General features: G+C 45.4%; 4 non-coding genes and 1 pseudogene across 4 annotated transcripts; 1 reads left to right on the top strand and 4 right to left on the bottom strand.

Annotated features, from left to right (window-relative positions):
• Nucleotides 1-20,353: 20,353 nt before the first annotated feature.
• On the bottom strand, nucleotides 20,354-20,517 carry LOC121438096. Its single transcript, XR_005973043.1, has one exon. It is a non-coding gene; the product is annotated as a U1 spliceosomal RNA (small nuclear RNA).
• Nucleotides 20,518-26,338: 5,821 nt separating this feature from the next.
• On the bottom strand, nucleotides 26,339-26,412 carry Trnan-guu. Its single transcript has one exon. It is a non-coding gene; the product is annotated as a tRNA-Asn (tRNA).
• Nucleotides 26,413-27,458: 1,046 nt separating this feature from the next.
• Nucleotides 27,459-27,622, bottom strand: LOC121438122. The gene has a single exon (XR_005973064.1). It is a non-coding gene; the product is annotated as a U1 spliceosomal RNA (small nuclear RNA).
• Nucleotides 27,623-38,384: 10,762 nt separating this feature from the next.
• Nucleotides 38,385-38,455, top strand: Trnag-ccc. The gene has a single exon. It is a non-coding gene; the product is annotated as a tRNA-Gly (tRNA).
• A 1,505-nt stretch (nucleotides 38,456-39,960) lies between these two features.
• Nucleotides 39,961-40,111, bottom strand: LOC121438109 (annotated as a pseudogene).
• Between the last annotated feature and the right edge of the window lie 31,978 nt (nucleotides 40,112-72,089).

Genomic DNA, 72,089 nt, shown 5'->3' with positions numbered 1-72,089 from the left:
GTACTCCTTTGTGTAAATGTACCACATTTTCCTTTTTCATTCTTTGATCGAGGGGCATTTAGGTTGTTTCCATGTTCTGGCTATGAGAAACAAAGCAGCTATGAACATGGTTGAGCACATGTCCTTGTGGCACGATTGAGCCTCCTTTGGATATATACGCAAAAGTTTTATTTCTGAGTCTTGAGGAAGGTTGTTTCCTCCAAAGGGGCTGTACCAGCTTTCACTCCCACCAGCAATGCAGAAATGTTTCCTTTACCCCACAACCTCTCCAGAATAGAACATTATTGGATCATTTGTTCTTTTGACGACCGAATTTCTTGAGTTCTTTATATATTTTGGAGGTTCAGACATCTGTCTGATGTTGGGTTGGTGATGATCTTTTCCCATTCTATAGGATGTCATTTTGTCTTGTGGACCATGTCCTTGGCTTTACAGGAACTTTTCAGTTACAGGAGGTCCCATTTATTAATTGGTTTTCTCAGTGTGTGTGCTGCTGGGGTTATATTCCGAAGGTGATCTCCTGTGCCCATGCATTCAAGTGTACTTCTCACTTTCTCTTCTATCAGGTTCAGTGTGTCTGGCTTTATGTTGACGTCTTTGATCTATTTGGACTTGAGTTTTGTGCATGGAGAAAGATATGGGTCTATTTCATTCTTCTACATGTTGATATCCAGTTATTTAAGCACCAGTTGTTAAATATGCTTTTTTTTACATTCGATTTTTTTTTTGTTCTTTGTCAAAAATAAGCTGTTTAAAGATGAATGGATTTATATCCAGGTTTTAGATTTAGTTCCATTGGTCCTCCTGTCTGTTTTTATGCCAATACCAGGCTGTGTTCAGTACTGTAGCTCTGTAGTAGAGTTTGAAGTCAGGGATTGTGATGCCTCCAGAAGTTCTTTAATTGTACAGGATTGTTTTGGCTATCCTGGGCTTTTGCTTTTCCATATGAAGTTGAGTCCTATTCTTTTGAGGTCTGTCAAGAATTTTGCTGGGATTTTGATAGGCATTTCATTGACTCTAGATTGTTTTTTTTGGTAAGATTATCATTTTTACTATGTTAATTTTGCCTACCCAAGAGCATGGGAGATCTTTCCACTTTCTGGTGTCTTCTTCATTTTCTTTCTTCAAAGATTTAAAGTTCTTGTTATACAAGTCTTCCACCTGTTTAGTTAAAGTTTCTCTGAGACATTTTTTGCTATTTGTGGCTATTGTGAAGGGTGATGTTTCTTTGATTTCTCTCTCAGCCCATTTGTCCTCTGTGTAAAGCAGGGCCATTGATTTTTTTCTTAATCTTCTGTCCCGCTACACTACTGAAAGTATTTTTGAGTTGTGGAAGTTCCTTAGTAGAACTTTTGGGGTCACTTATGTCAATTACCATATCATCAGCAAATAGTGAGAGTTCGACTTCTTCTTTCCTGATTTGCAGCCCCTTGGTCTCCTTCTGTTGTCTTATTGCTCTAGCTATGACCACAAGAACTGTATTGAATAGATATGGGGAGAGTGGACAACCTTGTCTTGTTCTTGATTTCAGAGGAATTGCTGGGAGTGTCTCTATGTTTAGTTTGCTGTTTGCTGTTGGCTTTCTGTGTATAGCCTTTATTATGTTTAGGTTTGTTCATTGTATCCCTGCTCTCTCCACGACATTTATCATGAAGGGATGTTGTAGTTTGTAGAAAACTTTTTCTGCATCTAATAGTCCATCTAATTATCATGTGGTTTTCATTTTTGAGTATGTTATATGGTGGATTACATTGATAGATTTTTGTATGTTGAAGCATCCCTGCAACTCTGGGATGAAGCCGACTTGATGATGGTGGATGATGGTTCTGATGTGTTCTTGGATTCGATTTTCCAGTATTTATTGAATATTTTTGAATTAATGTTCATGAGTGAGATCGGTCTGTAATTCTCTTTCTTAGTGATGTCTTTATGTGGTTTGAGTATCAGGTAATTGTAGCCTCATAGAAAGGGTTTGGCAATGTTCCTTCTGTTTCTATTGTCCCACTTTAAGAACTTATTAGAGAGAGGAAAAGACCCATGCGCAGGTTGGGGAGACCTGGTGCTGAGAAGAAAACATGAAGTGGACGAGTCCAGTTTTGAAACTGCTTAGCGCATGTGCATAGGGACTTGGCTTACATAGCTGTAACTTCTGCAGGGTAGATCAAGATCACACAGTGTTTGAGGCCCTGGATGACTATGTAAGTTGCTACAACACTTGATGGCGCATGCCTGGCTCTGGAACCCAGAAGTGCCAGTGCTTGGGGTGGCTAGATATTTTGGAAGAATGATGGGTGATGGAAATGATAACATTTCACCCTTATGTTTACTATAAAAATTAGGGGGTTAAGAGCAGCAGATGGGCAAGAATAGGGCATCACATGTATCGAGAGTGGTTCTTGCTGATTTGTGGACATCAGAAAGTTAGGGTCCTTGGCCACATCTTGGGGTAGCGGGTTACTTCAGTGTGTTCTGGTCTTTGTGGAACTGGCTGACTAGCACGTCAGTACCAATCTATTCCGGAGAGAATGTTGAGCCTCGATGACACTCCACCTGGAGTTTGTTTTCTTCTTGGCACAATTGGCCTTTGGGCAAGAAATTGCCCATGTCTCAACCACTGACAAGGTACATGATGTCTGGACTGGATAAGCAGGACACAAGGAAAAGGACTGCCAAAGCTTGCCAAGACAGGGGAAGACGGCTCTGAAAATTTTTCTACCTCTGAAAATGGTCTGTCAGTTATGCTTGGTCTTAGCCAAAAATTGATTGCTTCAACATTGCAAATGAGACTTTGGGTGATTGCTCAGGTAGCCAATCTCTCTGTCATATACTGCTTGCTTGGATTCTGCTTGATTACACTTCCTGCCTACTCAAGTAACATTATCTCCCTTCTCAGGCCTTCCATGGGGTTGAAGATTACATAGTCTTAGTCACCTTCTTCTTATGATTTGGTTAAGCCAATTTCCAATGCAAGACTTAGACTCTTTAAAATAGAATGTTTATTAAAACATTTATCATGTGTTCCTTGCTTAATATTGTATATGTTGGTTGTAATTTTATACTTGATATCGGTTCATATTGTGTATAGTTTTGTATTGGGTTTGTATAGTTCTTATTTAGACAAAGGGGGAGATGATGGGGAATCTTTGTCAACCATTTATCTTTAAGAGGTGGGAACAAGTAAGGTTGTGACTTTCTGAGACCAGGAGAAAAATTCCACAGGGCTCAGATGCACACTCTTTGTGGTTCCCTGAAGAACAGCTGAGTTTGGACTTCTTGTTCCTGTTTCGTGAGTTTGACCACTATAACAAATAAAAAATATAATTGTTTTATCTTTTAGCTAGCCTAGTTATTTATCAATCCAAGAAAATTCAACAAGTAAAAGGTTTGCGATGAGATTAGGGAATCCACTAAGGGAGGCCCTCAAGCTTGGCACCTGTGGGAGTTACAAGAATTACCTTAAAGAGGCCATGCCATTTAGGGGAAAGGGATAAGGGAGGTTGGTCTGGAGGAGAGAGAAGGACCTGATCCCCGATGTTAACTGGAGGTGGACAGGGCTGGCGCATGGTTAGGGTAGTGAGTAAAGTCCCATAAGAGGGAGCCTAGGTGATGAAACAATAGGGTGAGCAGGTGAGCAGGGATGGCTGAAGATTTAGGTGAGAGGCCCGCAGTCAGGAGGGGTTGCCCATACATGAGTTCAAAGGGCAAGATGGAAAGGGGTCTTTTGGGGAGAGCCTGTGGCCTGAAAAGAGCCAAAGGCAAAAGCTTTTCCCAGTCAAGGAGAAGTTCCTGTGACATCTTAACAAAGAACATTTTTTTTTTCGAGACAGGGTTCCTCTGTAGCTTTGGTGCCTGTCCTGGAACTAGCTCTTGTAGACCAGGCTGGCCTCGAACTCCCAGAGATCTGCCTGCCTCTGCTTCCCGAGTGCTGGGATTAAAGGCATGCGCCACCACCGCTGGCCAAAGAACATTTTTTAAGAAATGCTTAGTTCATTCTACCTTCCCTGAGGACCTAGGATGGTATGGGATATGAAAATGCCAGGGAATGTTAGGAGCCGTAGATAGTGTGAGAGATCAGGGAGGTAAACTCTTGACCATTATCCGACTGAAGCGAGGTTGGTATTAGAAACTGGGGACTAATTTCCTGGAGCAGGACTTCAGCAACTGTCAGGACCCTCTTATTAGTGATGGGAATCCCTTCAATCCACCCAGACATGGTCTCTACCTAACCCGGGAGATATTTAACCCATCTGACTGTGGGCACATGAGTAAAATCAGGCTGTCACTCACTTCCTATAAGGGAGCTCATTTCCTGGTGGGTGTGAAAAGGGAAGCTACAATACCTGGACTTGGAATCTGACTTTTGATAGATTTTATAAGAAGCAATGATAGTTTTGAAAACTCTAAGTTCTCCGGGGTGTGTTAGAGGTGAGCTTTGACAAAGTAGACAGAGCCTGACTATGTGGATGAAGAGTTGACGTAGGTTGGACAGAATTGGCCAAGTGTCAGTTGGTGACTGTGAGAATGTGGGCCGTACTGTATGAACCCCCTGAGGTGATTGAGGTAAGTCTGGGCCTGGAAGGCTGCTGCCCTGGCTGCTTGGTCAGCTCAGTTATTTCCCTTAGAGATGATGGAGTCTGATCCCTTAGAGATGATTAAAGTCTGATGAGACCAGCAGTGAATGATTCCTATAGCTCTGCGGAGATGGAAGGTCTTTAACATGGCCATAATGAGGTCTAGTTAGTTATGAATCCTCCTTTTGTTGTAAGAAGCCCTTGCTCTTTCCAGATATCACCATTGGGAGGGAAAATAACAAAGCAAATTTTTATTTGGTGTGGGAAGAGATGGGACCCCTGTGGACAACCTCCACCTGCTGTCTGGTTTATTAGGACAAGGAGAGAGTGGGAATCTATTCTTAACAAAGGAAAATTATGGACAAGTCACCAAAGCACAATAACCTGAATTTAACTAAACAGGTAAATTTTACACCACTGGCTAAAGATTTACATATGGCAGAATGATCAAAATGTAATTCATAATCATAAAACCCTAGAACCAAATTATTTCAAAAACCACTTGGTGTGAAAACACCGAAATAAATCCAATAAACGGCCAGCCTCTGTCTTGTTTGCTAAGGAGTCCAGGGACTGGTAGTGACTGTTTTGGCCTCTGCAGGTGTGTAGCATCTGCAGAAGGTGCAGGATGGCTGGTTTGCTCCCCAGTTCTTCAGAAGGAACCCAGAGCAGTTTGTCTCCTCTCCAGGTACCCCATCCACCATGGAGAGAAGAGCCATAGAGGGTTATCACGTGCTTGGGGAAAATACTGCACACCTACAAGAGTGGCAATGACCCATGGACTTCTCAGTAAGTGACTGCCCTCACCACCCTACCAAGGCACAGAGGCATTTACTCGGTGCAGCTCACAATGCATAGGCATTGGAGAAATCACTTCTGCAGGACAGGCCAGTCAGAAGGAAGCCATCCGGTCTGAACAGGGCTGTACTTGACTGAGACTCTGGTGAGCACTGAACATCTAGTGCATGGCTGGCCGTGATCATATAGTGGTTAGTACTCATCATTGTGGACGCAGCAACCTTGATTCGAATCCGAGTCACGGCAATCATTGTCCTTCCTTTCTGGTGTGCTGCTTTCTTTCCCCATAAACCTACGCCTAGCTAATGTCTAGACACAGACTCCAGACTCTCTAGTTCAAGTCCCGCAGACAGGGAGGAACTCAAACACTATTAGTACAGTTTGCTGCTTGGAGGCTTCACTGTCAATCACGCTGTCTCAGGTGGACTCACAAAATCACCTTCACTGTCAGTCACCCTAGGCCCAGGGCATAGTAAGCACCATCTTTGAGCAACACCCCTAGCCCAGGTTTTGGTCATGTCAGCATGATGCAGGGTCTGAATTTTCATATCTGTATTTGTCTTAGTAATAACACATTAGTGGGAAATCTTGTTTTCTTTGTCCTGCCCTCCCTTTATGTGTCCTCCCCCATTCCTAGTGATGGCTCCTAGTAATGGAGTCTCAACTGGCCATCTCCTTCACCAGGCAAGGATTCCAGTGGCAGGACTGGGCTGCATTCAATTCAGTTGTTGGTCAAGGGTGCCCCATGTAAATCTCCAAACCACCCAGGCTGCCGCTAAGACACAGCGCTGCTCTCCAGAAACTGCCAGCAGGTCCCATTGCTGAGGTAACATCCAAACATGGAACATGATGAAGTCAAGCTTGCTCATACAGGAAGCCTGCATCCCTATGTTCTAGTATTTGGGTGTGGGAGGGTACTCTGTGGTGTATTGAAAGAGAAAAGCAAACGCCAACCAACCAAGTCACAAAGCCCTTGACCTTCAAAGTGTCCTGCCTTCAAAATATGAAGGACAATGGTGGCACAGAACTTGTGAGAATAGCCAACCGGTATCTGAATTGATTAAGGCCCACTCCACAAGAAGGAACCCACACCCAACACTTGCTTGTGTACCCAAGAACCAGAGTAGATAGATAGATAGATAGATAGATAGCCCAGTAGTAGACATCCCAGAGACCAAGGGAAAACCAAACACTACTGGTTTATAAAATATACATATATATATATATATATATATATATATATATATATATATATATATTACCATATGTCTCTGGATATCTACTGCTAGGCTATAAAATATCTATACATCTATCAATTCACCTATCTACTGGGGTATCATCTATCTATCTATCCACCTATATATTGGGCTATCAACTATCTATGTACGTATCTCTTGGGCTATCAACTATCTATCTATTTATCTATCCACCTATCCCCTGGACTATCAACTATCTATCTATCTATCTATCTATCTATCTATACCTATCAACCTATGAATCATCTTTTCCCTTTTTTATAGTCTTGCACAGAAACACTCTCCACAGGAGGTATGTGGCCACTGATACAGGCTCCTTTTACTCCAGCTAGTCATAAGGCTCCTCATAATATTGCTTACTTAGACTACCAAGAGGGGTTCCTTACGCCACCTCTACCCATAGAATGTTTGTCTCAAATTCTGCATGTGATTAGACAGTCCTAATCTGTATTGTTAACCTAAATAAAAGTGAAGAAATCCATTCCAATCAGACAGTCAGTGATGCTGGGGCTGGGTCCGGAACCTCTGTGAGCCCTGCATGGATATGTGGCAGCCTAAGACAATTAGCATGCCTACTTCATGAACCTGTCCCTACAGGTCTCAAGAAACTTGTGTCTTTGGTTGGAGCTGATCCAATCTATTGATAGAGCACACAGGACAGGGAGGACAAAGTCAAGTGCAGGGACTGGAGAGATGGCTCATGCATTAAGAGCACTTATGGATGTCTCAGGAGACCCACATGACAGCAAACAAACCTCTTTAATGTGCTTTCCAGGTGGAATCCACTGCCCTCATCTGGTCACATGGAGAATTGCATGTACGTGGTGGCAAAACACCCACAAGTAGAAATAAAAGCACCACAAAATGAGCCAACATGTCTTGAAGGACATTAATTCTACTGTGTGGTTATCATTTTTGCGTATCACTCACAATTCAAGAAAACCAGAGGCAGATTGCTTTGCATTTTCTGATTTTTATTGTACATTCCTTTGTTGAATGTTCTCATTTCCTGAGAGGCCAGGAACAATGTAGTTGTGTGATTTAAGACGCCCCTCTGTATGTTGTGAATATGTTTTACTTTCATTTCTTAATAAAGAGGCTGATTTGGCCAAGGGTAAGGGAGAATATAGCTATGCAAATCCTAACAGAGATACAGAGAGAAGGAAAGCAGATTCCAGGAGATGTAATGAAGCCACCAGAGGAGTGGGATGTCAGAGAATTAGAGGTAAATCATAGCCATGTGGCTATACACAGATTAATAGAAATGGGTTAAAGTAAGAACGAGCTAGTAATAATCTGAGTCGTTGGCCTAATAATTATAATTAATATTAAACCTCAGAGTATTCTTTATAAGCAGTCATGAGACCGGGCAGAACACAGAAAAGCTTCAGACTACAGTTAGTTGTGTTTCCCTTCAGTTTGCTCTGCATGATGATGTCATGAACATGTTGTACAGTGTGTGTACCACATTTTGATGGTAGCAAAATATATGACCTCAGGGATGTAGTTTGTCTAATTTTCTATAGACTAGTGGGAATACAAGGAGGAGGCCATGCCATCCGTATCCATATCCAAGGTGCCATCTGCCTGTGTAGACCATGGTTGAAAAATCATTGTGTATTCCAAATTGCCTGGAACTTGTTGATATTGAGCCATGCCTGAAAGTTGTGTGTTTACAGGATTGTGACAGCTTATCTGACCAAAAAGAGTATTAAGAGTGAAAAGTTGAAAACTGTTTTTTATTCATAAAACATTCATTGTATTCTATGGGCGCTTCAAAATAGCGGTCATTACAGACAGTGTATAGCCTTAGCAAACTACTAAAACTATGAAAATTATAAAAGAAATAACAAACTATAACAAAAACTTACACTAAAATGTAGTAAACCAAAAAAACTAATGCACAGATATCCCAAGATATAAACCACCCAAAGAAACACAATCTAAAACATAACAAAAACAATCAACCAAACAAAATTAAAATTCCCACTTTCCCTTGAAATATTCTTTAAGAAAAAAACAAATCAATAACACAAGACACGAAGTAGATTAGTCTCTGTAGTGAATTATCATCACCAACACTTGTGAGTGATATGGGGTCAGCGTCAGCTCTGCACTAGAGAGAATCCTGGGCTTTAGGGTGTGGTCTGTCTGGATAGCAGTGTGACAGAGTCTTCCTTGTCAGATTCCACATCACATATGCAGTCAGCTTGCCAAAGCCTTGACAGTAGCTGACAGAATGACTCTTGCTCACCCACATATCTCCCTCCATGATGTTTTGCCCACACTAGGACCACTTGGTGATGGATGTTTGGCTTCTGACTAATTTGCAGGGTGTCGTCTGAATTTCAAGCTTATTTCTGATGCAGTCTTTTCTCTGAAAATTGTGAGCCAACAGAGGTGAATCAGATTGTGGCTGGATCCTCTGATGATTGGTTGATATTTGCCTCAATGTTGTGCTCACAGCAGAAAGGGACATGGTTTTTTCAGAGGAGGCCTGGATCCTGGAGTGTAGAATGTCATGCCTTCAAGGTGTCTCTGGTTATCTTCAGGCTTCTCAGTTCCCTTACGAGGTGCTGTCAGAATGAAATAGAAACAGTCTCTCTGGGGCACGGGCAAGAAGAAAATAAGGGCTATTCAACCCTAGTAAAAAAAAAAAAAGTCAAGGGAGAAAACCCACACCGTGAACCCCTGGTTGGTGGGAATGGGCTCAATGGTGGCTCACTTGCCTGGCACATAGTGCTCCTGCTGCAGCAGCTCCATCTGCAGGAGGCTCTCCTCCTGGGCTGTGGTCTGTTCCAGTTCATGCTGGAGATGTTCAAACCTAGAGGAGGAAGGCAGCTGGAACACAGGCCTGGTGGGGCCCTGCCATGTCAGCTTTTGAGTCCCCACCAGCTAGACAACCCAGCATCACCTTTCAGCTGAGCTCATTGACTGCTTCCCTAAGGGAAAAAGTCGGAGTGCCCCTGGGATTGCTTTTTTTCTCAGTGTTTAAAAAATGCTATTAGTTGAACTGAAAAATACACTGTGCTGGACATGAAGAAAACGGCATTTTTTCAACAGTCCAAAAACATTATTTGGAGAAATATCAGTATCTGAGTCACAGTTCAGAAAAGATATTCCTGGCCTGAATTAGACACCAGGTGAAGGTGAGCAACCTGTCAAACTCTATGTCTGCCCTCTAGTGGAGCCCACACAACACTGCAGAGAAGGCTCTGATTATCCCTACAGCCCAGAAGGTGCCTTGGACTAATTTGTCAACTCCTAATCTGTTTATGGCCAGAGTAAATCTTCTCACAGGAAACTGATGAACCCTGCAGAGAGCCTGCAATCAGCAGGAGTGTGCTGCATCCAAGTTAGCAAGAAGATGAGAAACTTCTCTTTAAATGTGATGTTCCTGAAGGAAAATAAACTGGCAGAGGACACACTGTCCTTCACAGTTGACCTCCTGCGTCTCACAAGAGAAGGAGGGGACACAATCCCCAGAAGAATAATAACCAAGCATATGGTTTCCTGGACAAAAGTTTCTGGTGATTAGAAAAATCATATTCTGAGGTATTTTGTACCAGGATGTGGGTGTGAGCCTTGCCAAATAGACTAAAACCCAAACAGGTCAGAGACCCCGAAACAGAGAATCCACTAGACTACAACTGGTTCTGTCAGTCTGTGCTCCTACCTCGTCTGGGACTCAGTGAAGTGATGCTGCAGCTTTACTGCCGAGTCCCTTTGCTGGGTAACCAGTTTCTTCTGCTTCAGCAGGAATTGAAGGTGTTCCTCCAGTCGATGATATTCCTATTCATTAGAGGATTGTGTTCTTAGGGCAGGGTTGTCTGCGCACACGTACACGTGTGCATGCATGTACACAAACACAAACAAATATGTTTACACAGTCTTAATCATCACAAGGACATGGATGCTCACATACAAGCACACTGCATTGCATCCACATGTGTAGTTCCTAGCTAACAATATGGAAGAAGAGATCACCTGGGATCCTATGAAGAAGAGAGTTAACTTTTATTAGCCCACACCCTCTCCCCCCGTATTCTAAACCAGGCACAGGGGTGTGGTGATGTGGTGAGGATTCTGTACTTTGTCTCTGTTTTGATGAGTTTTCATTCTATTTCCACTTTATATGTGTGGGGGTTTTGCCTGCCTGTGTGTCTATGCACCACATGCACACCTGGTCCCTGGGAGAAGAACACAGTGGGCAGAGCAGTGAATGTAGTGCTTGCCTTGTGCACCCAGGCCACCAATGGTGGATGCCAGGGTTCCTTGATCTATTAATTAAGCTTGCATAGGTAGTTTTACAATCTGTACCTTATAGGCCTAATTCTGTGGTCCAGGACCACTGCCTGATGGTGGACCAGCTCCTTCCTCTCACTCAGTGTTTCCCCGTGGCTCCAAAGAGGGCAGCTTCCTCCAATAGGAGCTCTCTAAACCACAGGTTACATCATTTTCAGCCCAATGAGTTCAAGAAAAGAGTTCAGAAAACCAGAAAATCTCTACAACCAGATTCAAATATATCTTTGTATCCAGTAAGATGATTATGTCAGGAATTTGTCTAAGTAAGAGAAGAAGGCTGACTCACGGCCTAATGGGTGCATGAATTGCTTCATGCTTAACAATATTCCATGGAAGGGCTTGACTTCATTGAACGTTTACTCATCAATGAAGGGCAATTGAATATTATCTGGTTTGGTGGTGCTATGAGGAATACTTCTATAATCTGTGTATCGCCTAGATTCTCTGTGGACCCTTACTTCTGCTTCTGGAATCACAGAGTCATCTTGGAATGCAATCCATGTTTCTGAAAAATTATACATAGCTCAGCATGGCTATTGGACTTTGGCTGGGGGGGGGGACTCCTCTGCAGTTCAGAATATCTTAAATGATAAAATCCATGCTGAGCTGTGAGAACAGGCTGTCTTAGTGCAGCCCGCTCAGGCTCATCATCGTCTAAAGCACTCACTGCGTGTTGTGTCTGCAGCGCTCAGAAGCTGCTTTCATTCCAACCATCTTTACACTGTGTTTAAATTGGCCTGATGGGGGTTGGCAGAAATGAGGCTCCTCAGTTATTGCTAGTGGCGTAAAACGGTGCATCCCTGTGAGAAACTATGTATAATTTTTGAGAGGAGACCGTGATAGCACCAGAGAATGAGACTGACCCATGGTCATGACCCAACAACTTTGAACCATAACACAGAACATATAATATGAAAATAGCCCCAGATCAGTCAGTAGGAGCCCAGTGAGGTCAGCACAGTGTTGTTCTGAAATGCAGCTCTCTGTACAACTATGAGGGATCTGTACTAAGACATAAGCATGCACATGATAGAGTGAGCATCACAATGTCAGCAAAGAGACTGACTGCAGGTTCTGTGTTGTGAAGCCAATGAGACAAACGAGACATTTCCTGGGAGGTTACCTCAGTTCAGTGAAAGGAAAGAAGTCTACTTTTTACTTTCAAAATAGCTCTGGGGATTGATTTTTTTATTACAAAACTCATTAACTCCAAAGTAGTAAAAATGTGTAAAAATTGAGAGAAAACACCTAGTCCTTTCTCTTTCTTACCAAACACACCAGTTAGCATAAGATGAGAGAAAAAATGATAGGAATCTCTACTTGTGAGGAGACAGGAGATCCAAAGAGCTCTGGTCTAGTACCTTAAGCCAAACAAAAATCTTATGTTCTAGCAAACAAATGATCCCCAGGCCCTTGTCCTCACTTCCTAACTCACACAAAGCTCTGTGTGATTCTCTCTTGTGGATCCCACCATAGAACCCTTCCTACCATACTGACATGTAGGTGTGTGATATGTGATTTACCAATTTCCCTAATGGACTGCAGCTTCTACCAGAGCAAAATGGTTTGTTTGCCAGTCAGGTTGTGTCTTCCAAGAGGTGAACTCTCCAAAAAGACTTGTGAAGGATCCCAGAAATGAACTCTTAGATGAAATGGAGGTGGTCAGCTGGGTAACTGAGTGGATGGTTACATGACGGTGTACATGGGTGTGCGTGTTGTTAGATAGGTGGGAGGCTTGCTCCTGCTGCCTCAGCTTACCTGCTGCTGCTTTGTCAAGAGGTCACAGATCTTCTCAAGGGCCTCCTCACACATCCTCTTTGTCTCCTCACAGGACTCTTTCAGGAAGATCTGCTCCTGCTGCAGCTTTCTGCTGTCCTCTCTCAACATGCCCACTTTTTCCTTCATCTGTGTCCTTTCCCTCAGAAGCCGGCTGTGGAGGGTGCTTAACCATCACAAACAATGATGAGCTCCAGTCCATCTCCATCTGCCACTCCTACCTACTAATACCACCTTCCCTGCAAGGTTTCATGTTCTCAGGCAGCCCCAGACTGCAGCCCACATTAGCCATGCAAGTATCACAAGGTGATGTACCTCTGAGAACAGGATTCTGCACCCCAACATACACCGGTCCTACACTGATCATCGTATTGTGAGACCATTAACAGGTATAGAGCAAACATGGTCTGAGGGAGGACAGAGAATCCAAGAGGAATACATTCCACATCTGTGTCCCTTAACAAAAGGATCTGAAAGCCCCTGTCAGAGTCCCAGAGACCATTCATGGTGCAAACCATGTTTACTATCTAGAAGCTCTGGAAGCTGACAGGACAATGTTGAGATCAGACTCCTTGCACTGGGAGCAAAAGGACAAGGTAAACAAGCTAGAAGCAGAGCCCCCACTTTGGTTCAAAGAGAAATAAGTGCAGCAGCTGTCCTTTCAATGTGCGGGGTCCCATCCAATCAGACACTCACCTGTAGGAGTTGGTCTCAGTCAGCTCCTTGCACTTGGAAGAATCCTCACTAATTTCCTTGGGGAATTTCTCCAGCTCTGACATCTTCTGATGATCCATTTTCAGCTCCTCAAGCTCAGAATTCAGCCTGTGGTAGAACATGGACTCAGGAACAAAGAACCCCACAAAAACATGAATTAAGGCCGTGTCTCGGATTATCCTAGTGCATTGGCTGTCACATCCTGAATCCCAGGTACTAGGACCTGTTGATGTTATTAGACTTGCTAAGCTGCCCCAGTGGCAGAAAGGCAGAGCATCAAGAGGGAGAGAGACAGAGCTACGTGAGCTTCCAAATTAGGCCTGGAGGAACAAACTAGCTCTTTTTAAGATGTTCCAAGATTCTGTGTTATGGGTTTGGGCCTACCTGAAACCTGTGATGTCATGTCTCCTGTCTTCAGAAAAAAAAAATGTTTATTCTGTGTTCCTTTTATCAAAAGGATACTCAGAACTCATAATCAGGATTTCCATGGAGGAGACCGTACAGTACAATGACTTTATAAACTCCCCAGGGAATTCCATTCCATCACCAAGCATAGCACAGAGAATGAGGGCAGGGATGCTCAAAGTGGGACTCCAGGGCCTCATCACTTATATCACCTGAGACTCTGAGACAGACAAATCCTCAGCCCTGCCACCAATCTCTGATTCACAGGATGTGGATCACATACACACACACACACACAGACACACACACACACACACACACTCGGAAGAGGAATCATGAAACTTGGTGGGGGAGTGGGATTCCTCTGTATCAGGCAAGTGCTGAGAGCAAGCAATGGGTTTTATTTTTCAGCAGTGGGTTTTTAAGGAAACAAAGGGAAGTCTGTGCTAGGATGAGTTTCTGAGAGCTGATTGGACAGCTAAGCCAGAATAGCCAAATAATGAATTTTAATTGCTGGACCTTAGTGTTTGGTTGGAGTCAAATAAGGGTATGAACCTTGGCGACAAATTTTAGGTATTCAATTTTATGTTTTATCAAGGGAAAAGGAAGTGAAAAGGGCAAAACCCACCACTGCCATATTGGCAATGTTTGGGCCTGTTAGCTTTCACTCACATAAACCCATACACAAGTAGGATGCCAGAGACATGTAGGTAAGTCGCATTATTTCAGAGTACAAGGAAGAAGGGCAGAGACATGCAGGGTTGAGATCCAGGTCTTCAGGTCACACATTGAGAAAAACCAAGTGGGCCCAGGCCCTGCTCATAGAGAAACCAGCAAGAAATACCCCAGTCAAATACAAAGACTCTCATGAACTCAGCACCCAGCATATCCCACAAGCCAACACCTGTCAAGGCCTCTTTGAAATGCGTGTTGTGAGCTCACACAGTGGTGCCCCATCCATAGAATGTGACTCAGGACGCAGGCTCTGCTTTTCATTGGGAGGAAGCAGAACAGCCTGTGTCCCCATCTCACTCCTACCCCGGCTTCAGTCCTGCCTCTCAGATGCACTCAGGAAAAGTAGTTTGGGAAGGAGGACACCTTGGAGGTGCAGCCTCAGGTGACATGAGGAATGCTGGGGTTGACATAGGGGGGTCAAGACAGTCACCAGAGAACTGGACATAATCACTACCTGTTGTTCACATCATTGTTGGTATAATTGGCCAGGATTGCACGAAGTTCATTCCTCTCGTTGGTCATCATCTGAAGCTGAAGGCTCAGTTCATCAACCTTGTTCATCTGCTGCTCAGTGAGGGAGGCTGAGGTCCGTGCCATTCCAGTACTTCCTGTAGGTAGACAAACATCAGTGAATTTGTACACTTAGATGGTACGGGGCCATGAGAGACCATGTTGAGTCCCCAGAACAGGCCTGAGGAAGAGGGAATGCATGACCCACTGAAGACCCCAAAAAGCAGAACAACTATCCTCAAGTTGGGACCATAAGCCATGTCTCCTTTCCCAATCACTGTTGCTATTGATGGACCAGATATGTCCATCAGTGTTGGGGATTATGATTTTCAGGTGTGGGACTTTTCTTTGTGCTGTATTTAACTCTGTGAAGCTGCGTTACTGTGCCTGTCTAAAACACCTGATGGTTCTAATAGAGAGATGAACAGCCAATAGCGAGGCAGGAGCAGGGATAGGTGGGACTACCAAGCAGAGTATAGATAGAGGAGCGAATAAAGAGGAGCATAAGAAGAGGGGAGGATTCAGTGGCCAGCCACCAACTCACTGAGCAGCCATGGAGTAAGAGTGAGTCCCACTCCTGAAAGAATCAGCTGAAGCCTTCATCCTTCAGGAATCTCTGTCCCCTGCCCAGGACTCACTGTGCTTTCTCCAGAACCATTTATTCCTTGATGTGTGACTCGGAGACTGAAGGCCATCTTCCCTGTGCCTCTCTCTGGCCTCCCTGCGCTCTCCATCCTGTCTCCCAAGCAGCCTGTTGAGTCGTGTCAGCATGGCTGTGGGTGAACCACACAGGCACTGAACGAATGCCTCAAGGGCAGTTGGCGTTGCCACAACACAGGTGACATCACAGAATTCCAGGCTCTCCAGGATACAGTAGAATGTCCAGGTGGGGGACTGCTGATGTCATATGATACAGCTCTTAACCCCTGCTAACTACTTCACCCAAAAGTGACCTGAAACTAAGGTGCCATTTCCAAGAGCCTCTCTGGGGACACCGGGGAAGCCTTTAGGCACATTGTCTTCCTAAAGCCAGAAATCTAGCTCTCTGCTTCTCAGGTGTTATGTGAGAAACTGAACGATCACTTCCCAACCACTGCCCAGGGATGGCTTTTCCCTCCTTAAGATCCACACTCAAGTAATGTGAGAAACAAAGGATGCTTAGAAATGAGGTCAGGATAAAGGGAGTAGAACAGATGAGGTCTCTGAAGTGAACGAGCTCTGGTGCCGATCCTCAGACTTTTAGAGACTGGAGGGTTCAAAACATAGAGAAGACACATAGGAAGTGATGAAAATTTCACTCAGAGTGTCACTAGAGCTCACTCTGTTATGCCCAAATCCGAGGGACCCCCAAAAGCCAACGAAGGAGCCCGAGTCCCGTATGTAAAAGCAAAAGGCCTTTATTTTAATCAAGTTTGCAAACTCGGTCTCTCTGCATGTCCAACATATTGGAATATCTGGAGAGCCCCGAACTCAATTAGAATTGGGTTTTTATAGTAGTAAAGGTGGGGGTGAGGGGTCTCTGAGGTTCAGGACCCCTCATTGGCTAACCTTTATCTAGGGGTGTCCTGGGGAGGTGCTGGCAGGTGTTTCCTATCTACAGTGCTTGGAATGCCAGGAATTCCCTTTGAATGGTCTGCTCTTGGGTAGGGGTCAGTTAATCTCTGCCTGCCAGGCATTGTCTCAGGGTAAACTATTAAGACTCCAGACTCCATTTAAATTCATCGCTGGCCAGAGTCCCAGGTGATAATGGTTGGAGGAAGTAAAGAACTTCCTTTCTGCCCAGACTTAGATTATCATGGCTGGATCTCACAACTCAAGCTATGAGGTTGGTAGTGAAGATGTGACTAGCTCTTGGCAGGTCTACCTGGATCCACTGAGCCCAGGTGAGCCTTCAGATATTGAAAGCAAACAGTCGTAGAAAGAGTATGATGGCCCCAACCTTGAATCAATAGACTGAGGAGAGAGTAGTGTCAACCAGAAGTCAGTGTGCACCATCTAGAGGAGTCGTTAGCTATGCAGATGCAAGCACACACACACACACATTCACACACATACATACAATTACAATTATGGTGCAAAACATGCTGTAGATCACTGCTATGCTGTGTCAACCAGCAAACAAAAGCCAAGTTCCTTGGTCTGGAGCCACCTGTTCCAATTCCCATGCTCTTCAATAGGTGGCGCTGCTAGCTTTGAGTGAGCATGGGAAGGGCAGGCAAGGGGAGAGACTCAGAGTTCTTGCACCATACAGGTGTTTTATAGCCATCACCAACTTTCTAAGTATCCTGACAGTCCTTGTAAGGGAAGCCAATCCGTGGTCAGCCTGAATTGCTTGTTCTCCAGATCTCGGGACGTTCTCCACCAAAATATGGTACTTGCATCTTAGGACTGATGAGTCTATCAAGTGATCTGTGTTATTTCAGATGGTGAAGCTCTAATTAATAAATGTCTACCTTCCTGGGCACCTAGAAGTGGGTGTTGGGTTGTCATAAGTGGCTCCAATCCACATCACTTAAAGCAACAGGGATGGATTTTCTGGTTCTGGTGACCCAAAGTCGCAAATCCTGGAGACTGCTTTCTTTAGAGGGTGCAAGTAGAGGCTCCTTCCTGCCTCTTCCAGGATCTGGGACGTGGATGGCCTGAGTCTCAGGTCACATTCCACTAGTCTTCATCTCTGCCTTCCTCTGAATTTGTGTGTTCTTTATTATGTCTTCGTTTGAGACTTGGTCTTGATGAGTAGCCCTGCTAGTCCGAACTTCTAACCCCCTGCCTCAGCTTCGCTAGTGCAGGGTCAGTCGTGGGCTATAGCTCAGAGGTAGAGTGCCCAGTGTGTGTGAGGTTTGGTTTCCTTTCCCAGTGCTGGAGAAAATCCCAAAAGGTATGTTTCCTTATGTGACCTTTTCCCTTCTGAGGTTGACCACCCACCAAGTCTAGCAATCAATTATTAAAGTCCCGTCATCCACAGCCCCCTTTTGCTCACCAAATCTACCTGCCCAATTAAAATTAAAGACCTCATCCTAACACGCCCTCGGTCTTAGGGTGAATGACAGTGAAGGTGACTTTGTGAGCCTGCCTGAGAGAGAGAGAGCAAACTGTAATAATACTATCTTGAGTTCCTCCATGTCCACGGGACTTGAACTAGGGAGAGTGGAGTCTGTGTCAAGACATTAGCTAGGCATGGGGTGCATGGGGCAAGAAAGCAGCACACCAGACTGACAGGACAACAACTGCCGTGACTCGGATTCGAACCGAGGTTGCTGCGGCCACAACGCAGAGTACTAACCACTATACGGTCACGGGCAGCCACGTGCCTGATAGTGGTAGGTGCTCGCTTGAGCCTCAGTCAAGCTCAGCCCGGCACAGACCGGTTTCCGAGGCTTCCTTCAACCGGTCTGTCCTACAGAAGTGATTTTTTTCCAAAGCCACTGAGGTTGGGAGCTGCACAGAGTGCAGGCGTCGGTGCCTCGGTTGGGTGGTGAGGGCAGTCGCTAACTGTGAAGTCGGTGGGTCGATGCCACTCTTGCAGGTGCAGTATTTCCCCCAAGCACTTGATAGCCCTCCATCGCCCTCCTCTCCGCGGTGGCTGGGGCACCTGCGGAGGGCACGCACTGCTCTGTGGTTCTTCCGAAGAGCTGGGGAGCAAACCAGCGGTCTAGAGCCTTCCGTAGACGCCGCCCGCCTACAGAGGCCAAAACCATCACTGCCAGTCCCTGGACTCCTTACTAAACACGGCTTGGCCCTAGGAATAAATCGGTTCTAGGGTTCGTGATTACGAATTACGTTGTCGTCGCCCTTGTCATATGCGTATCTTTAGCCGGTGGTGTAAAGTTTACCCATTTTATTAAAATCTGGTCCGTTTCCTGTGCTTTGGTGACTTGTTTTCCATAATTTTCTTTTATTAAGAAAGGATTTCCACTATATCAATCCCAAAATAAACCAAAGACAGCAGGTGGGGGTTGTCCACAGGTGTCCTCCTCCCCCTCTCCCCTCCAAAATAAAACTTGGCTTTATTGTTTACCCTGCCTCAGTACAGGCCATAAATAGCGTGTGACAGAAAGCAGAAAGGTAAGGCCTTAGGTACCTTAAGTCCATAGGGCTTTTTTTTTTTCTTATTTAGTGGGCTTCCGGTATTTCAGAGAAGTAGGAGTGTTTCCATTGCCAAGTCAGCACACAAGGAACTGTAAATTTAGAAAGCTCTTTGTTAAACGCCCAAAGATCCTAGTCCCTGAGTGGGCTCGAACGACCAACCTCCCGCTTAACAGCACAACGCAATAACGCATTGCTCCACAGAGACTTTGACATGACAAAGCCGCCTCTCCTTGGTGAGTCAGACATCACCATGGCAGTCACACCTGTGATGTCCACCGTGTCGCGGCCGAGCATCCGGAACAGGAGCCCTCGAAGCCAACTTGCCGGGCTCCCTGCCGGCCCCACGGCAGCTTCCCGAGCTCGCGCGAACGTTATGAACCCGGCGCCTCCGGGACGCTGGGACGGGGCCGCCTAGGACTCCACGCTGGCAGAGTCTTTTTCAGGGCGCCCATCAGGACTCCGTGAAGGAGCCCAAGTGAACCTCAGGGTTCGGTCCTTTGCAGACCTCGAGCACGGACGCCCGACGGCTGGTCACCCCGGGTGTGTGCTGAAGCCTCCGCGTGGACGGCGTGGGAAAGGCGGCGAGTGCAGTGCCAGTGCTCAGGGAGTTCGGACGGGAGGGAGATGGACGAACTTGACCCCGAGTGGAGAGGGTCCGACGGGGGCGGGGGTGGCCTGGGGGTGGGATTGGGGGATACGCACCGCGGAGACTGGCGGAGAAGCCAGGTGGAGCCCTAGGACACCTCAGAGAGAACGGTGCGTTTGAACTGAGCTGATGTAGTTTGAAGGCAATTTATGTTAGGAAGACAATAAAATCATGAGGGGTGTTTTGTTTTGAATGAATCAGAAGAATGAATTCCTAGCAAAGATATCTGTCTTTCAGCTAGGGGTGTGCTGGTCCCGAGCCCGGGTCTGGTGCGGGTTAAGAGCAGAAAAGAATTAAGGAGAGTCTGGAGTCTCAAAGCAAAGTTTAAGACAAGTGCTCCTGGACTTTAAGACAAAAAGTTCAAAATTGAAGAAATGTTCTCCTGAGTCTAAGGACCAACTTCCTAAAGATGTCACTTGTAAGGTTAAGACCTTAAGTTAACTTGGCACTTTTGACCACATATTTAGAAGCATAGAAAAGAATAAAAAAAGACCAAGAGGAAAAACAGCTGTAGGAAGAAAAAGGCCTTTTTTTAAAACAAGAGGTATCAGGGAAGAGCGCGAACGCAGTCCCCCACTAACAGGAATTATGCAGTCAAGTTTCCCGCATTTGGGGAAATCGCAGGGGTCAACACACCCCAAGTGCAATGGGTGAGCCTCGCCCTGGGAAAACCACCTACGTGATCATGGTATCTCCCCTGCCAGGTAAGTATGCTTTGCTGTCTTGCAGCCCAGACTCAGCTGCACCGGCCCTGCACTCTGAACACACGGTCACTTCGCCGCGCATACTCCAGGACCTTATTGGACGCGCACCCCATTCCTTCGACTCGATGCTCTCCGCGGGCCAAGGCACCCTTCCACGCCGCGCTGGAAATCCAGCGTGTTCCCGCAGAGTTTGCGGACAGGACAGCCCCTGCGCGCCCCTCATCTGCATAGACCACGCCTCCAACCGGCACCCACGGGTGACATCACACCCATCCTCTTTTCCCGTTTGCTTAGTGAATTTTTTTGCTTGCGGAGAGCTGGATGGAGTGTTGCAGGATCAGAGACAAATCATCTTGAATTATCTCCAATTCCCAAATAGTCGATGGCTGCTCACCGCCGTGACCTAACAGCCTTATAGCTGGTTTCCGTGTGTAGCGACAAACCCCTATCTTCAATCAACACGAAGTCAGAGAAGCCAGGCAGCAAGGGTAGCCAGCCCTGCAGCTGAGGTCTCCAGCTTCGCTGGAACCTGCCCACCTCATGTCTCCACCACTGCATTTTACAAGGCTCTTGATGTATGGATTTCTCTGTTCTCTTCTACAGAAACACCATGAGACTGACACTAAGTCTGGACATGGAATTTGGGGTGACCCCAGTCTGTGTTCCTGGTCCAGGGGATCCACTCTGCCCTCTCTCGGTCTCCTGCATGTGTGTCGTGCACACACATACAATCAGGCACAAACACACATACATAAAATAAATAAGCACTCCCTTTTCTGCGTTGTGTTTGTGGGGGAGGGACAGGTGCGTATGTGCCATGACTCGCATGTGGAGGCCAGCAGACAGTTTGCAGCAGTCGGATCTCTTTCTGCCATGCTTGCTCCGTGGATCAAGCTCTTGGATGGTCAGACCTGATGGCAAGTGTCCTCGCCCTTGTCTATAAGCCATCTATCTGTCCCTTTAAAACCTCTCCCTCTCTGTCCTTCTCTGCCTCTCTGCACTCCCCCTCAAGCCACCACCAACACCACTCCAGACAGGGTCTATCTACATAGTGATGCAATAAGAGCTTGGTACCACCCTGTCTGACCCCCTTAAAACCTCTTTAGCCCACGTGCAGACATAACACAGCATTTTAAGGATTACAGATGATCATACTGTTTATCATGACGTCATACATGCACTTTCTCTTCTACAATGTTTTTGGAACAAGAATTTATCTGTAGCTTCAGGTGCAAAGAAGGATAGAATGATTCAGCTGAAATACTCATCCAATGATGAACATACACATCACAAAGGTAAAATTACCGGCCGCAAGAACGGATCACAAGACATACAAGTGAATCCACTTTAAGAGTTTATTAGAGGGGGCTGGAGAGATGGCTCAGAGGTTAAGAGCACTGGCTGCTCTTCCAGAACTCTTCCTGAGTTCAATTCCCAGCAACCACTTGGTGGCTCACAACCATCTGTAATGAGGTCCGGTGCCCTCTTCTGGCTTGCAGGCATACACACAGAATATTGTATACATAATAAATAAACAAATATTTTTTTAAAAAAAGAGTTTATTAGAGAGAGAGAGAGAGAGAGAGAGAGAGAGAGAGAGAGAGACGCGTGCGCGCAGGCCTGGGGAGAGCTGATGCTGAGAAGAAAACGTGCGTGGAGTGGGCGGTTCCAGTGGTTAGACACTGACACTGCCTGGCGCGTGCGCATAGGGTCATAGCGTTTGTTGCTGTAGCTTTGACAGGAGCAGATGAAGATCACACAGGGCTTGAGGGTCCTGGGTGGCTATGTAAGTTGCCAGAATGTTGGATGATGCATGCGTGGCCGTGGATCCCGGAAGTGCCTACTCTTGGGGTGGCTCGACATTTGCCATAACGCTAAGTGACGGAAATGCTGACATTTCACCCTTTTGTTTATTATAAAGATTCGGGGGTTAAGGGTAGCAGATGGGTGGGAATGAGGCGTCGCGTCTCTCAAGACTGCTTCCTGTTGGTTTGTGTGCATTGGGAAGTTGGGGTGCTTGGCCACATCCTGGGGGTAGCTGGTTACTTCAGTGTTTTCCAGGCTTTGTGGAACTGGCTGGCTGGCAGCTTGACCCTGACAAGATGCTGGCAATGCGGAAGATTACGTTTAGATCCTGGGGATAAAATCTGAGATCCTGGTGATCAGGGGAGGAAGGTTCCAAGATGGAAGGGGGTCCCCAGAGTCCCCAAGATAGAGGAGGGAGTTTCCCAGGAGTCCCAAGATCAAGGAAGGAAATGATACTTATTCTGGGCAAGTCTGGTCTGTTCATTTGGGTCCAATTTGGCTCTCTGGAGTTCGTGGGAATGTTTGCATTTTTAAAAAGAGATAAATTTCAGACACATTAAGAAGCTTGTGGTAATGATTCTATAGCATTGGAATTAGTTTATTAGGATTTTATTGGTTAGTGTTAAGATTGTGGACAGTTATATAGTGAGGGGGGAGAAAGGGGAGTTATATTTAGTTAAGCCCACAAACATACAAGTCTTGATATTTGACAGGTCTCACCTCTCATTGCTATCCATGCTATTAATATTTGGTACATTAAAAAAAGCAATTTTGTTAAAAGAAAATTTAAAACTACTGTATTGGGAGCTAGAGACGTGGCTCAGCTGTTCGGAGCAGTTGCTGTCTGCAGGGACCCAGCTATATTCTCCAGCATCCACACACTGTCCCGCAAAAGGCCACGACTCCAGTTCCAAGAAATCCAGACCCCTCTTCTGGCCTCTGCAGGCACTTGGCATATACTCGGTATGCTACACACCTCAGGCAAAACACTTGTACACGTAAAACAGAAATCACATAGCCCACAGGGTGTGCCCGGCCTTAATCCCAGCACTCAGAAGCAGAGGCAAGTAGATTTGTGTGATTTCGAGGCCAGCCTGGTCTGTAGAGTGAGCTCCACGCTAGCCAGGGCTACAAAGTGAGATGCTGTCTCTAAAGCCAAAACAAGTCCTCTGTAAACAAAACAACAACCTAGCTATGTGATTTTTGTCTCTAATGTGACTTTCTCTTTATTCCCCAAACAAAGATTTGGTAATTCACACAATCACGTGGAAAGGTTACTAACTTCAGTACTTGGGAGAGACAGGATCGCCCATTCAGTCAGAGGATTTGTTAGAGGTAAGAACCAGGGGCTGTCTGCTCTGCTTCTTTGATCTTTCAGCATTTACTTCCATATCTGACTTGGGTTTTTATTTATTAAAACCAATTAGAATTTTGCTGTGTGTGTCATGTATATGTGTGCCCGTGGAGGCTGTGTGTCGTGTACGTGTGTGCCCGTGGAGGCTGTGTGTCATGTACATGTGTGCCCGTGGAGCCTGTGTGTCGTGTACGTGTGTGCCAGTGGAGGCTGTGTGTCGTGTACGTGTGTGCCTGTGGAGGCTGTGTGTCATGTACGTGTGAGCCGGTGGAGGCTGTGTGTCATGTGCATGTGTACCCGTGGAGGCTGTGTGTCGTGTACGTGTGTGCCTGTGGAGGCTGTGTGTCGTGTACATGTGTGCCCGTGGAGGCTGTGTATCATGTGCATGTGTGTCTGTGGAGGCTGTGTGTCATGTGCATGTGTGCCCGTGGACGCTGTGTGTTGTGTACGTGTGTGCCCGTGGAGGCTGTGTGTTGTGTACGTGTGTTCCCGTGGAGGCTGTGTGTCGTGTACGTGTGTGCCCGTGGAGGCTGTGTGCTGTGTACGTGTGTGCCCATGGAGGCTGTGTGTCATGTACGTGTGAGCCGGTGGAGGCTGTGTGTCATGTGCATGTGTACCCGTGGAGGCTGTGTGTCGTGTACGTGTGTGCCTGTGGAGGCTGTGTGTCGTGTACGTGTGTGCCTGTGGAGGGTGTGTCGTGTACTGAGCATGTAACTTAAACATGATCAGTTTTTATGACGTCCTGATTCTGCAGTGTGGGATCGAAGTAGGAGTGCTTCCCCTCCACAAGTCAGTACCCTGTGCTGCATCCCGGCCACTGCCGAAGGGAAAGTTTTTGTGTTTGGCAGGTTTGATCCTCACCACAGGTTGTGCCTTATTATTGAGAGCTAAGGAGAGACAGACTCCAATAGACTCTGGGGCCCGAAAAAGTGAGCGTATTTTCACCTTGAGCAAAGGTCAGAGAGTTGGAACTTAGCTCTTTTCCTTCAAGGTGACCGTCTGATTCTACCTCAGATAAAGATCCCATCTAGATTTAGAGCCTAGAGTTCTGCTCTCTCAAGGTTATTGTCCGCAGGTGTGGCTAATATGCAGACCTTGTCTTTCATGAATAGAGAAATAGATGTGTTTCTATCCCAAACGAAAGTCTAAGGATCTGACTAAGGTCCTACCCTAAGGAGATAACAATGGATTCCACCCAGGGAGTGGTTTGCCTACAGAATATTTTGGTCTAGGGTGTGAGCTGAGCCTTCTTTGTCTTGTTCTAGCGTCAGAATGTTTACCTAAGAATGTAGCCCACGACCTTCAATTGGTGTGTTCTTTTTCTTGTTTCACAGTCTCTCATGAGTTCCTGGGGCGGGGTGGTCATGTTATCCCAGAATTGAGTGAGAGTCTCCCCGACCCAGAGGTCTTTCATTTGCTCAAAGATGATGTTTACTATGCCCTGGGTCTTATGGTGATTGACAGTGAAGGCGATTTTGTGAGTTCACCTGAGACTGTGTGATTGACAGAGAAGACTGCAAGCAGCAAACCATAATGATAATGTTTGAGTTCCTCGGTCAACTGGGCTTGAACAAGGGAGACTGGAGTCTGTGGCAAGACATTAAATTAGCGTGGCGTGGGGTGCAGGGGGTAAGAGAGCAGTATGCTGGGATGGGCAAGAGAGACAATAGTGCCATGACTCGGATTCGAACCCAGATTGCTGCAGCCACAACACAGAGTACTATAAGACCGTGGCTCAGTCCAGATGTGCATCTGTTCCCTTCTGGCATCGGTGCTGGGGCGGAGGTCAGCACTGAGCGCAGGCCAGCCTGAGCTGGTTTTCGAGACTTCTGACCGGCCTGTCCTGCAGAAGTGATTTCTCCAACGCAGCTGAGTTGGGAGCTTGGGAGCGGCGCCCGCACGAGTGAACGCATCTGTGCCTCAGTTGGGTGGTGAGGGCCGTCGCTAACTGTGAAGTCGGTGGGTCGATGCCACTCTTGCAGGTGTACTATTTTCCCCAAGTACCTGATAGCCCTCCATCGCCCTCCTCTCCACGGTGACTGGGGTACCTGGGTAGGGGGCGAACTGTCCTGGGGTCCTTCCGAAGAGCTGGGGAGCAAACCAGCGGTCCAGAGCCTTCCTAGACGCTGCCCGCCTAAAGAGGCCAAAACCATCACCGCCAGTTCCCGGATTCCTGTACCAAACACCGCCGGGCCTGCCGTTTCTGTGGTTTATTTTGGTGTTTCCATACCACATGGTTTTCGAAATCGGTTCTAAGGTTTGTGATTAGGAATTACGATGAGCTCGCCCTTGTCGTACGCAAATCTTTAGCCGGTGGTGTACTTTATCTGTTTTATTAAAATCTGGTCCGTTTCCTGTGCTTTGGTGACTTGTTTTCCATAATTTTCCTTTATTAAGAAAGGGTTCCCATTCTACCCATCCCCAAGTCAACTAAAGACAGCAGGTGGGGGTTGTCCATAGGTGTCACCCTTCCCGCCCAAAATAAAAATTAGTTGTTTTCCCTGCCAGCGGGCCAGGCCGTAAAAAACGAACGACAGGCACTTTAGTAAGGGATTTTCGGCGGCTTGCTGAGAAAGCGGTAGAAGCGTGCACTTTCAAACTAACAATCAACATGCTCGCACACGAGGGACTGACCTGTGTATTTAGACTGTTTAAAATCTGAGAGCCATCGTCCCTGGGTGGGCTCGAACCACCAACCTTTCGGTTAACAGCCGAACGCGCTAACCGATTGCGCCACAGAGACTATGCACAAGCAAATGCCCTGTCTCCTTAGTGAGTCCGGCGACACCGCAGCGGCCACACCTGGGAAGCCCGCCCGCCCGCAGCCGAGCAACCTGAGCTGGAAGATTCAAAGCCAACAGCCCGGACGCCCGGACGCCCCGCTTCCCGACCTCGCGCGTACGTTAAGACCCCGCCGCCACCCGGGGGTCGGGGAAGGAGCCCAAGTGTGCTTTAGGGTCCGGTCCTTTGCAGACCCCGAGCACGGACGTGAGAGGGGCTGGTGTGTGCTGGAACCTCGGCGGGGCCTGCGTGGGAAAGGCGGCGAGTGTGGTGCCCTTGCTCAGAAAGTCCGGACGGAAGAGGTGGACGAACTTGACCCGGAGTGGAGAGGGACCGGCGAGGCGAGGGTTGGTTGGGGGTGTACGTGTGGCTACGCACCGCGGGCATCAGAGGATCCGGAGCCCGGTGGAACCCCAAGGCATATCCGAGAGAATGGTGACTAGTAAGCGACTGGAGCGTGTTGGGAAGACGATATTCCACTAGGATGAGGGGTGTGTGTGTGTGACAATAAAAACACCTGAGGAGGGACAGAGACAGAGAGAGAGAGAGAGAGAGAGAGAGAGAGAGAGAGAGAGAAAGAGAAAGAGAGAGAGAGAGAATTGCTTCCTAACAACGGTATCAATTAGGGGTAATTTAAAACACTCTTTGAGAGGGATGGGCTGTTCCCGAGTGAGTCAGGGTCTGGTACATGTTAAGCACAGGAACTAAGGGGAAAAAAAAGGTAGAGTGGAGTACCAACCTAGATTTTGACAGTTGCCAAAAAGTACTCAGGCTTTCAGGTAAAAAAAAACTCATAATTTCAAAGCTTTCGACGTTTTCTCATTAACATAGTACCTGATTTCCTAAGGATAACTTCTATAAAGCCAATACCAATTTTCTTATCAAATAGGAAAAAACAGGTGCATGCGTAGAGGAAAATAAAAATCCGGTAGTACATATTTGCCACGTCTATTTCAGTTAGCTAGAGGCACAAACGCTACTTATATACCCTTTTCTTTACGACAGTATCAGGGGAGAGCGCGAACGCAGTCCCCCACTAACAGAAATTATACAGTCGAGTTTCCCGCTTTTGGGGAAATCGCAGGGGTCAACACACCCCAAGTGCAATGGGTGAGCCTCGCCCTGGGAAAACCACCTACATGATCATGGTATCTCCCCTGCCAGGTAAGTATGCCTTGCTGTCCTGCAGCCCAGACTCAGCCCCACCGGTCCTGCGCTCTGAACATATGGTCCTTTCGCCGTGCATACTTCAGGACTTGCCCGGACGCGCACCCCATTCCTGGGCACCGCTGCTACTCGTGAACCCGCGGTGACTTCCACGCCGCGCTGGAAATCCCTCGCGTTTCCGCAGAGTTTGAGGATGTGACAGTCCCTGCGCGCTCCTCATCTGCATAGACCCTGCCTCCAACCTGCACCCAGGGGTGACATCACACTCCTCCCCTTTGCCCCGTTGGCTTGGTGAACTTTCTTGCTAGCGGAGAGCTGGATGGAGTGTTGCAGGATCAGAGACAAATCACCTAGAATTATCTCCAATCCCAAATAGCCGATGGTTGCTCGCCGCTATGGCCTCACAGCCTGTCGCTGGTTTTGGTGTGTACCAGCAGACCTCTATCTTCCACCAACACGAAGTACATGAGATCATTCGACCCCTGTAGAGAGAAAATTCTCTAAGTTGCTGGGCAGGTTTTACAAATCTCATTCACCTGTGATAAGTGGTTGCTGAGTTACAACACAGCAAAAATAGCTCCATAGGCCATTCTGAGAAATCTTGTACAACCAGGGCAATTCTTAAACTAAAATAAATAGCCACAGGTACCAGACCTATGTACCTTAAGATGGAGCCAGTGCTGTGCCCCAAGGCACAGAGACGGAAGCTACTTGAACAGCAGATCTGTTTTCTTTACATGTGTTAGACGAGTTAAATTCCTCACCTGGGTTCTGGCATGACCCCCATGTTTGCCAAAGGAGTCAGTGAATCTCTCTAAGTAAAGCAGGAGATAAAACATTTGCTTTTGGGAAAACATGTAGTTATACTTTCTCATCAGGCTCAGCAGCCCTCAAGTAACTACATGAAGACTTATTAACACTTATAAAAAGCCTGGCTATTAGCTTAGACTTGTCCCACTAACTCTTATAACTTAAATTAACCTGTCTCTTTTCTTTTTTCTTTCTTTCTTTTTTTTTTTTTTCTTTCGAGATAGGGTTTCTCTGTCGTTTACGAGGCTATCCTGGAACTAGCTCTCGTAGACCAGGCTGGTCTCGAACTCACAGAGATCAGCCTGCCTCTGCCTCTGGAGTGCTGGGATTCCTGTTTCTTTTAGTCTGCATTCTTCCACGTGGCTTGGTTACCTCTGATCTGTACCTTATGTCTGACTTTTTACGAGTCTTTGGTGAAATCCAGTTGCCTTGATTCCTCTTCCTCTCTCTCCCGGGAAATCCTCCTATCCTCTCCTGTCTAGCTATTGGCCATTCAACTCTCTCTTTCTTTTGTTTGGTTGATTGTTTTGTTTGTTTGTTTTCCGACAAGGTTTCTCTGTGTAGCTTTGGAGCCTGTTCTGTGCTAGGATTAAAAGCACGCTTCACCGCTGCCTGACTGGCCATTCAGCTCTTTCTTACACCGACCACAGCAATACACCTTCACACAGTGTACAGATATCCCACAACAGAAACATGGACTTGTAAAGTCTGTCATAGTGGGGTTGTAACCTTAGAGGTGGTTAAAAAGCATGAGGTTGTAAAACCTGTCACAATGATGATTAAGGAATGATACCAAGTGTGTCCTAGTCTTAAGGTTATAAACATACCGCCTATTCCAGTTGGCTGATCGTTCGCTAAACTCTTCTGTAAACAGGCAGTTCTGCTTTTGTGATGTTGTGGATATTCTGTCCGTCCTGATTGGCTGACCTATGGTTGACCCCTGCATCTCTGTATTCCCCGATCAATTGTGTGTGTATCCCAATATTGCTGCCACTCCCCCCCCTCTTCCAGTGGGGAGTTCCTAGGCCCGGTGCAATAATAAAGATTTTTACTTTGCAGCTCTACTGCTTCTAAGAGTTCTTTGATCTAAAATCGGGGACACAAGAGTTTATTGCAAAAATGTATTTAACTTGACAAGTATGGTGACCCACGTTGTAATCCCAGCGCTCAGGAGACAGAGGCAGGTGGATCAATGAGTTGAGGCCAGCCTGGTCAACCGAACAAGTTCCAGGATAATGGGGATCACACAGAGAAACCCTGCCTTGGAAAACATTAACAAACAAACAAAACCAAACATTTGCCACATATTGGGGTCACCATATTTACAAAAATAGAAAAAAAAGAATCGCATGTAAATGAAAACTATAAAGTGTCCTTCATTTATCTGCTGCTTCCAGTGACCTGTCTGCATGTGCCCATCGGTGTCCTCCAAAACCAGGTGTCCAGACGCAGGCCCTAAGTTCAGCTTGCTGAGTCTAGCTTATGCCTCCTCCTTGTATCTCAGCTCGCACCACTCACTTTCCTCACTGAAGTGACAAGGACCCGGCAGAGCACCCTAAGGGAAGAGAGGTTTCCTCTTGTTTGTTTCAGAGACTGCAGAGCATTGCAGGGGAGAAGGCAGGGCAGCTACAGTGGCTCAGTCCTTGCACTGTGCGTATCCACATCTTGGTGGGCGGAGAAAGACAAGCTCTCTGGATAGCCCCTTAACAGGGGAACATGTGCTCCATCCCGAGAGCCTGGAGCGGATATTTTATATTCACGCCGGAACATTCTGCTCCTCCTCCATCAGAGCCATTTCATATTGCAAAGGGCATTCAATTCACCTTCAAGAGTCCCGTAGTCTCAACAGTTCTAGCACCGTACAGCAGCTCAGTCACTTTTGAGACTCAAGACAATTCTTAACTATTGTTGGGCCCATAGGGGTAGTGCAAAGATGGGGACAGACCACCAAAGTCTAGTAAGCCAGAAGCAGACTTTATTCCAGGAAAAAAATTAAAAATTAAAAAAAAAATCTCCATGGGGCACAAAAGCTTACCAGCTAGCTGAGGCCACAGCCAGAGATGGCTGTGGTCATGGGCTGTTTCCGGGCTCCCCTTTTCATAACAAGAAGCAACAAGAAATTTTTACAATTGCGAGGTAAAACTCAGATACAAATTGCCCTTTTTTACTATTTCCATGGGCAGGGATTTTAGTTACAGGAGCGTTTGTCTTTAAGTTGTCGTTCTCCCTGGTGCTCCCCAACAGTGTCCACTGAAGTACTGCCCTCCTCCGATGCTGCCAGTTTTACAGAGCAGGGACAGTGTAAAACCGAAAAGTCACATACACCCCATCCTTTCAAGGCTAACTCGGCTCACATCAATTGTTGGTCATGAGTGGCTGGGGTTATCTAAAAGCTGACCCTTGGTTTGCAGAGGGCCGCTTCAGCCTTGCAGACAGAGCTATGGGTTGTAAAGCAAAGTACCCCACTGTTAACAATTAATCCTTAAGCTGTTAAAAAAGCTGCTAACATTCTTCTGGGCTTACAACTTTATACTTCTGTATTTCTACATTTTTACTTGTGGGACCTATATTTCTTTATTCTTTTTTTTTTTTTTTTTTTTTTTTTTTGGTTTTTGAGACAGGGTTTCTCTGTGGTTTTGGAGCCTGTCCTGGAACTAGCTCTTGTAGACCAGGCTGGTCTCGAACTCACAGAGATCCGCCTGCCTCTGCCTCCCAAGTGCTGGGATTAAAGGTGTGTGCCACCACTGCCCGGCTATTTCTTTATTCTTATTCTTGGATTCTTCACTATGAAATCAAAATCTCAAGTTACACACTTTCAATATACAATGGCAGACCATAAACATCCCCATTCCAAAAGGGTGAAATGAGTATAATTGACTGGACAGAGAAACTACCCAATTGGACTACTCTGTGGGTAGAAAAGATCTATTGGGGATCACCCTACCAAGGCCTACTGGGGAGGGGGGACAGAGAGAGGAGCAAAAAGGCAGAAAAGCAAGCAGATTTATATGACAGCAGGGTTGGAATCTGAGCTACTACAGGCTGCTGGATTGATCCGGAGCTTTGTGCCTGTCCTTGCTGGAGGTAGGCCTACAAGCCTGGCATCTCCAACATCTTCGGCTCTCCATTCCAACTTAGGATTCACCAATACAGCATTATATATTGGTCTGTAAGTGTGTTCCATGTTGTGAATGTTTTACTCTTGGGGGACCTGCCACCCAGCTCCTAAATAAATCACACATACACAGGCTTATTCTGAGTTATGAATGCCGGCCTTAGCTTGACTTTTTTCTTAAATTATTCTGACTACCTTTTGCCTCTGTGCTATTTCCTTTTCTTCTGTATATCTTACTTCCACTCTTACTCCATGGCTGGCTGGCCGTATAGCTGGCCTGATGTCCTCCTTCCCTTGTTCTCTCATTGCTCCTTTCCTTCCAGATTTCTCCTTCTATTTATTCTCTCTGCCTACCAGCCCTGCCGATCCTTGCTTCTGCCTCACTATTGGCCGTTCATCTCTAGAGAGCTTGTTTGGAGGTTCTAGCAGGGGAGCGCAGCTACTCATATACCCTTGATTGAAGACCCGTCCTCCTCTATTCAGGGAAGGTCGTCCTCTTTGACTGAGTGCAGCTTCTGGAGGGACGCACATGGAGCGGTGAGGGAGGAAGGGGACACCCGCCTAGCCATCCAGATCAGCCGAATCAACCCTGGCGATCAAGGGGGTTACAGATGTCGCAGCCAGATCGCCCTTACATCCAGCTGTTCAGCTCTTTATTAGACTATCAGGTGTTTTACACAGGCAAAGAACCACAGCTTCACAGAGTTAAACAAATGCAGTATAAACAAAAGTCACACACCTGAAAATAATAATTCTCCAACAGTCCCTGCCTGGCCTACTGGAGTTTTTGGCCACAGGGGACAACCACCCCATATTGGAAGGCATGTACTCACAATGATTGTGAAGGGTAAGATCCCAGAATATTTTGAACTATATAAGAAGATGAAATATAGGCAGACATAATGGCACAACTTTTTTCATACAATGTATTTTTATTGTTTTCCCTCCCATGACTCCTCCCGAATCCTCCCAACCACTCACGTTCATGCCCTTTCTCTCTCACATTCTTCAAAACAAAACACTGAAAATAATAACAGATAAACACAATAAGACAAAAAAAACCACAATAAGACAAAAGATGCCAAAACAAAACAAAAAGTCCACAAAACAAATGAGAAATTCATTTTTGCTGGACAACTATTTCTGAACACGGGCCTGCTCAGGAGTGTGGTTGCTATGCCCAGTGGTGTGTCGTTGGAGGAAAAGGACAAACTACTTGACTTTAGAGTTAGTGAAAGCCACGTCAGACTAGACAATGGGTGAGTAGCAACAGGAGGCACAAATACATAAAGGATGAATAATGAGATTTGAAATCAATTCGTAGTTCTTTAATCAATTGGGTTTAAGCTGAAGTAGTTCAGAGAGGGAAAGAAAATAGCGTTAATACATGCTGTCAGAACAATTTAACACGGTGTCCATGGTGGAGAGCAAAATGTCATCAACTTTATTTCTGTAGAACACTATACATAAACATGAATTTGAGGCTGTGGGTATAAAGTAGTATAGCGCTTGCCTAGCATGTACAAGGTCCTGGGTTTGAATCCTAGTATCATCCAACTTAATTTGATGTGTCATAGAACAAACCTTAAAATTTTACTGATAAAGTACTTAAAGGAGATGGTGATACGTTGATATACAAATGTATGCTAAATAGCACCTAAGAAAATATAAATACAAAAAATGGAGCTGAATTTGGAAATCTGCCTGAATCTCAGATCTTGGGAGGTGATTCTAGGAACATCTGTGAGGCTGAGTGCCTGCTGGCCCTAGTGTAAGGTTGCCACCTGCTGGCCGCTATTGTAGATAATGGAGTGGAGGAAGTGGAGAGGGAGAATGTTGTCTCCCCTCCCAGAGCTTGAGAGAGCAGTTCCCCGTGTTTGTGCTCTGCAGAGCAGAGGAGAGCATTGGAAGGGACGAGCTCAGAGCTGGAGCAAAAGATCGCCGGGCAGAAGGACGATAGTGCCGTATCTCGGATTCGAACCGAGGTTGCTGCGGCCACAACGCAGAGTACTAACCACTATACGATCACGGCGAGCCACACACACGGAACAACACGGACGTCACCGGCGCTTGTACAACTGGTCAAGCCTCGATTCAGTTCCGCCTAACACTGACCCTGGCGCCCGCTTCTCCCGGGATGCCTGCGCGGTAACTCGACTACCCGCTGCTCCGCTGGAAGCGAGCGGGGCGCGGATGGATCTGTTTCTAGTTATCGTCTCCTTTGAGTGGCCTGTGACACCGAATGCTGTGGCTGCGGCAAGCATCGAGCTAGAGACTTCCTCTTGCTGCAATGACAGAAAATACTCCTGTTTTCTTCTGTGGTTCAGTTGGCTAGTGAGGATGTGTGATGAGATGAAGGTAAAAAGTTCCGTCCTCGCCACTTTCATTTTCTTTTTGTGCTTTTGTTCGCAAGACATTTTCATTGCCTTCCAAGTCTTTGCTGTGTCTGGTGCACTTCGAGAAGCTACGACCAGCCTGGCCTACACAGTGAGTTCAGCCAGAGGTACACAGTAAGACCCTACTCAAAACAACAACGGGATAATCAAAAAAGAAAAGTTAAAAGTCATTCCCTGGGATCCTTTCAAAGAGCCAACGAGGAAACCCGCTGCACACAGACTCTTTGAAATATAAAAACAGTCATCGCAGTCACCGGCACTCTCGGAGTTCTTCACAATGGAGGCATTCTTTTTTTTTTTTCTTTTTTCTCTTTTCTTTTTCTTTCTTTTTTTTTTTTGCCATTTTTCTGTGTCAATTTGAATTAATTTGGTTCTGACATGAGCTTTGGTTCCCATTCTTGTCCCCATGTCTTTGACCAATGATCTAAGTTTTTCTGGGGGTGAGGGAGCCCAGTTGCCCTATTTTAGTGTTTATATATTTTACTTTTTAAAACATTCATTAATTTTTTTCTCTCCTTTGGAGGTGTATTTTCTAAAACTCTTAATACTTGCTATAGGGTTGTCTGACATCCTTTTGTTTTCCACAGACCATGTTTAAGTGACATTCTTCCCTTTCCAATTTAAGCAGTGTGTCATCTCTCAGTGAAATATTTCAGCACCTCCGGAAATGCCCTTCTTTAGATGAATTATTTTTTAAAGTAGGACCTTATGTAGCCCAGGCTGGCCTCAGTTCCTTATGTGTAGAACATGGCCTTGAACTCCCCATCTTCCTGCCTCAGCTTTTCCAATGTTGGGATTTCAGGTTTATGCCTGAATTTTTTTTTATCAATTTTTAGAAGATAAATATTATTTTAATAAGTCTTTTTCTATTCTGCCAGCCAGCTCCCAAATAATGATATGGGTTTATTCATTAGGAGAGCTCAGCCTACAGCTCAGGCTTGTCCCACTAGCTCTTAGAACTTAAATTAACCTACAATTGCCCTGTGACTTCTTACCTCTCTTCCATCTTGTACCTTCTGTTTCCTCTCTATGTCCTCTGATGTCTCTCCAGAGCCTAAGTTCATCTCCTCTTCCTCTCTCTAGCTGGAAGTCCCACCTAACCTCTCCCTATCTCTCTTTCCTTCTCTCCACCCCCCACTCTTCCTGCCTAGCTACTGGCTCTTTATTAAAGCAATCAAAAGGCACCTCGGCAAAGACACATCTTCACAGTGGACAAAAAGATTATAGCATAAAAGATTATGTTATAGCATAGGTTTTCCTTGCTGTGTCCTCTTTTACATGCCGTCAGATGGAGTCTTAGGAATTGCAGAAAGAAATCTGACATGCGTTTCCTCTCTGTTCCTGTGCATATACAACACTGTTTTCCCTGGAGTTGACTACAGCCTGTCTGGGGCTTATTCCGCACAATGACTCCTGGACTGAGTTTCTCAAGTCTTTGCATCTCTTCCTTCAATTGCAACAGGCCCAGACCTCCGTTAGCCCACTCCGCTCGTAGACAGCTGCGCTTGCCAAAATGAAAACAATGACCTAGTCCATCAAAGTCCACAGGTCTGAGAAAGTCTCTAAATGTACGAACCTTGCTTTTCAGATTCTGTGGTTCTGCTTCTGGCGAACTGTTCTTGTTAACTTAGGCGTGTCACCCCAGAATGAGGTTTTTGTGCTTAAAAGCTCACCCTGAGAAAGGTTCCATCTACACTGGGATCCTGAACACCCAGTGTGGTCACCACCAGCTCCTAATCATGACTTCCTTTCTTGTTTTTGTTTTGTGAGACAGAGCTTTTCTTGTGTAACAATTGTTATGGAACTCATTCTATAGATCAGGTTGTCCTCAAACTCACAGAGACCCGCCTGGCTCTTTTCCCCAAGTACTATAATTAAAGGCCTGCACCACCATGCCTGGCTTACTAATGCCTTTCTATTGGTCTAAACCCACGTCTGAGTAGTGTTGGAGAAGGGGTTGCTTGTTGGTTCCCGGCTACCTGGCTAGCTTAGACCCGAAATAATCACGTAGAAACTGTATTAATTAAATCACTGCTTGGCCCATTAGCTCTAGCTTCTTATTGGCTAACTCTTATATTAATTTAACCCATTTCTTTTTATCTGTATATTGCCATGTGGCTGTGGCTTACTGGCTAAAGTTCTGGTGTCTATCTCTGGCAGCTCCATGGTTTCTCTCTGACTTTGCTGTTGTGTTACAAGCGGCGGGGCTGCGTCCCTGGCATGCGGCCGCCCGCATGGCTAGCTTTACCCGAAATAGTTATACAGAAACTGTATTCTTTTAAACACTGCCTGACCCATTAGTTTCAGTTTCTTATTGGCTAGCTCTTACATATTGATCTAACCCATTTCTATTAATCTGTGTAGCCCACGAGCTGGCTTACCAGGAAAGATCTTAACCTGCGTCTGTCTGGAGTGGGAGAATCATGGCGACTCCCTGACTCAGTTTCCCTCTCCCAGCATTCCGTTCTGTCCACTCCGCCCACCTAAGGGTTGGCCTATCAAATGGGTCTAGGCAGTTTCTTTATTAATAAGAAATCACTCCCACATCACTTTGCCCTTCTTTCTCCCAGCATACATCCTAGCTTTCCCTGCCTAGTTCTGTTCTTCCCTGCCATAGGCTCAAAGCAGTTCTTTATTCATTAAGCAATAAGAGCAACACACAGTCAGAAGGACCTCCCACACCAGAGTAATCTTCTCTGGCAGATACTCCACACTATAATCTTTGCCATGGCTGGGGTTTTCAGCCATTGTTTCTTCAAACATTTTTCCTTCTCCTCTACCCACAGTTTTCATGAGGCCCAGTTTTCCCATATTAGATCATTTAAGTTTGTCTTAGAATTCATGAATCTGTCCATTTTTAAAAATTCTTTTTTGTCCTTAAATCTCAGTTTGAATATTTTTTTTTACATTTTTAAGTTTTTTATATATGTATAGGGTTTTGCCAACATATATAAATGCACAACCCATGTGTGCCTGATGCCCTAGGAGGCCGGAAGAAGGCACCAGACCCTGAGACTGGAGTAAGAGTTATGGGTGACTGTGTGGATGCTGGGAATTGAACATGGGTCCTTTGGAAGAGCAGTCAGTGGCCTTAACCCCTGAGCCATCTCCAGCCCCAGATTGGACATTCTCAATTGCTCAAGGATATATTTCCCTGATCAGGTGGTCTGCGATGTGTAACTTGCGACTAATCCCTCTAGGGAAGCTGCCTTCTCTAACATCTTACTTTTAATCTCTGCTGTCTCACTTGGTTGATTTTACACATTCTGAATCTCGTTTTGAAGATCTGGACCTATGGAATTTAGGCATAATAACTGAAAGTCCTGTCTCCTAATGCTAACCCCAGGACATGTCTGATTCTGTTTCACTGATGGAAATGGCTCCCTGGGCCTTGGCATGCCTGGTATTCCATGGTTGCTTCCCAGTGATGATAACTGAGTCCTTGGGGTTGGCACAGGACCAGAGAAGACTGACTGAAGTCAGCCCACCTCCCTCCTGCAAACAGCTTGTCCAACAGAAAGGGGAAATTTGATGGTCCCAGACATTTGTTCCTCATCTTTTTCCTTTTTCTTTTCTCTTTTTTTTTTTTTTTTTTTGACAGGGTCTCTCTATTTTGTAGCCCTGACTGACCTTGAACTCATGGAGATCTGCTTCCCAAATGCTAGGATTAAAGGTGTAAGCCATGCCCAGTGCTCTTCTGTTTTCTTTATGACTTGCTTTTGTCTGTGTTGGATGTGGGGATGCATGTTCTCTCCGTACAAGCAGAATTATCATGCTGACAACCTTCTCTATTATTCCTCGGATTGGTTATTTTCCTTGTTGCTTTGACCAAACACCTGACATTAGGAAAATTAAGAGAGGAAGGGTTCTTTTGGGCTTACAGTACAAGGGGACACAATTCGTAATAGAGGTGAGGGCAGGATGGTGCCTGAGATGTACTGAGTACAAACCAGGAAGCATATGCAGAGAGGAAGTAGGCTCAGGCTTCGTTCACACCTCTCCCTCTTCCTGTCTACTCCAGTGGACCGAGAGTGAGGCCTGCCCGAGAAGGGTGTTCCTCAGTCTGTTCACACAGATAGGGTGTGGTATAGAATTGTCCCCAGGATCTACGTCCAGGGTGTTTCCACGACGTCTGAACTGAGCATGGTTTGGACACTGGCAAACTTAAAGGGAGGCTTTTCAGAGCCACGTACGAGTTTGGAACCGGAATTAGCATTTCCTTTCTAATGAGCTGAAAGTCATGCCCCGAAAGTCCTTGAGTGGCAAATCTGGCCCAGATTTATCACAGTCTAGCATGTAGGAGGACATGTGTTTCCTCGTCAGGACTGGAAAAATCAAAAAGTCATGAGGAAAACGTTTACATAGCTGTTTTCAGTAAAAATTCACTGAGACACGTGGTTTCTCTCACCTTTTCTCAATGTGCTGTCACAAAGCCTTCTTGAGGATGCATTGGTGGTTCAATAGTAGAATTCTCGCCTCCCACGCGGGAGACCCGGGTTCGATTCCCGGCCAATGCAACTTGTTCCTTTCTCCTCTTCTGCCTGCCACCCTCGCAATTTTTCTGTGCGACCAGAGAATGGACCAGTACTCTATCCTTTCAGACTGATTTTGGAAATGTTAACAGTGAACTTAATTAGCAATGGCTCAAACAGCTAAGTACTCTCATTTGTCAATGAGTACCGGCACAAATTTGTGAATATCGAATATCGCTACCACAGCTGTAATTAAACAGAGTCTTCCTGTTTCCGTTCAGACACCTTACCCTGAGGTTTTTATTCTCATAGCAGAAGATGACTTCATACCGATATTCTGGGCAGGAAAAAGAGACTAGGATGGGCAGGCAGAAGGTATGCAAACAGTTTGTTCAGGGAAGAGTACCATCCCCAGAGGCTTCTGCCTATCTGCTCTAGACTGTAACTGAGTTATAGGGTAACACCAGGCTGCAAGAGATCCAGAAAAGGGAGGTGACTGTCAAGTTTATTGGGGTTAAAATGGACTGTAAATCTGGATGTGGTAGCACACATTTTTAGTTTCAGCATTCAGGAAATTAAAACTCAGCAGAGACAGGAGAATCTCTGTGAGTTTGAGATCATCCTTACCTACATAGTGAGCTCCAGGCCAGGAAAAACTGAAGAGTGAGACCTTGTCTTAAAAACCACAACAAAAGCCTTTCATGTCTAGGAACCCTGTCCCTAAAAAGGAAAAAAAAAAAATTCTCCACCACCACCACCCAAAAACAACAATAACAAAAAAGTAAGAAAAAAAAGGAAAAGAAAAAGAAAAAAATAGTGGAATGATTTGGAAGGCTTTTCATGTCTGTGGATCCTGTCCTGGTTTTTCTCAGCATCCCTGAACTGCAGTTAATGGAGCCAAATAGAAGTCTCAGAGCTGGATGTCTCTCACTGCAACCATCCTTTCTGATGACAATTTTGTAGAGGACAGCAACTAAATAGTATCCTAAACGCAGACTTGGAAAAAAATAGGTTAGAAGACACAAACCGCAGAGCCCTAGGACTATTGTAATGCCAACTACACACTTGGTTAAAACTTACAGTCCCCATCAGGATTAACTCAGCATTCTCTCAACCCACATAAGGATTCTCTTCCGACCTCTACGGTACCAGTGTTACAACTGAGAAGTATTTCATGTACAAACTAGGCAAAATATTCATACACAAAAGCTTCAAAAGCAAAACCTTTGTTGGTTTGTTTTATTACGTTCTCATTCCAAGCGTTACAGACCAGAAAAGACAAACAAAACTAGGCACTTGCCAGTGACAGAAACATCTTTACCGTCTTTGGGGGACGTTAGGATTGCTTTCGCTCCTTTTGTACACATCAAACGTACGCCCACACAGGACGTTAGATGGAACTCGGATTAATATGACCACCGCAAGGAAAAGAAAGCAAGGAGAAGCGCATCCACAAGAAAACACGTGTCGAGCAGTGCTGTAGTTAAACATCAGCCTCCCCCCCCCCTTAAACCAAATCAGACCACCTCTTTTTAACTACAAGGAAAACTAGGGGAGAGAGCGAACACAGTTCCCCACTGCCACAAATTATGCAGCCCGCACTTGGGAGCAAAATCGCAGAGATTAGCACACCCCAAGTGCAATGGGTGAGCCTCAGCCTGGGAAAGCCCACCCACCTGATCATGGTGTCTCTCCTGCTTTCCCCCTCCCCAGCCCCGACTCAGCCCCACCCACCCTGTGCTCTGAACACGCAGTCACTTCTCCGCATGCGTGTGCTAGCTTTCTTGGACGCACATTTATGTTCTAAGTCTATCTGCCACCTACAGCCCGGCTTTTCTTCCCGCGTCGTGAGAAATCTCCACAGTCTCCAAAGAGATGCAGACCCTGAGGCTCATGCGCGCCACTTACCTGCAAACATCATGCCCCTCTCGCAATGGGTGCTGCTTTTAGTCTGTGGGTTTACCCTCATGACATTTTCGCTATTTTATTGGCTCATTGGCCGTGATAAATTTTGAAATTTTGCTTTAAGGTTTACAGCACCACCTTTTACTTTCCTACAGCCTGTGCTCAAGGACTGTTCTTCCTTCCCCGTGCTTATGCGGTTCTTACCGTGAAGTTTGCTTCTTCCAAGTTTGTAGACCCCACAATTTATTGTTACTATTTTTGTCTAAACAGTCAATTTTTAAACTTTTTGTTTTATTGTTTTAAGACAGGGTTTCTCTGTGTAGCCTCGGCTGTCCTGAAACTCTCTGTAGACCAGGATGACCTCGAACTCAGAGATTCTCCTGCTTTTGCCTCCCGAGTGCTGGGATTAAAGGCCTGTACCACTACTTCCTGGCATCAGTAATTTTGCCCCCAAACAAAATTTCAGTAATAACCTCATTTTTTTTCCTTTCTTTTTTCTTTTTTCCCCAGAGACAGGGTTTCTCTGTAGCTTCTGAGCCTGTCTGTCCTAGAACCAGCTCTTGTAGACCAGGCTGGCCTTGAACTCACAGAGATCCACCCACCTTTGCCTCCCAAGTGCTGGGATTAAAAGCCTGCGCCACCACAAATGCTGGTAAGAGATGTGTAGCACCTTGCCTGACTTCCAACAGTAATACTGGTGATAATAAATACAGGGACCACATCCATGTCTGTGATGAGAAAATATCTAGATAAATGTGCTTCGCTCTCACTACAAAGAGAACATATTTATCTGAGAAGTTGTTGATGTCAATTCTCGAAACAGGAATGGCAGCACCCACATTAATAATAACGACAAATACTAAGAAATCATTTCTTCCACTGAGTCCTCAGACTCCACGTCTCAGCCTCAAGTGTCCTTTAATATTTGGGACCCCGTGTGAAGCCAGCGCTCCTACCAGTCTGCTTTACAGTCTAGATCTTGTCTGTGATTTTTGCCGGGGAATAAGGCAAGTAGACAGAATGACAACCATATTTTTTTTATCTGCAGATTTGTTAACCATTAAGGAAGCCAAATAAAAGAAAATTGAACTTGTCAAGCTAACAGATGCTCTCAGGACAGTTAGCAATGGACAGAGATCACCTCTGTTTCCAAGTCCTAACAATAAACTCAAACTGGGGCCATCCTCTCCTCGTGCTATGGGTTTGAAACCACAGCAATACAATGTCTGGGCTTTCTCTGAGGGTGCGGGTAGGTGAGGGTAGGTGCGGGTAGGTGCGGGTAGGTGCGGGTAGGTGCGGGTAGGTGCGGGTAGGCGCGGGTAGGTGCAGGTAGGTCATTATGGCCCGGAAATGTGTTGCTCCCTAAGGTGACGGCCATTGCTTGGTCTCAGCTCTCGGCCTGAGATCCTTTTCCTTGGCCCTGTTTCATCTCTGTTGTTAAAAGTGAGGCAGCAAGATGTGAGGCATGGAAACCACAGACATGACATCTGAAGCATCCCACAGCCGTGAATGTGTACACAGGAAGGATGTTTATTAGAGAGAGGAAAAGACACGTGCGTGCACAGGCCTGGGGAGAGCTGGTGCTGAGAAGAAAATACGGAGTGGGCGAGTTCAGCTTTGAAACCGCCTAGCATATGTGCATACTGACGTGGCTTACATAGCTGTAGCTTCTGCAGGGTAGATCAAGATCACACAGGCTTTGAGGCCCTGGATGGCTATGTACGTTGCCACAACACTTGATGGTGCGTGCCTTGCTTTGGAACCCAGAAGTGCCAGTGCTTCAGGTGTCTAGACATTTTGGCAGAACTACGGGTGATAGAAATGATAACATTTCACCCTTATATTTATTATGAAAATTGGGAGGTTAAAGGTAACAGATGGGCAGGAATGGGGCATCACGTCTAACAAGACTACTTTCTGCTGATGTGGGATGCTTGACCACGTCTTGGGGTAGCTGGTTACTTCAGGGTTTCCTGGTCTTTGGGGAACTGGCTGACAGGCAGCTTGGACCTGACAAGATGCTGGCAATGCTGAAGATTGTGTCTAGAAAAATTTTTTCTCCTGGTGATAAAATTTGAGATCCTGGTGATTGAGGGAGGAAGGTCCCAAGATGGAAGGGGGGGGGTCTCCAGAGTCCCCAATAAAAAATATATGGCACAGACCTAAACCAACAATTCTCAACAGATGAATCTTAAAATGTCTGAAAGACACTTAAAAATGCTCAAGTATAACATCCTTAACCATTAGAGAGATGCAAATCAAAACTCTGAGATTCCATCTTATCCCTGTAGGAATTGCCAAGATTAAAAACACTGTTGACAATTTGTGCTTAAGAGAATGTGCGGAGCCGGGCGGTGGTGGCGCACGCCTTTAATCCCAGCACTCGGGAGGCAGAGGCAGGCGGATCTCTGTGAGTTCAAGACCAGCCTGGTCTACAGAGCTAGTTCCAGGACAGGTTGCAAAGCCACAGAGAAACCCTGTCTCGAAAAACCAAAAAAAAAAAAAAAAAAAAAAAAAAAAAGAGAATGTGCGGTAAAGGAAAAAAAAAAACTTCTCCATTGCTGGTGGAAGTGCAAACTGGCACAGCCACTTTGGATACTAGTATGGTGATTTTTCAGAAAATTAGGCAACTATCTACCTTAAAACTCAGCAATACCAGTTTTGTGCCTATGCAACAAAGATGCTCAACCAATAAGGACATGCGCCAAACTATGTTTATAGCAAAATTACTTTGTCATAGACAGAATTTGGAAACTACCCAAAATGCACCTCTTCTACAATATGTTACCTGAGAGGCATCACCCTTTACAATAGCCATAAATACCATAAAATATCTTGGAGTAGCTTTAACCAAACAAGTAGAAAATTCTATATGATAAGAATTTTAAATCTTTCAAGAAGAAATTTCAGACACCAGAAAATGGAAAGATCTCCTATTCTCTTGTGAAGGTAGAACCAACACAGCAAAAATGACAATCTTACTGAAACCTACAGATTCAATGCAATGCCCATTAAAATTATAGCAAAATTCTTCACAGACCTCAAAAGAACAATCTTCAACGTTGTAAGAAAAAAATACTCAGGGTAGCCTAAACAATCTTATAAATCCTGTAAATCAAGGAACTTCTGAATGCATCACAATCCATGGTTTTAAACTTCACTACAGAGCCACAGTACTGAAAACACATTGAGAAGGTATGAGGATCAAAAGAACTGGTATCAGTTCACCTTGGGTATGAATCCACATGCCTACTAACAGCAGATTTTTGACAAAGAAGCAAAATTGTGAACTGGAAAAAGAAGCATATTTAACCTGCTTGTTTATTTTTAATTGTCCTGAAGCTGCAGCTTTCTGAGGCTACTTTTTCAAACCTGCCTTTCAACTCCCTGCTGAAGCCAGGCCACTTGGCAGGGGGCAGGACACAGGCTCCCTCCGTCTGCCAGCCTGCCATCACAAGCTCTGGTGTGTATAGTCATACCGATTTTAAACTTTGTTTTTTTAATTTTAACTTGTAATCGTAAAATTAGGAGAATTCCTGAATCCTCTCCGCTGTTCTATTAGACGACTCTGGGCTACCAACTGTGTGGGGTAAAATTTGTTCTCTAAACGTACTCCCGCAGGTGGGTTAGATTCAGCTGGTTACTGTGTGCCCCCGGCACCTGGCGTCTCAATCTTAGCAGTAACCTAGGCGATTCTTGGGCCAAATGCCATAGTTCCTTTACTTCTCCTACCTGTTTAGCTAGCGATAAAAGTTGCATTTCTGCGGCTAGCATGCTTACAGGCTCTAAATCTCTCTGCCTCTGTTTCTGCTCCAGTTTAACTCCCTTTAGCTATCAACATAGCTACTGAATACTCCTTCCTTATCCCATATATGAAACTTATTATTTACAAATTTTTGCTCCTGATTTAAACTTCCCACTTCTCTATACTTCTTGAAACTCTATTCTTTATTTCTGAGTGCACATTACTCACATATGCACCTGTACTGCAATTTTTTTCTCGTGGGTTCCTCACGTTCTCCTCTGTACGTTTGGTCACTTCTTCCATGTTTTTTGGGGTTCACCAATCAGTCTCGCATACGGGCACCATTATGTCAGGGTCTGGTGCTAGCCCGGAGCCTAAATTATTTCTCCTGGACCTGAGGAGAGGCGTGGGAATAAACTCACAACTCAAATGGCTTTATCGGGAAGGAGATTCTCAGGAATCCCTCATGAAATCCTGAGTTCACATCCTGAAAATTCCTCTGCATTTTTTCTCCAAATAGACTTATATACCAGAACATAAACTGAGGGGGAAATTCATTGGCATTCTGCTTCCGAGGTAACCAGGCGAATGTCTCTGGTCTCGTCCCCACCTTTGACCACACCTTTCTATGCCCATTTTGTCTCCCTATCTTCCTGCACTGATGCCAGCTCTGTCACATAGGTCAAATTAGCATCTCTATCCCAAGCATCCTCCACATTACAAAGAAGGAGCAGAACAACATTAGCATATCCTGACCCTTTGTTAGGGAGGTGACCACCTCCTGTGCTGCAGGTGCAAACTGTGGCCTGGGATTCTGGTCGCCATACCATGTAGAAATATGGGTCTACAGTATGGAATATGAGAATGCCAGGGAATGTTAAGAGCCTTAGATAAAGTTTGAGAGATCTGGGAGGTAAACCCTGGACCATTATCTGACTGAAGAGAGGTTTGGATTCCAATCTGGGGCTATTTTCCTGGAGAAGAACATCAAAAGCTATCTGGACCCTCTTGTTAGTGGCAGGAAACACTTCAATCCACCCAGACATGGTATCTAACAAAACCAAGAGTTATTTAACCCATCTGACTGTGGGCATATGAGTAAAATCAAGCTGCCACTCAGTCCCTAGAAGGGAAACCCTGACCTGGTGGGTGGGAAAAGGGAAGTTACCATACTTGGACTTGGAATCTAACCTTTGACAGATTTTATAAGACACAGTGATCATTTTTAAGAACTTTAAGTCTTCCAGGTGGATTGGAGATGAGCCTTGACAAAGTGAGACAGAGCCTGACTATTTGGATGAAGAGTTGATGTAGGTAGGACAGAATTGGCCGAGTGTCAGGTGGTGACTGTGAGAATGTGGGCCGTACTGTATGAACCCCCTGAGGTGATTGAGGTAAGTCTGGGCCTGGAAGGCTGCTGCCCTGGCTGCTTGGTCAGCTTGGTTGTTTCCCTTAGAGATGATGGAGTCTGATCCCTTAGAGATGACTAGATTCTGATGAGACCATCAGTGAATAATTCCTATAGCTCTGCGGAGATGGGAGGCCTTTAACATGGCCATAATGTAGCCTAGTTAGTTATGGATCCTCCTTTTGTTGTAAGAAGCCCTTGCTCTTTCTAGATAGCAGAGTGGGCAGGGAAAATAACAAAGCCAATTTTTATTTGGTGTGGGAAGAGAGGGGACCCCTGTGGAAACCTCCACCTGCTGTCTGGTTTATTTGGGAATGGGGAGAATGGGACTCCTTTCTTTTTTTCTTTCTTTCTTTTTTTTTCAAGACAGGGTTTCTCTGTGGCTTTGTAGCCTGTCCTGGAACTAGCTCTTGTAGACCAGGCTGGCCTTGAACTCACAGAAATCCGCCTGTCTCTGCCTCCCGAGTGCTGGGATTAAAGGCGTGCGCCACCACCGCTCAGCTGAGACTCCTTTCTTAATAATAAAAAAAAAAAATGATTATGGACAGCAAGTCACCAAAGCACAGGAAAAAACGGGTAAACTTTACACCACTGGCTAAAGATATGCATATCACAGGGCAACCAATATGTAATTTGTAAACACAAAACCCTAGAACCAAGTTATTTAAAAAAACCATTTGGTGTGGGAATACCAAAATAAATCCAAGAGATGCAGGTAAGCAGCATCGATGGAAGGAAGGCTCGGGGCCACTGGTTTGCTCCACAGTTCTTCAGAAGGACCACAGAGCAGTGCGTGCCCTACCCAGGTGCCCCAGCCACCGCGGAGAGGAGGGCGATGGAGGGCTTTCATGTGCTTGGGGGAAATACTGCACCTACAAGAGTGGCATCGACCCATGGACTTCTCAGTTAGTGACTGCCCTCACCATCCAACCAAGGCACAGATGCCTGCACTCGGTACTGCTCACAGTGCATAAGCTTTGGAGAAATCACTTCTGCAGAACAGGCTGGTCTAAAGAAAGCCACCCGGCATGAGCCAATCTGAACTTGACTGAGACTCTGGTGAGCACCCACCATCAGGCGCGAGGCTCATTGCGATACTATGAGTGGTTAGTACTCTGCATTGTAGCCACAGCAACCTCGGTTCGAATCTGAGACACAGCAATCAACATCCTTCCCATCTGGCATGCTGCTTTCTTGTCCCCTGCACCCCACACCTAGCTAATGTCTTGACACAGACTCCAGCCTCCCTAGTTCAAGTCCCGCAGACATGGAGGAACTCAAACACTATTAGTACAGTTTGCTGCTTGGAGTCTTCACTGTCAGTCATGCTGTCTCAGGTGGACTCACAAAATCACCTTCACTGTCAATCAGCCTAGGCCCAGGGCATAGTAAGCACCATCTTTGAGCAACACCCCTTCCCCTGATTTTGGTCATGTCAGCATGATGCAGGGTCTGAATGTTCCTATCTGGTATTTGTCTTAGTAATAAGACGTTAGTGGGAAATCTTGTTTTCTTTGTCCTGCCCTCCCTTTATGTGTCCTCCCCCCATTACTAGTGATGGCTCCTAGTAATGGAGTCTCAACTGGCCATCTCCTTCACCAGGCAAGGATTCCAGTGGTAGGACCTGGCTGCATTCTATTCAGTTGTTGGTCAAGGGTGCCCCATGGAAATCTCCAAACCACCCAGGCTGCTGCTAAGACACAGGACAGGGCTGCTCTCCAGAAATTGCCAACAGGACCCATTGCTGAGGTAACACTACACATGGAACATGGGGAAGTCATCTGGGTCATACAGGAAGCTGCATCCCTACCTTCTAGTCTCTTGGGTGAGGGAGGGTACTCTGAGTGCTATTCAAAGAGAAAAGCAGACATCAAGCAACCCAGTCACAAAACCCTTGACCTACAAACTGTCCTGCCTACAAAATATGAAGGACAACGGTGGCGCAGAACTGTGGGAATAGCAAACTAGTGTCTGAATTGACTTAAGGCCCTCTCCACAAGAAAACCCACACCCAACACTTGCTTGTGTAGCCAAGAACCAAAATAGATAGATAGATAGATAGATAGATAGATAGATAGATAGTAGTTAACCCAGAAGTAGATAGTCCAGGCACCTAGGGTAAAACCTTTTTTTTTTTTTTTTAATGAACCAGTACTGTTTGGTTGTTGAACTTAAGTCTTCAGCCTTAATGGAAACTTTACTATTTTTTTCTGACACAATATGAACACACACACACACACACACACACACGCACACACACATCACATAGCATGTATGCAATCTTCATGGTTATTTTGGTACCTGAGGAGATCAGAAAAGGGATGAGGACCCCCAAGATCTGGAGTTAGATAGGTGTGAGCCTCCATGTAGGTGATGGGATTCAAACATGGATCCTCTGCAAGAGCAGCCAGTGCTCTTAACCAAAAACCTATCTCTTTAGCTGTTTAATATGAAGGCTTTTTCCCCTCTGTGTAGCCCTAGCTAACCCATAACTCACTATGCAGACCAGGCTGGCCTGGAACTTAGAGATCTGCCTGTTTCTGTCTCCTGAGTGAAAGATGTATATCCCCAGGACTCTGATGAACATAAATGTTTTTATTGTAGTAATATGGGGCGGCAGGGCTGCGTTCCCCACACCCGGCCGCCCACATGGCTAGCTTATGCCCCAAAATAATTACACAGACACTGTATTCTTTTAAGCACTGCTTGGCCCTTTAGCTCTAGCACTTACAGGCTAACTCTCACATCCCGATCAACCCATCTCTAATAATCTGTGAGAACCGGTCTTACCGGGAAGATTCTCGCCTAGTCCATCCTGGGTTGGAGCTTCATGCCTTGAGCGGGGCATAGCATCTCTCCCAGGCGTCTGCTCCAAAGAGGAGAGCTGTCGAGTCTCTGAGCTCACTTCCTCTTCCTACCAGCATTTTGTTCTGTTTACTCCTCCCACCTATCCTCTAACCAATAAAATGGGCCAGGGCAGTGCCTTTATTAGCCAATGACCTTCCTCCATCATTTCCCCTTTTTCGGTTTAAACAAAAAAAAGGCTTTAACATAGCAAAATTACGTATAACAAAACAGTTATCAAGTAAAAGTTACAATAATCTTTATCATAACTAAGGAAAACTATAACTATAACTAACTATTCTTAACTCCATCAAAGACTCCAGAAAGATATAATATTACCTAAGTAAGCAAGAAAAAAGCAACTTTTAAAACTCTAGAAATGACAGAGACATCTCGCTGCCTGGACAGTCACCCAAAGTTCCTCTGTACCGTTGGGGCATCCATCTTCAGCCTTCAGGCCCATGGTATCCAGCAGACATTTCCATAAAGCAGGAAAATTCAAAGTCAGTTCAGTCACTATCTGTTGTGTCCTGCAGAATGTCTTGCAGACTCTTTCATGAATCAGGAACCCCGAAAGATCATCTCACCTTAGGCAAGTTCAGTAGTCCTCTCTCTGCGGGTTCTCTGTGTCCAGTTTATGCAATAGTCCAGGCAAGAGCAGTTTCTTGCCCAAATGGCTATCAAACTCCATAAGGATCCTCTTCGATGCCCATCTTCCTCTTGAAGTAGATTGGTGCTGCCAGGAGCAGAGTGTCTCATTGTCATGAAAAGTCCTCAGTTATTAAAACATTAAATGTCCTATTCTGTAATCTTTGAAAGACATGAAGAATGTCTATCTAACTGAATTACATCTCTATATATCTAGAAAATCTAACTAACATAACTACAAGCTTTACTATTATCGATGATTATCCATTAACAACCTATATTTCTTAATTATACAGTACATATTTAAATGAACTACACAATCACAATACCTTAATCAAAATCAGAAACACTTATACATATAACAAAATTGACCTTAAATCTCTATCAATAAAGCAAAATCTATACTAATGCAAATTATTCATATCTATATCATATCCCCCTTTAAATGTAAAAGAACATTTATAAACATTTTTTGGGAATTTGGGTGCAGTTATTTCTCTCCAAACTGCTTCCTGCTGAATGGGGGCGTCGTTAATTAGGTCTTTCATGGTATAACCTGTGTGCTAGTTTCATCTCAGTTGGCAGTTGAGCGAAGCAATTTTCTGAAGGTGTTCACACCAACCCTTCAGGAGGGCGTGGTCTATCATACCATATCGGGATAAATGCAATCCACAAGGTCTGATCCTCTGTGAAAACAAAAGAAGAATCTCTTTTCCAGAGTATCATGTCCTTAGATCCAAATTCTGAAATCATACCCTCATGATATCCGTTCTGGTTCCACTTGGCAGCCCATATAATGAAATGTCTCTCTGTACTTAGCTCCTTCACAGTCAAAAGTTTTAAAGAAAACACAATGTACATAATCCAGACTCTCTGTGAATTTTCCATTTTTATGTGGCTTATTTTTCTTTATTTCTTTTAATCTCTTAACTATCTGTACTCTGTCTCTTTAAAGACTTTACTTTTACTTTTTTAAACCATTAACTTTATTCTCTATATTCTTTTTCTTCTCTCTCCCAAGCCTACGTACATTCATCCACAGTGTGACTCATTTAGTGGTCTGAATCTGTCCTATTGTGAATCTGCAATTTTTTACTATCCAGGGGCACTTTTGATTTGCGCCTTTAAATCACTAGGCGCTTAAGAATCTAAGCTGTGACATTCCTAGGTTAACTTTTTGCTTTTTGAGCGTATATCTTTGACCTGGAATATCTCTGTAGACCAGGCTGTCTTTGAACTCTCAGAGATCCGCCTGTCTCTGCCTCTCAGGCAGTGGGATTAAAGGTGTTTGCTACTACACCTTGAACTCACAGAGATCTGTTTGTCTCTGCCTTCTAGGCACTGGGATTAAAGGCGTGTGCTACCACACACAACAACTCTCTTCCTTTTTTTTTTTTGTTTTTTACTTTAAGAACTTCAACTTTTAGTCTGCATATATTTTTAACACACTGTAAACCATTTAAAAATTTTCTTTGTCTTTGAATCTCTCTTTACTGTATATCTCTCTTTTTCTGACCACATGAATCTTTAATTTACCAAGCAATCTCAGTAGGACTAAAGGCGTGGCTTTGCCAGCTAGATCCAGTCCATTCCTTAGCTTTCCAGCCTCATGGCTGAGGTACTGGCTGTAGCCAGCAAGCGAGCTACAACAGACAACACTCAAGTCCTCTCTCGGTAGCCGGCCCTCCTGCCTCAAATAGTCAGAGTTTGCCCTGGCAGGACGGCCCAGAAAGCCGGCATTTTTAAACGGCGCAGCTTTTTTCCTGTTATGGCTGAAAACCGAAAAGCATGTGTTCAGCTTTTCGTCAACACCGTTTAAGTGTTTCGTGGCAGGACCTCTTAATGAGCTGCAGGCTTTGCAGCTAAAGCTGAGTCAGGAAGCCTCTCTTAGATGAGGCGCTTGCTTGCCTCTAGCAAGCAGAGTAGAACCGAGAAATTGCTGCTACCAAGAAACCAGGCACAATGCTTTCATTTTGTTCTAGAATTACTTCCCAAGCTGTCTCAGGCTTTATGTGGAAGCAGTTGTCCACGTGGGCGCCATATGTAGTAATATGGGGCGGCAGGGCTGCGTTCCCCACACCCGGCCGCCCACATGGCTAGCTTATGCCCCAAAATAATTACACAGACACTGTATTCTTTTAAGCACTGCTTGGCCCTTTAGCTCTAGCACTTACAGGCTAACTCTCACATCCCGATCAACCCATCTCTAATAATCTGTGAGAACCGGTCTTACCGGGAAGATTCTCGCCTAGTCCATCCTGGGTTGGAGCTTCATGCCTTGAGCGGGGCATAGCATCTCTCCCAGGCGTCTGCTCCAAAGAGGAGAGCTGTCGAGTCTCTGAGCTCACTTCCTCTTCCTACCAGCATTTTGTTCTGTTTACTCCTCCCACCTATCCTCTAACCAATAAAATGGGCCAGGGCAGTGCCTTTATTAGCCAATGACCTTCCTCCATCATTTTTATGGTAGTGAAGGGTGGCTCTAAAAATAGCTGATAGTTTAATTGTGTGTTTATCACAATTGAAATAACTGTGTGTGGGACAGGGCCTTGCTATGTAGCCCAGGCTAGTATCAGTTTCCTGCCCCTGCAGCCATTGCATTTTGTGTGCTGGGCTGACCTGTCCACACCTCCACAATCAGACTCATTCTCAAGGACCACCTGGGTGTATGGTAAAGCAAACATCACACAAGACAGACTTGACACTCATGGGGCCCATGAGAACCCCATTTCTTCTGCAGTGTCTGAACACCCACTGAAAGGTAAAGTTTCAACTCAGGACCCTCAAGACCAAGTTCTTAGCACACAAGAGACTTATTTACCCCAGAGGAACAGAGGGCAGGAAAAAGAACGAGATATAGGAGATAGGGAATGAGGGAGAAGGGGACAGGGACAAGGGAAGGAGACAGGCATGCTTTCTGGAAGCACAAAGGACTGGCTCTTGATGGAGAGGAGACAGACATGGCACATAGGAAAATGGTGATTAATGAGGGTAAAATGGGAACCCCCATGTTAGGATGAGGTCTTTAATTTTAATTGGGCAGGTAGATTTGGTAAGCCAACTGGGGCTTTGGATGACTGGACTTCAAGACTTTGATTGCTGGACCTTGTTGGGTGCTCAGCCTCAGAAGGAGGAAAGGTCCTGGAGACAGCAGCCCTCCAAGACTGTGCTGGGCCACCCTAATTATCATCTGCCACCAACTCTGCCACCCATCTCTCCATCTCTCATGGCAGATCTCCCGTCTGGGGTCACCTGCCTGTGTCCTGAAAAGCCAGCTCCCCTCTTTAAATAAATCTCTGTGTCTTGACAGCTCCCATGTAGCCCAGGCTGGCCTCCATCTCACCATACAGCTAAGGCTAACATGCAAGCTGTGATCTTTTTGCCTAGATGGCAAGGCATGTTTACATGGTGCTGAATTGGAGCTTGGGGTTTAATGTCCTAGGGAAGCCCTCTACCACCTGAGCTCCCATCCTGGTCTGTCTGTCTTCTTTGAACCAAAGTTTCTGTAGTCCAGGATGGTCTGGAACTCCTGATCTGCCTATGCTGTTGTCCCCAACACTGGCATGACAGGCTTGTGTCTCACACATCTTCCTTCCAGTCAATGAACAGCTCTCCAGCATCCCAGGGTCTGGTGTTGGGTCACTACCATGAGAATGTGTCCACGAGGAAGGTGAATGACACTAACCACCTGGGGTGCCAGGAAAAGGTGCATTCCCACAGTCACACAGTTATTAGGCAGCCTGGACAGGACTGATCTGTTCAGACCATTTTTGGCTGCAAATTCTTGCATGGAACACTAGTGGCATGGATGAGGCCAGGCCCTCGGCATTGCTCGGGGTCCTCCGGTGTCGGGAAAACCATCTGCTATAGCAAAGAAGGACTCGTCAGAAATATCTGAGGACTGGAGAGACCCACAAATCTATATGTCACAATGTGTCTTTGACGTGTGGAAGTGGAAAAGCATGGAATCTGCAAGAACCAGACACAGCTGGAAGGATCCAGGAATACGAGGAACATTGTGGTTGGACCAATGTGAGGGGAATGTGAGCCACAGGCCAGCTGGGGCTAGTTTGGTAACAGAGCATCCAGTGTGGACATGAGAGGAAGCAAAAAGACAGGGTCAGATCCTGAGACTCCACAAAAGTGGGAAGGAGCTGGACAGCCACTACTATCAGACAGGGACACTGTGGGGATTGATGGAGAGTCTGGGAGGGGCAAGGTCCCATGTAGTGGTATCTGCAGATGTCAACAGTGGCAGAGGTTATATCTGGAGAACATGCATTCCAGGCTGACCATGGACTGGCTTCTCTTTACAGGGACGGTCAGGATGCGTAGAACGGTGGTGATGGCTATAAAATACCTGTATGGTGCAACAACTCTAAGTCTCTCCCCTTGCCTGCCCTTCCTAAGCTCTCCTAATGTATCTTACACCAAAGCTAGCAGCGCCACCTATGGAAGAACATGGGAATTGGAGCAGTTGCCTCCAGAGAAGGAATTTGGCTTTTGTTTGCTGGTTGACACAGCATAGCAAGGATCTACATCTCGTTCTGCAACGGAATTGTGTGATTATGTGCAGGTTTTTCTATTTACATATGTGTGTGAGTGTGCCGGTTTTCGTATTTATGTATGTGTGTGTGCTTGTGTCTCCATCGCTAATGCCTCCTCTAGATGGCGCACACTGACCTCTGTTCGACACTACTCTTTCTTCACTCCATTGATTCAAGGTTGGGCCATCATACTCTTTCTACGACTGTTTGCATTCACTATCTGAAGGCTCCGCTGGGCTCAGTGGTTCCAGATAGACCTGCCAAGAGCTAGTCACATCTTCACTACCAACCACATAGCTTGAGTGAGCTCTAGTGACACTCTGAGTGAAATTTTCATCACTTCCTATGTGTCTTCTCTTTGTTTTGAATCCTCCAATCTCTAAAAGTCTGAGGATCTGCACCAGTGCTCCTTCACATCAGAGACCTCATCTGTTCTACTCCCTTTATCCTGACCTCATTTCTAAGCATCCTTGTTTCTCACGTTACTTGAGTGTGGATCTTCAGAAGGGAAAAGCCATCCCTGGGCAGCGGTTGGGAAGTGAGCTTTCAACTTCTCACATAAAACGTGAGCAGCATAGGGATAGATTTCCAACCATAGGAAGAAAATGTCCCTAAAGGCTTCCCCGGTGTCCCCCGAGAGGCTCTTGGAAATGGCACCTTAGTTTCAGGTCACTTTTGGGTGAAGTAGTTAGCAGGGGTTAAGAGCTGTATCATATGACGTCAGCAGTCCCCCACCTGGACATTCTACTGTATCCTGGAGAGCCTGGAATTCTGTGATGTCACCTGTGTTGTGGCAACGCCAACTGCCCTTGAGGCATTCGTTCAGTGCCTGTGTGGTTCACCCACAGCCATGCTGACACGACTCAACAGGCTGCTTGGGAGACAGGATGGAGAGCGCAGGGAGGCCAGAGAGAGGCACAGGGAAGATGGCCTTCAGTCTCCGAGTCACACATCAAGGAATAAATGGTTCTGGAGAAAGCGCAGTGAGTCCTGGGCAGGGGACAGGGATTCCTGAAGGATGAAGGCTTTAGTTGATCCTTTCAGGAGTGGGACTCAGGAGGTGGGAGTTCCTGGGAAGCGATGTCCTCTTCTGCTTTTCTGAGTTACTAAAGAGCAGGCCCAAAGTCGAGGATGTCGGATGGTGTGTGTGGCAGAGAGCCAGGGATGGACAAGGCTTCCACTGCTGTGCTGAGGGCCCTCTGCTTTCCCTCGGCCTCTGCGTGGGAAGCACCGAGGGACCACAGTGGTTCCAGTTCCAGCCCTGCCCTTCACCGTCACTGGATTTCTTTTGCTTGTGTTTCACTAGAAAGAGGGAGAGTAACGTCCCCCAGACAAGCTCCCAAATAAATCACACACAGAAGCTTCTTCTTTCTTCTGAATGCCTGCCCTTAGCTTGACGTGTTTCTTCTCAGCTCTCCTTGACTTAAATTACCCAGACTACCTTTTGCCTCTGGGCTTTTATCTCTCTCTTCTGTAAATCTTACTTCCACTCTTATTCCATGGCTGCTGAGTGAGCTGGTGTCTGACCCCTGGAGTCCTCCACTCTTGTTCTTGGGCTCCTTCTTCTTCTCCTCTCAGAGTTCACCTACTATTTATACTCTCTGCCTGCTAAGACCACCTATCCCTGCTCCTATCTCACAATTGGCTGTCCATATCTTTATTAGGACCATCAGGTATTTTAGAAAAGCACAGTAACACAGCTTCACAGAGTTAAACAAATGAAGCATAAAGGAAAGTTATACACCTGAAAATAATATTTCCCAACATTGATGGACATATCGAGCAATAGTGATTGGGGATGGAGACATGGCTTATGGGTCCCAACTTGAGGATAGTTGTTCTGCTCTCTGTGGACTTCAGTGGGTTCCATGCGTTCCCTCTTCCTCAGGCTTCTTCTGGGGACTCAACATGGTCTCTCTTGGTCCTGTACCATCTAACTGTACAAATTCACTGATGTTTATCTACCTACAGGGAGTACTGGAAAGGCACGGACCTCAGCCTCCCTCACTGAGCAGGAGCAGCAGATGAACAAGGTTGATGAACTGAGCCTTCAGCTCCAGATGATGACCAATGAGAGGAACGAACTTCGTGCAATCCTGGCCAACTATACCAACAATGATTTGAACAACAGGTAGTCATTATGTCCAGTTCTCTGGTGACTGTCTTGACCCCCCTATGTCAACCCCAGCATTCCTCATGTCACCTGAGGCTGCACCTCCAAGGTGTCCTCCTTCCCAAACTACTTTTCCCGAGTGCATCTGAGAGGCAGAACTGAAGCCGGGGTAGGAGTGAGATGGGGGCACAGGCTGTTCTGCTTCCTCCCAATGAAAAGCAGAGCCTGCGTCCTGAGTCACATTCTATGGATGGAGCACCAGTGTGTGAGCTCACAACACGCATTTCAAAGAGGCCTGGACAGGTGGTGGGAGATGCTGGGTGCTGAGTTCATGGGAGTCTTTGTATTTGACTGGGGGATTTCTAGCTGGTTGCTCTGGGAGCAGGGCCTGATCCCACTTGGTTTATCTCAGTGTGTGACTGGAAGACCTGGAGCTCATCCCGGCATCTCTCTGCTCTTGTTCCTTATACTCTGAGATAATGCCACCTACCTGCATGTCTCTGGCATCCTACTTGTGTATGGGTTTATGTGTGTGAAGAGCTAACAGGCCCAAACATTGCCAATATGGCAGTGGCAGATTTTGCCCTTTTCACTTCCCTCTCACTTGATATAACGTTAATTCGAATTTCTGAAATTTGTCCTCAAGGTTCATACCATTATTTGTCCTATGACTCATTCCTGAAGCCAAACACCAAGGTCCAGCAATCAAAATTCACTATTTGGCTATTCTGGCTAAGCTGTCCAATCAGGTCTCACCAACTCATCCTAGCACAGACTTCCCCTTATCTTCTTAAAAACCCACTGCTGAGAAAAATACCGGTTGTTTGCTCTCAATTCTTGCCTGATTCAGAGGCAGGTACCTATTCCATGATTGCTCTTCTGAGTCCATAAATCTCCTTTGTGCTGTGGTGTCTGGTGTGTTCTGTACTGTCTCTGAGGGGTTCCCTGACAGTGTGTGTGTTCATGTGTGTATCTGTTCAGATCCTGTGAGTCAGAGATTGGTGGCAGGGCTGAGGATCTGTCTGACTCAGAGTCTCAGGTGATATAAGTGCTCAGGCCCTGGAGTCTCATTTTGAGCATCCCTGCCCTCATCCTTTGTGCTCGCCTTGGTGACTGAATGGAATTCCCTGGGGGAGTTTATAGAGTCATTGTACTGTACGGTCTCCTCCATGGAAATCCTGATTATGAGTTCTGAGTATCCTTGTGATAACAGGAACACAGAATAAATATTTTTTTTCTGAAGACAGGAGACATGACATCAGAGTTTTCAGGTAGGCCCAGACCCATAGCACAGACTCCTGGGACATCTTATAAAGAGCTAGTTTGTTTCTCCAGGCCTATGAGAAAGCTCATGTAGCCCTGTCTGTCTCCATCCTGATGCTCTGCCTTTCTGGCCCTGGAGCAGTTTATCAAGTCTAATAAATATCAACAGGTCTTAGTACCTAGGATTCAGGACATGACATCTAGTGCACTAGGATAATCCAAGACCCAGCCGTAATTCATGTGTTCATGGGGTTCTGATGACTGTGTTCATGGGGTTCTTTGTTCCTGGTCCCATGCTCTACCACAGGCTGAATTCTGAGCTAGAGGAGCTGAAAATGGATCATCAGAAGGAGATGTCAGAGCTGGAGAAATTCCCCAAGGAAATTAGTGAGGCCTCTTCCCAGTGCAAGGAGCTGACTGAGAAGACAATCTCATACAGGTGAGTGTCTGATTGGATGGGACCCCGCACTTGGGAAGGACAGCTGCTGCACTTATTTCTCTTTGAACCAGAGTGAGGGCTGTGCTTCTAGCTTGTCCTCCAAGACTGATTTCTCCCAATTGCAAGGAGTCTGAGAGCCCCTCCCAACACTGGCCTGTCACCTCTCAGAACTTCTAGATAGAAAACATGGTTTGCACCATGAATGGTGTCTGGGACTTTAACAGGGACTTAAAGAGCCTGTTGATATGGGACACAGATGTGGAATGTATTCCTCTTGGGTCCTCTGTTCTCCCTCAGAAGGTTTGCTCTATACCTGATAATGTTCTCCCAAAACCATGATCAGTGTAGGACCGGCATGTGTTGGGGGTGCAGAATCCTGTTCTCAGAGGTACATCATCTTGGTGATACTGGCATGGCTAATGTGTTCTGCAGTCTGGGGCTGTCTGAGGACATAGAACCTTGCAGGGAAGGTGGTATTAGTAGGTAGGAGTGGCAGATGGAGGTGGACTGGAGCTCATCATTGTTTGTGATGGTTAAGCACCCTCCACAGCCGGCTTCTGAGGGAAAAGACACAGATGAAGGAAAAAGTGGGCATGTTGAGAGAGGACAACAGAAAGCTGCAGCAGGAGCAGACCTACCTGCAAGAGTCCTGTGAGGAGACAAAGAAGCTCTGTGAGGAGGCCCATGAGAAGATCTATGACCTCTTGACAAAGCAGCAGCAGGTAAGCTGAGGCAGCAGGAGCAAGCTGCCCACCTATCTAACCACACACACATATATGTACACTGTCATGTAACCGTCCCCTCAGTTACCCAGCTGACCACCTCCATTCCATCTAAAAGTTCATTTCTGGGATCGTCACAAGTCTTTCTGGGGAGTAACCTCTGGGAAGACACAACCTGACTGGAAAACAAACCATCCTGCTCTGGTAGAAGCTGCAGTTCTTTGAGGGAGACTTGTAAATCACATATCAAACACCTACATGTCAGTATGGTAGGAAGGGTTTTATCCTGGGAGCCACATAGGGAGAATCACAGAGCTTTGAGTGAGTGAGTGAGTGAGTGAGTGAGTGAGTGAGTACAAGGACCTGGGGATCATTTGTTTGCTAGAACATAATATTTTTTGTTCTGCTTAAGCTACCAGGCCAGAGCTCTTTGGATCTCCTGTCTCCTCACAGGTAGAGATTCCTATCCTTTTCTGTCTCATCTTATTGCTAACTGCTTTGTTTTATAAGGAAGACAAAGAACTATTTTGGAATTAATGTGTTTTGTAAAAGAAAATTCAAACCCCAGAGCTATTTTGAAAATAAAAAGTAGATCTTTCCTTTCACCGAACTGAGGCAACCTCCCAGGAAATGTCTCGTTTGTCTCATTGGCTTCACAACAAGGAACCTGCAGTCTGTCTCTTTGCTGACATTGTGATGCTCACTCTATCATGCGCATGGTTATGTCTTAGTACAGATCCCCTCATAGTTGTACAGAGAGCTGCATTTCAGAACAACACTGTGCTGACCTCACTAGGCTCCTACTGACTGATCTGAGGCTATTTTCATATTTTATGCCCCGTGTTATGGTCCAAAGTTGTTGGGTCATGACCATGGGTCAGTCTCATTCTCTAGTGCTATCAAGGTCTTCTCTGGAGTAGCCTGGGTAAGGTCCCTTAGGAAACTAGAATGGGTCAGCTTAGAGCTATCGAGAGGTTTCATGTGCAGCTTCTTCCTTTGGGACTTGGTCTTTTGTGGTCAAGCTCAGGTGTGCAGATGTTTTTCACTCACCTGTATGATCAGTGAGTCTTGAGAAGAAGAACTTTTCTGGAGGGGAAAGAAGTTCTGACTAGGGCAGAAGCCAGTGCTAAGAGCACTGAGAGACAGCACTGAGGACCGCTGCCTCCCCCTGCAGCAGGAAAGGTGCTGCAACATTGTAGTCTTTTCCTTTGCTTTTCTGGGTTCAGGAGGAGTGTGTGTGTGTGTGTGTGTGTGTGTGTGTGTGTGTGTGTGTGTGTGTTATTGTGTGTGTGTTGTGTTTATATGTATCTTTGTGGGTTTGAGAATATGTGTTTAAGCTTCTATATGTGTGTCCACTCATGGAATGATGGACATCTTTAAGGATGACGGAGACCAGTGTTAATAGAAAGTACTGTTCCTGCTCTGGTCAGCATCAGTTTGCATCAGTCACAGAGTACATGGAGCTCCCATCTTTGGCATGTCCACCCAGCTAAGTAGAACAAAGGACCACAAAACTCATGCAGCTAAAAGATTTTCAGGTGTTTGTAGAGACATAAATATTCATCTGCAAAGAAATCCTTTGCAGAAAACCAAGATAATGCAGGACATTGAGGTGAGAAAGAGGATGCTGAGGTGAATCAAGGTGCCTGAGAGCAGGAAAGCCTGGTTGAGGATGTGTGTCCTTCTCTGCTCTGGGTGAAAGGTGACTGCCCATAACGACTTCTGCATCCTGTTTTCTTCTCCTCATCATTGCCTGCTCCCATTTTCCTTTCACCTTTGTCCAATCTTGAGTTGGTTCACTTTGTTTCTGGATCTTGGCATGGATTTTGAAAGAGATGCTGAACTGCAGAGGTGTCTCCCCCAGCAGAAGTCCCATAGCCATGCTGAGCTGTGAGAACAGGCTGTCTTAGTGCAGCCCACTCAGGCTCATCATCGTCTAAAGCACTCACTGCGTGTTGTGTCTGCAGCGCTCAGAAGCAGGTTTCATTCCAAGCTTCTTTACGCTGAGTTAAAGTTGGCCTGATGGGAGTTGGGAGAAATGAGGATCCTCAGATATTGCTAGGAAGGAAAATTGTGTAGCCCTGTGAGAAGCTATGTATAATTTTTCAGAAACTTGAATTGCAGTCTCCAAATGATGCAGTAATCTCAAAATGAGAATTAAGGGTCACAGAGAATCTAGGGGACACCTGGGTTATAGAAGCATTCCTCAGAGCAACCCAATCCAGAAAATATTCAAATGCCCAACATTGATGAGTAAAAATTCAATGAAGTCAAGTCCTTCCATGGAATATTGCTAAGTATGAAGTAATAGATGTACTATTTGACCAGGAGTCAGTCAGCCTTCTGTTACTTAGAGAAATCCCTGACACAATCATCTTACTGGACGGAAAGGTTTATTTTGACTCCTGCTTGTAGAGATTTTCTGGCTTTCTGAGCTCATTGCTCAAACTCCTTGGGCAGAAAATGAGGTAACCTGTGGTTTAGAACGTTCTTGTTGGAGGAAGCTGCCCTTCTTGGAGCCATGGGAAAGCACTGAGTGAGAGGAAGGGGCTGGTCCACTATCAGGCAGTGGTCCTGTACCACGGAACTAAGACTTTAATGAACAGACTGGAAAATTTGTATGCAAGCTTAGATAACTGATCAAGGAACCCTGGCATCCATCATTTGTGGCCTGGGTGCACAAGGCAAGCACTACATTGACTGCTCTGCCCACTGTGTTTTTCTCCCAGGGACCAGGCGTGCATGTGGTGCATAGACACACAGGCAGGCAAAACCCCCACACATATAAAGTAGACATATAATGAAAATCATCAAAACAAAGACAAAGTACACATTCCTCATCATATCAACACATCCCTGTACCTGGTTTATAATTCGGGGGGAGAGGGTGTGGGCTAATGAAAGTTAACTCTCTTCTTCATAGATTCCCAGGTGATCTCTTCTTCCATATTGTTAGCTAGGAACTACACATGTGGATGCAATGCAGTGTGCTTGTATGTGAGCATCCATGTACTTGTGATGAACACGACTGTGTAAGTGTGTTTGTGTTTGTGTACATGCATGCACACATGTGTACATGTGCGCAGACAACCCTGCCCTAAGAACACAATCCTCTAATGAATAGGAACATCAAAGACTGGAGGAACACCTTCAATTCCTGCTGAAGTGGAAGAAACTGGTTACCCAGCAAAGGGACTTGGCAGGAAAGCTGCAGCATCACTTCACTGAGTCCCAGATGAGGTAAAAGCACGGACTGACAGAAGCAGTTGTAGTCTAGTGGATTCTCTGTTTCGGGGTCTCTGAACTGTCTGGGTTTTAGTCTATTTGGCAAGGCTCCCATCCACATTCAGGGAAAAAATATCTCAGAGTATCGAGTTGGCTAATCACCGGGAACTTTTGTCCAGAAAACAATATGTTTGGTTTTGGTCTTCTGGGGTTTGTGTCCCCTTCTTCTCCTGTGAGAAGCGGCAAGTGAATTGTGAAGGACTGTGTGTCCTCTGCCACTTTATTTTCCTTCAGAAACATCACATTTAGAGATAAATTTCTAGTCTTTGACTGATTTGAACGCAGCGCACCCCTGCTGGATGCAGGCTCTCTGCAGGGTTCGTCAGTTTCCTGTGAGAAGATTTACTCTGCCATAAACAGATTAGGAGTTGACAAATTAGCCCATGCAGGTTCTGGGCTGTAGGAATAATTAGAGCCTTCCCTGCAGTGTTGTGTGGGCTCCACTAGAGGGCAGACATAGAGTTTTACAGGTTGTTCACATTTCACCTGGTATCCAATCAAGGCCAGGAATATCTAACTCAGACATTGATACTCCTCCAAAATAAAGTTTTTGGACTGTTGAAAATATGTTGTTAACAGTGTATTTTCCAGTTCAACTTATAGCAGTTTTTAAACGTTGAGGAAAAAATCCAGTCCAGGGGCCTCTGACCCTTTTCTCTTGAGGAAGCAGTCATTGAGCTCAGCTGAAAGGTGATGCTGGGTTGTCTAGCTGGTGGGGACTCAAAAGCTGACATGGCAGGGCCCCACCAGGCCTGTGTTCCAGCTGCCTTCCTCCTCTAGGTTTGAACATCTCCAGCATGAACTGGAACAGACCACAGCCCAGGAGGAGAGCCTCCTGCAGATGGAGCTGCTGCAGCAGGAGCACTATGTGCCAGGCAAGTGAGCCACCATTGAGCCCATTCCCACCAACCAGGGGTTCACGGTGTGGGTTTTCTCCCTTGACTTTTCCTTTACTAGGGGTGAATAGCCCTGATTTTCTTCTTGTTTGTGCCCCAGAGAGACTGTTTCTATGTCTGATTTCCATTTCTTTTCTGACAGCACCTCGTAAGAGAACTGAAGGTAACCAGAGACACCTTGAAGGCATGACATTCTACACTCCAGGATCCAGGCCTCCTCTGAAAAAGCCATGTCCCTTTCTGCTGTGAGCACAACATTGAGGCAAATATCAACCAATCATTAGAGGATTCAGCCACAATTTGATTCACCTCTGTTGGCTCACAATTTTCAGAGAAAAGACTGCATCAGAAATAAGCTTGAAATTCAGACGACACCCCACAAATTACTCAGAAGCCGAACATCCATCACCAAGTGGGCAAAACCACATGGAGGGAGATACTTGGGTGAGCAAGAGTCATTCTGTCAGCTACTGTCAAGGCTTTGGCAAGCTGACTCCATATGTGATGTGGAGTCTGACAAGGAAGACTCTGTCACACTGCTATCCAGACAGACCACACCCAAAAGCCCAAGATTCTCTCTCTAGTGCAGAGCTGACGCTGACCCCATATCACTCACAAGTGTTGGTGATGATAATTCACTACAGAGACTAATCCACTTCCTCGTGTCTTATGTTATTGATTTGCTTTTTCTTAATATTCCAAGGGAAAGTGGGAAATTTGCTTAATTTTATTTTTGTGGTTGTTTTGTTATGTTTTAGATTGTTTGGTTTGGTTTCATTTATATCTTGGGATATCTGTGCATTAGTTTTTTGGTTTTCTTCATTTTAGTGTAAGTTTTTGTTATTTCTTTTATTATTACCATTGTTTTAATAGCTTGCTAAGGTTACACACTGTCTTTAATGATCACTGTCTTAAAGCCCCCATTGAATAAAATGAATGTTTTATGAATAAAAAGCTATTTCCAACTTTTCACTCTTAAGAATCTTCTTTATTCAGATGAGCTGTCACACTATTGTAAACCCACAACTCACAGGCGTGGATCTGTAACTGCAAGTTCCAGGTAGCTTGGGCTGCACAGTTATTTTCCAGTCATGGCCTGCACGGGAAGATGGCACCTCGGATATGGATACGGATGGCATGGCCTACTCCGTGTATACCCACTAGTCTACAGAAAATCTAGACATATTGTATCCCTGAGGTCATATATTTAGCTTCAGTAGAATGTGGTACACACAATGTACAACATGTTCATGACATCATCATGCAGAGCAAACTGAAGGGAAACACAACTAACTGTAGCCGGAAGCTTTAGTGTGTTCTGCCTGGTCCCGACTGCTTATAAAGTATATGCTTTATTTAGGTAGGTCTCCTGAGACAGCCAAAAGTGCTCTTAATGCATGAGCCATCTCTCCAGTCCCTGCCCTTGACTTTGTCCTCCCAGTCATATGTGCTCTATCAGTAGATTGGATCACCTCCAACCAAAGACAGGCATTTCATGAGACCTGTAGGGACAGGCACATGAAACAGGCATGCTAATTGTCTTAGGCTGCCATACATCCATGCAGGGCTCACATCGGTTCTAGACCCAGACCCAGCATCGCTGACTGTCTGATTGGAATGGATTTCTTCATCTCTCATCTAGGTTGACAATACAGGTTAGGACTGTCTAATCACATGCAGAATTTGAGAAGACCCTATTGTGAATAGAGAGGTGGGGTAAGGAACCCCTCTTGATAGTCTAAGTAAGCAATATTATGAGGAGCCTTATGACTAGCTGGAGTAAAAGAAGCCTGTATCAGTGGCCACATACCTCCTGTGGAGAGTGTTTCTGTGCAAGACTATAAAAAATTGAGAGAGATGGTTGATAGGTAGGTAGATAGATAGATAGATAGATAGATAGATAGATAGATGATAGCCCAGTAGTAGGTACCCAGAGACATAGGGTAAAATATTTTTTTTATAAACTAGTAGTGTTTGATTTTATCCTAAGTCTCTGGACTGCCTACTACTGGGCTATCTACTATCTCTCTAACTATCTATCTATCTGAAAGACCTCTAGAGCATGGAAACTCTCAAGTCTCAGGATAACACGACCCCCCAGGAACTCACGAGAGACCGTCCTTGCTGCAATCACACGAGGTTTATTCACAGGACAGGAACCAGTGCACTGGGGCCAAAACTCATTTCCCATGCAGGGGTAGAGAGTTTGACCCCGAGTAACTGGGAGAAGGAGTATTTAAGGGAAGAAACTATCCAAAAGGGATAGAGAGGGCGTCATTGGAAAATTCCAAAAATAACAGTGGTCATTGAAAAATTCTGAAAATACCAGCGATAATCACAAGGGGGTAACTCCCTGTTTCTCAAGAATATAATCTAACTTTATCTTCACTGAAACGGTTAATCTAGATTTTTTGATTCTTCTCTCCATGCTTAGATTTTTGGCTCTATTTTTTCTGCTAGAGGGTTCTGAATTTATCCAGGTCTTTCATATCTTTTTATCTCTCTATCATATATATATATATATATATATATATATATATATATACAATATCTACTCTGGTTCTTGGCTACACAAGCAAGTGCTGGATGTGGGTTCCTTCTTGTGGAGAGGGCCTTAAGTCAAATCAGACACTGGTTGGCTATTCACACAAGTTCTGTGCCCCGATTACCCTTCTTATTTTGTAGGCAGGACATTTTGTAGGTCAATGGTTTTGTGAATGGGTTGGTTGGTGTCTGCTTTTCTTTTTCTATAGAGACTAGAAGGTAGGATGCAGGATTCCTGTATGACTAAGCTTGACTTCCCCATGTTCCATGTGTGGATGTTACCTCAGCAATGGGACCCGCTGGCAGTTTCTGGAGAGCAGCCCTGTGTCTTAGCAGCAGCCTGGGTGGTTTGGAGATTTCCATGGGGCACCCTTGACCAACAACTGAATAGAATGCAGCCCAGTTCTTCCACTGGAATCCTTGCCTGGTGAAGGAGATGGCCAGTTGAGACTCCATTACTAGGAGCCATCACTAGGAATGGGGGGAGGACACATAAAGGGAGGGCAGGATATAGAAAACGAGATTTCCCACTAATGTGTTATTACTAAGACTAATACCAGATAGGAACATTCAAACCCTGCATCATGCTGACATGACCAAAACCTGGGCTAGGGGTGTTGCTCAAAGATGGTGCTTACTACGCCCTGGGCCTAGGCTGATTGACAGTGAAGGTGATTTTGTGAGTCCACCTGAGACAGCGTGACTGACAGTGAAGACTCCAAGCAGCAAACTGTACTAATAGTGTTTGAGTTCCTCCATGTCAGTGGGAGTTGAACTAGGGATGCTGGAGTCTGTGTCAAGACATTAGCAAGGCTTCGGTGCATGGGAGCAAGAAAGCAGCATTCCAGACCAGACAGGAAGGACGATAATTCCCATGACTCGGATTCGAACCATGGTTGCTCAGACCACAACACAGAGTACGACATGCCAAGCAATGAGCCCTAAAGTGGGTGCTCACACAAGCCTCAGTAAAACTCATCCTGGCCCGGACCGGTTTCCGAGGCTTCCTTCAACCGGCCTGTCCTGCAGAAGTGATTTCTCCAAAGCTGCTGGGCTTATGATGCTGCCAAGTGCTCGCGTCTGTGCCATGTTTGGGTGGTGAGGACAGTCGCTAACTGTGAAGTCGGTGGGGCGCTGCCACTCTTGCAGGTGCAGTATTTCCTCCAGCACCTGATGGCCCTCCATTGCCCTCTTCTCTGTGTTGGCTGTGGCAGGTGGGGAGGGGAACAGCTGCTCTGGGGTCCTCCCAAAAAGCTGGGGAGCAAACCAGCTGTCCAGAGCCTTCCCTAGACGCCCCCGTCTACAGTGTCTAATGCCGTCACTGCCAGTCCCTGGACTCCTTACTAAACAAGTCTTGGCCTGCCTGTTTCTGTGGTTTATTTTTTTGTTTCCACAGCACATGATTTTTGAAATAAATCTGTTCTAGGGTTTTTGATTACGAATTATGTTGTCGGTTCCCTTGTCATATGCATATCTTTAGCTGGTAGTGTAAAGTTTACCCGTTTTATTAAAATCTGGTTCGTTTCCTTGCTTTAGTGACTTGTTTTTCATAATTTTCTTTTATTAACAACGGATTCCCGCCGGGTGGTGCTGTTTCATGCCTTTAATCCCAGCACTAGGGAGGCAGTGGCAGGCAGATCTGTGAGTTCAAGGCCAGCCTGGTCTACTAGAGCTAGTTCCAGGACATGCTCCAAAGCCACAGAGAAACCCTGTCTCGAAAACAAAAGAAAAAAAAAGATATTCCCATTCTTTTCATCCCCAAATAGGCCAAAGACAGAAGGTGGGGGTTTTCACAGGTGTCCTCATCCCCACCCTACCATCCAAAATAAAAATTGCCTTCATTGATTACCCTGCCGCAGGACAGGCCATAAATAGACAGGGTGTGACAGAAAGGTAAGGCCTTAGGTACCTTAAGTCCATAGGGGGTTTTTCTTATCTTTTTATTTACTGGGTTTCCAGTATTTAGGGAAGTAGGGGAATTTCCATTTGCCAAGTCACCACACAAGGACTGTAAATTTAGAAAGCTGTTTGTTAAAAGCCTAAAAATTGTGGCGTCTGGGAGGGCTCGACCTCTCGATTAATAGCATAACACACTAAACGATTGCTCCACAGAGTCCTTAAAAAGATCAAACCCGGTCTCCTTGGTGAGCCAGACATCACCATGGCAGTCACACCTGTGATGTCCACTTTGTCGAGGCCAAGCGAAGGCAACCTGCCGGGCTCCCTGCCGGCCCCATGGCCGCTTCCAGATCTCGCGTGAACTTTATGAACCCGGAGCATCCAGGACACTTTGACCCCTACGCCACCGGGGGTCGGGGCCGTCTAGGATTCCACACCTGTGGAGTAGCGTTCCGGCCGACCATCAGGACGCTGCAAAGGAGCCCAAGTAAGCGTTAGGGTCGGGTTTTTTACACACCCCGGCAACTGACACGCGAGGGGTGGTCGCCCCAGGTGTGTGCTGGAACCTCAGCGGGGCACCAGTGGGAAAGGCAGCAAGTGAGGTGCCAGTGCTCAGGGAGTCAGGACAGGAGGGAGATGGACGAACTTGACCCGGAGTGGAGAGGGAACCATGGGGGGGGGGGGTGGCCTGGGGGTGGGATTGGGGGCTGTGCACCACGGAGACCGGGTCTCTCTCTCTATCTCCATCGGTCTCTGGACGAAAGTTCTATGGTCATATTAAGATAGTCATTAGTCTGCCTACAGGACAACGCCAGTTGAGGCACCCTCTCCTCCACTGCCCAGGGTCCTAGCTGGGGTCATCCATGTGGACTCCTGGGAAACCCTCAAGAGCCAAGCCTCTTGCCAAACCCAAAATGGCTTCCTCAATTAAGATATCCCCTTCCCTGCTCCCATATATGTCCTTCCTCCATCTCAACCATCCCACTCTCCCAAGCTGTCCCCAACCTTCTCCTTCTCCCTTCTCTCTAACCCTCTCTCCTCCCACCCACCCCACTCACACCCCCATGCTCCCAACTTTTGCCTGGCAATCTTGTCTGCTTCCAATTTCCAGGTGGATCTATATGTGTTTTTTGTGGGTTCACCTTATTTTTTAACTTCTGTAGGATCATGATCTATAGGCTCAATGTCCTTTGTTTATAACTAGAATCTACTGGTCATGAACTATAGGCTCAATGTCCTTTGTTTATGGCTAGAATCCACTAATGAGTGAGGACATACCATATTCATATTTGGGGACTGGGTTATCTCAATCAGGAGAGTGTTTTCTATTTCCATCCATTTGCATGAAAAATTCAAGGTGTCATTTTTTTTAACCACTGAGTAGTACTCTAATGTGTATATGTGCCACACTTTCTGAATCCATTCTTCCATTGAGGGGCATCTAGGTTGTTTCCAGGTTCTGGCTATTACAAATAATGCTGCTATGAACACAGTTGAACAGATTCTTTTGTAGTATGATTGGGCATTCTTGGGTATATTCCCAAGAGTGGTATTGCTGGATCCTGAGGTAGGTTGACTCCCAACTTTCTGAGAAACTGCTACATTGATTTCCAAAGTGTTTGCACAAGTTTGCATTCCTACCAGCAATGGATGAGTGTTTTCCTTACTCCACATCCTCAACAACATAGGCTACCATTGGTGGTTTTGATTTTAGCCATTCTGACAGGTGTAAGTTGTTTTGATTTGCATTTCCCTGATAGCTAAGGAAGTTGAACATGCCCTTAAGTATCTTTTGGCCATTTGAAATTCTTCTTTTGAGAATTCTCTGTTCAGCTCAGTACCCCATTTTTTATTTGGGTTAAATAGAATTTTAATATCTAGTTTCTTGAGTTCTTTGTATATTTTGGAAATCAGACCTTTGTCTGATGTGGGGTTGGTGAAGATCTCCCATTCAGTAGGTTGCCTTTTTGTCTTAATGACAGTGTCCTTTGCTTTACAGAAGCTTTTCAGTTTTCAACATTTATTCATTGTTGTTCTTATTGACTGTGCTACTGGGGTTATACGTTGGAAGTGGTCTCCTGTGCCCATATATTGCAGGCTACTTCCCATTTCCTCTTGTATCGGTTTCAGTGTGGTCTCTAATCCATTTGGACTTGAGTTTTGTGCATGGGGATAGGTATGGATCTATTTTCATTCTTCTACGGGTTGACATCCAGTTATGCCAGCATCACTTGTTAAAGATGCTTTCTTTCTTCCATTGTATAATTTTAACTTCTTTCTCAAAAATCAGATGTTCATAGGTTTTTGGAATAATATCGGGGTCTGTGAATTGATTTCGTTGGTCAGTGTCTCTGTTTTTTATGCCAATAAAAAGCTGTTTTCATTACTGTAGCTCTGTAATAGTGTTTGATGTCATGGATGGTAATGCCTCCAGATGATCCTTTATTGTATAGAAATGTTTTGGCAAGCCTGTGTTTTTAGTTTTTCCATATAAGTTGATTATTGTTCTCTCAAGGTCTGTGAAGAATTTTGTTGGGATTTTGATGGAGATTACATTGAATCTGTAGATTGCCTTTGGTAGACTTGCCATTTTTACTATGCTGATCCTACCAATCCAAGAGCATCGGAGATCATTCCATTTTCTGGTATCCTCTTCAATTTCTTTCTTCAAAGACTTAAAGTCCCTGTCAAGTAGATCTTTCACTCTTTTGGTTAGTGTTACCCCAACATACTTTTTGCTATTTGTGGCTATCATTAAAGGTGATGTTTCTCTGATTTCCCTCTCTGCTTCTTTATCGTTTGTGTATAGGATTGCAATTGATTTTTTTTTTAGTTGATCTTGTATCCTGCCACATTACTGAAGCCATTTATGAACTGTAGGAGTTCTCTGGCAGAGTTTTTGGGGTCACTTATGTACACTATCATATCATCTGCAAATAACGCAAGTTTGACTTCTTTCTTTCTTATTTGAATCCCCTTTTTTGTGGGATACAGGCTTTTGTAGTAAGACCTAATGATTCTCTGAATTTCCTCAGTGTCTGTTGTTATATCCCCCTTTGCATTTCTGATCTTGTTTTTTGAGTGTTCTCTCTCTGCCTTTTGATTAGTTTGGATAGGGGTTTGTCAGTTTTGTTGATTTTCTCAAAGAACCAGCACTGTATTTCACTGGTTGTTTTGTGTGTGTGTGTGTGTGTGTGTGTGTGTGTGTGTGTGTGTGTTTCTATTTAGTTGATTTCAGCCCTCAGTTTAAATATTTCCAGTCTTCTACTACTCCTGGGTAAGTCTGCTTCTTTTTATTCTAGAGCTTTCAGGTATGCTATTAAGTCTGTAATGTGAGCTTTCTCTGTTTTCTTTATGTGGACACTTAGTGCTATGAACTTTCCTCTTAGCACTGCTTTCATAAAGCCCTTATAGGTTTGGGTATATTGTGTCTTCATTTTCGTTGAATTCAAGGAAGACTTTAACTTCTTTATTTATTCCTTGACCTAGGGGTGGTTCAGTAGTTGACTGTTCAGTTTCCGTGAGTTTGTAGGCTTTCTGGGGGTTATATTGTTGTTAAATTTTAACATTACTCCATGGTGATCTGATAAGACACAGGTGGTTTACTCCAATATTCTTGTATCTGTGGATGTTTGCTTTGTTACTGAGTATGTGATCAATTTTCGAGAAGGTTTCAGGAGGTACTGAGAAGACAGTATATTCTGTCCTGTTTATGTGGACTGTTCTATAGCTGTCTGTTAAAGTCCATTTGATTCCTTACATCTATTAGTTCTCTTATTTCTCTGTTAAGTTTCTGTCTGGTTGACCCTCCATTGGTGAGAGAGAAGTGTTGAAATCTCCTACTATTAGAGTGTGGGGTTTCGTATATGCTTTGAGTTCTAGTAATGTTTCTTTTACGAGTGTGGGTGTTTTATTTTAGGGGCATAGATATTCAGGATTGAGACTTCATCTTGATAAATTGTTCCTGTTGTGAGTATAAATGTCCTTCTCCATCTCTTCTGATTAATTTTAGTGTGAAATCAATTTTGTTAGGAATTAGGATACCCATACCGCTTGTTTTTTAGTTCCTTTTGATCGGAAAATCTTTTCCCAGGTCTTTACTCTGAGGTAGCATCTGTCTTTGAGTTTAAGGTGTCTTTCTTATAAACAGCAGAATGTTGGATCCTCTTTTCGTATCCATTCTTTTAACCTGTGCCTTTTTATAGGTGAATTGAGTCCATTGATATAAAGCAATATTAAAGACCAGTGGTTGTTAACTCTGGTTTTTGGGTTTTTTTTTTTTGGTTTTTCAATTTTTTTTTTTTTTTGGTGTTAGTGTTTGTGTGTTTCCCTTCTTTAAATGGTGTTGTGGATGGTTATCAAATGTCTGTACGATTGTGGGTATTTTTTCCTTCCTTGGGTTGAGGTTTTCCTTTGAGTACTTTCTAGTACTTTATCGCCCTTCTGTAGGGCTGGGTTTATGCATACATATTGCTTAAATCTGTTTTTGTCATGGAATATCTTGTTTTATCCATCGATGGTGAAAGAAAGCTTTGCTGGGTTTAGTAGTCTGGACTAGCATCCATGGTCTATTTGTGTCTGCAGCACATCTATCCAAGACCTTCTGACTTTCATGGTTTCCATTGAGAAGTCAGGTTCAATTCTGATAGGGTTACCTTTATATGTTACTTGACCGTTTTCCTTTGCAGCTCTTAATATTCTTTCTTTATTCTGTATGTTATGTGTTTTGATTATTATATGGCAAGGAGATTTTTTTTTGATCCAGTCTATTTGGTGTTCTGTAAGCTTCTTATACCTTCGTAGAAATATCCTTCTTCAGGCTGGGAAAGTTTTCTTCTATAATTTTGTTAAATATATTCTTTCAATATCAATTTTCTTAACAAATACCAGGTAAAAAGCAGGGTGTGTGTGAAGAGCAAAATAAAAAGTGTTCTTTGTTTCTTTGTGGGATGACAAAATAAGTCTGCTGAGCTATATATTTCTCTTGTCTACCTCTGACTTTTTCCCGACATCTTAGGGAGGCTGCAGTGTCCTTTCCACTCTCCGAGGTCCATCATGCTGCCCAAGGGTAGCAAGAAGAAGAAAGATGACTGAAAGTCGGCCCAAAAGGACACAGGCCCAGTAAATAAGTCTGGTGGCAAGGCCAAAACGAAGGAGTGGTCCAAAGGCAAAGTTCAGGGCAGGCTCAACAATCTAGTCCTGTTTGACAAGGCTCCATATGACAAACTCTGTAAGGACGTTCCTAACTGTAAGCTTATTACTCCAGCTGTGGTCCCTGAGAGACTCAAGGTTCAGGGTTCCTTGGCCAGGGCAGCCCTTCAGGAGCTGCTTAGTAAAGGGCTCATCAAGCTGGTTTCAGAGCACAGAGCCCAAGTAATTTCCACGAGAAACACAAAGGTCGGGGACGCCCCAGCTGCTGGTGAA

Source organism: Microtus oregoni, unplaced genomic scaffold (genome assembly GCF_018167655.1).
Source record: "Microtus oregoni isolate MIOR12 unplaced genomic scaffold, Mior012 000054F_ref0000373, whole genome shotgun sequence".
NCBI lineage: Eukaryota > Metazoa > Chordata > Mammalia > Rodentia > Cricetidae > Microtus > Microtus oregoni.
The sequence above is the reverse complement of the archived record's forward strand: the minus strand, read 5'-3'. Positions and strand labels throughout refer to the sequence as shown.